Source organism: Callorhinus ursinus, unplaced genomic scaffold, assembly GCF_003265705.2.
Source record: "Callorhinus ursinus isolate GAN/ISIS: 27379988/994484 unplaced genomic scaffold, GSC_fseal_2.0 scaffold4, whole genome shotgun sequence".
NCBI lineage: Eukaryota > Metazoa > Chordata > Mammalia > Carnivora > Otariidae > Callorhinus > Callorhinus ursinus.
In genome coordinates, this window is record NW_027397066.1 from 58,399,320 (window position 1) to 58,471,408 (window position 72,089).

The window sequence follows — 72,089 nt, forward strand, 5'->3', positions numbered from 1 at the left end:
GTCCTAACTGCCAGTAACCAGCAACATTACTTTGCATAAGTGTCTGGGTCTTCTTTTCTAGACTGCTACATCAGAGACACTCTTGAGTTTTCCTCTTACTCCATAGCCACTAATGAGTGTTCCTCCTCCACCCTCAGACCCCTATATCTTATAGTACTGAGGGTTCTGTCCTCAGCACCCATCTCTTCTCTGTCCACATTCTCCTCCTGGGTGATCAGATAATCTCACTTAAATCCATGCCTTGGGACACATGTCTGTATTATTCTTTCAAATTTGTATCTATAGCCAGGACTTCTCCCTTGATTCCAGATTCACATATTGAACAATACGATATGTCTACCAGGATGTCTAACAGGTATTTTAAACTTAACAGGGCCAAATGGCGCTATCAATTACCTTCCTTAAACCTGGTGTATCTTCTCCTACCTTTCCGTCTCCATCCCTCCCCTAAACCTTTTCCCTTCCCATAAATGGCTCCAGCATGCTTTCATTTGTTTAGGTCAAAATCTAAGATTCATTATCGAATGTTTCTTTTTCCTCACACCTCACATCCAATTTGTCAGTAGGAGCTGACAGCTCTATTCCTAACATATATTCAGAATCTGCCCACTGATCACCGTTTCCTCTGCTAGAATCTTTGTCTAAACCACCACCATCTCTCTTCTGGGTTAGTGCTATGGCATGCTGGTTTCCTCACAACCACTCTTGCCCACTGTGTTCTAGGACATCTGGACAGAGGTCTCTAAAGCTTAAATTAGATCTCGCCATGCTGTTGCTTAGAGATTGACCTATGGCTTTGCCCAACTGCTAGAATTAAGTTCAGCCTCTTTACTGAGGTCTAGAGAACCTAACTTGTGCCTTCCTCTGGACCTCATCTCTTTCTCTCCTCTTGTTCACTGCACTACAGCCATGCTGACCTCCTTTCCAGTCCCTCTAGAATCTTCTCTCTTACTATATTTTTTCCTTTGAACATCCCTTGCCTCCTGCCCCAATCTCACCATGACTGTCTCTTTTTCATCATTTAGACTCAAGTGAAATGTCATCTCCGCAGGCAGGCCTTGTCTGATACCACTTTGTAAAGCGGTATCACTTTGTATAGCCCTTCACTGGTCAGATTCTCTCTCAGTACCTGATTTTATGATCTTCAACTTATCAGTACTTGAAATTAACTCTTTATTCATTTATTTACTTGTTTATTTGTTGTCTTTCTCACTAGAATATAATCTCTTTGAGGTCAAGGAATATGTATGTTTTACTCAATGCTCAATCTCTAGCACCTAGAGTAAAAGCTGGTGGTGGTAGGCCATCAAAAAATAGTTGTTGATGGGCTGGCTAACTGGTCTTTATAGCCTTACCTTATTTATTTATTTATTTTTTACTTATTTATTTTTCTCAGCACTATATTCTTACCTTTAAAACAGAGGGCCTGGAACCAATTATCTCTAAGGACATTTCCAGTCCCAAGATTTTGCTCTAGTCTGAATGAAAATGAGAGAGAGAAAAATATGCAGTAGCAGTTCTATGAAGTTCTATGACGTGCCTGTATATCTCACTCAGAACACTCTTAGATAATTATTATGAAAAAGATGCTCATTACCAAGAGTACCTTGTTTTTTTTTTCTGGTGTCTGCCTTTACTGTGGCTTACATTTGTATTTATCATTCCAGTCCATTCTGCTTCTGCTTAATCCAGCATTTTTGTATCTGAGCACCCATCTGTCTTCAAACAAATTCCACAGATGTCTCATCTAGCCTATTCAGCTTAAAAGGCAATCATCAGTACAGCTAAACTGAAAATAAACTCAAACCTAATCTCCTAGAGGACCAGGTCTTTGTGTGGGTTAGAAGACTTTGCTTTTAGAGTTATGAAAGAGTGTTCTTTCTACATCTACTTCTTCTAGAAGTGGGAAAGCAATAACTGAAGAGAATATTGGTTAAGATATTTTTAAAGTAAAGTTTTGCATGACTGTTTTGAAAATAATAGAATAAAACAATTTGAAATAGTGGATTTCAGCTTTAACTTGATGTCAGATTACCTGAAATTTGAAATACTCGTGGATATTTTAGTGCTGAATGCCCAACATGGTAGCTGGTGCCTGTCTTCCTCTCTGGCTTACACTGTCACCTCTACCAGCTATCTATCTTGCTGCTGTAGCCACTGGGATTATAAAAAGCAAAGCCTGTGTGACATTTGGAGAACTTATTTTAGGGGAATGAAGAATAAAGCATAAAACAAATATATCCTCATGCCAGATTTCTGTTGCTCAGACCCAAGGAAGACATATTTCAGCTGCCAGTGCCAAGGGATGTAGCTTTGTGAAAAGAATGAAAGTTTTTAGGGGCAATCAGTAGAGAATAACTGCCCTAGTTTTTGAAAGACATCATAGATTAAATCTATACCTAGATTAAATCTATACATAGATTAGATCTATACCCTCCTGTCCCAAGACTGCGTGAGTCCATAATCCTTGTTTCGTTGCTCACTAACTTTTGACCTTGGGCAAGTTATTTAATCTCAGTTTCTCTACTTTAGCCTCAGTTTCCTCATTTGCAAAATAGAGATAATAACAGTGCTGCCTTCATAAGTTTGTTCTGAAGAGTAAATGAGCTAATGCTGAGCACTGCTGAGAATAGGGACTGGCACACAATAGGCCCTTTACAAATGTGGAATAAATGGCTGTCATTTTCCTTCTGACATATTTAGCACTGCTTTAGCAGAGTTGATATAGTTTGTTTAAGTAGGCTCCATGCCCAGCATGGAGCCCAACATGGGGCTTGAATTCACAATGCTGAGATCAACACCTGAGCTGAGATCACGAGTCAGGCGCTTATAACCAACTGAGCCACCCAGGCACCCCAGAGTTGATATAGTTTTAACCTAATGTAAAGTAACTTGAGATTTTTGCATTTGCACCCTTACCATGCATAAACATAAAATTTCTCTTACTATTATTTGCAATATTGACAATAAGCTCATGAACTTTTATTATGCTTTCATTGATATCAAGGAGTTGATGGACCCTAGACTGGAAACTATTCATTCATTCATGCAACAAATAATTGTGGATCACCTACTACATGCCAGGAGTATATGGGAGTATTTACATGAATCTTAAGTTTGCTAGAGATGGATACTCAATAACCTTCCTTAGTGTTTTCCACAATATAATAACTCGGCAAATTTTTACTCATTTGATTTAATTCATGAGTTTAACAACTATCTACTAAGTATCTAATCCTAAACTGAGATTTTGCCAAGAATATAATGAATTGAAAAAATCCTTATTCTCATAAAATAATTAACGTTTAATAAAATCATAAAAATACAAAATATATGACTAAGAACTAAAAAAGTAATAGAGATGATCAGAAGAGAGTGAAAAGAATGAGAGACTAGGGAAAGAAGGTTCTGAGATATGTTCTGAAGAGGAGGAGGATTTCTATGAATAGAAAGCAGGGGGCAGCCATCATGGTGGAAGACAACCTAACACGCAGACACTTTGGTCTGGAAATGAACTTGGCATTCTAGGAAGCCACGGAGATGACTTCTCAGCACCTTACACAGGCTTCTCACTTATACATGTTGTATACTTTGTGTAGGCTTGCAAAAATGTTACAGTGAATATCACTGACTTAATGAGGGAACTGACATGTGACAGAGAAAGAAAAGATACGCTACAGAGACTGTTTCTTCACTTATTTGTTCATTCATTTCCTCATCCATTCAACAAATATTATTGAACACATAATATCACTGGGAATTGCAGTGATGGGGCAAGATAGAGCCTCTGCTTTTATGGATATTATAAACTAATCAGATTCCTGAATATTTTGAACACTAGGGAAAGGAGCCTGGAATTTATTTAAAATAAACATTTCGGGTCACCTGGGTGGCTCAGTCGTTAAGCATCTGCCTTCAGCTCAGGTCATGATCCCAGGGTCCTGGGATCGAGCCCTGCATCGGGCTCCCTGCTCAGTGGGAACCCTGCTTCTCCCTCTCCCACTCCCCCTGCTTGTGTTCCCTTTCTCGCTGGGTCTTTCTCTGTCAAATAAATAAATAAAATCTTTAAAAATAAAATAAAATAAAATAAACATTACAAGATTTTAGGGAGAGGAAAATTTTAGGATTAATCAGAGTCTATAGGGACTCGAGGTATGAACATTAACTAATGTTTATTATAGTAACTCAGGCATGATTTGGTGAGAGCCTGAACCAAAGGTGTGTCAGTGTACTGGGATAAGGATAAATGTGAGATTTTGGAGGATGGATCAGAACTATTTAGGGACAGATTGGATACTTGAGGTTATGGAGAAAGAGGTGTTGAAATTACTATCAGGGTATAAAATGAGTGACATGGAGAATTATGGTATAATAAGCCACATGGATAAATTTGGAAAAGAATTAGATTGAGGGTCATGGGGGGAAAATGCCAAATTGATTTTGAACATACTGACATACTGAGCTTATTTGAAATAGATTTTAAGGGTAGGAAAGGATCTTTAAGTGTTTTGATGGTAACCATAGTAAGAAATACATTTTACATGGTGACCTAATATGGATGTATATAGCAAAAATTTCACAGAACAATATTTACCCTACTATATGTAATGCACTCTGATCCATTCTATTCATTTTATTTTACTAAAAAATATTGGCCATGACATGACTTTGCTTGAAAAACTGTTCTAAAGATAGTTGAAAACCAGTATCTTATTGTAGTTGATGGATTGCAGAGATTTTTGGCAATAAGGAACCAGCTAATATAGATTTAGGATTGTGATATAGGGCATCAGGAAATAAGTAAAAGTTCACAGGGTATAGAAATTCTTCCTAGATGATCATGGCTACAGATAGACTCCAACACATGCGTAAGTTAGTTACACACACCACAGAGTGTGGATAACAAATAATATTAGAAATAGTATGCAATATGATACTTTCTCCCTATAAAAACATATTTGAGCTTAAAAAGAAGGTTGTCTGTGTTAATGTCTGATTGCACCAGATTTTTCCTACTGAGTAAAGGAATGATCCTTATATCCTCCCCTCCCCATCCTGGTAGAAACATTTCATATTTTATATTTCCCAGGAGAGTGCTTAGAATTTTAAGGTATAGTTACAACGAACCAAAGAATAACTTGTATATGGATTGATTTAGGTTAACTTAGCTGTCAGTTTCATTTGGCTAATGAAGAAGCAGTAGCACTCATGTGGTCAGTGGCCCAGACTGTTTCTCTACAGATGGCCTTGCTTCACAGGGTGGTTGAGTCACTGGAAAGATTTTCATATTTGAACTCCATATTTGAACTTTGCTTACTGACCTACGCTGAATACAGAAGAATATAAATGTGAATTAGTATTGGCTTTGGACATGGTTGGATATGGATGGAGAGAGCAAAGAAATGTCAGCTGTACGGCATATGCTGAGAATTGAGCGACATTCTGGGCAATGAATGTGGCTCCGGGGCCAACAGGTTATATCACTGAGCTATTTCAGTAGATGTGGTATGCCTAGTGGACAGAATGTTTCTAGTTTCTTAAATTGTTGAAGATCAAAGTAAGTCAACTTCTGCTAGCTTGTTTATCTTGGTTTTCTCTCTCTAACTAAATGAATTCCCAGGTTGAAGTTCAATGAGAATGAAGAGTATGGGAGGACATACAGTAGGAATATCAGATTCCTCAAGGCCTCTTATTGTATGGGTGCAGCTGCCTCTTGATTAGTCAAATTAAACTGACATTCAGTGAAAGTTTTGAATGGCTCCTATAACCAAGCAATGCTTGCATCCGGTGTTAGATATGGTGAGCAGAAGACATGGTTTATGCCTTCAAGGACCTTCTTATGTTGGGGATGTAGGACATAAATTGCAGCATTTTGTCTGAAGGGAACATTGATCTAACAACCTTAATGGTCAAATGAGAGAGAGAGAGAAAGAGAGAGAGAAGTTTCTGAACAACCAAATAGAGATTCCAAAGTACAAGCACCATGTTCAGGCCCCTGTGGTATTTGTAAGTTCAGTGAATATTCTGTCCCTAGTAGGTTAGGACCTACCTGGTGAGATTTGAAGAACCATGGGACCACTGCCTCAGGTTCTTTCCTTCACTTTGTTAGCTCTCTGAGATTCCATCCACTAAGGATTCACTGACAGGACAGCAATCCCTTCTAAAATGGCTCTATTTCTAGGAAAGTTAGGTGTGGTTTTGTGGAGGAAACACAGTACTGAGAAGATTGAGAGCATGGGCCTGAGATATGGAGAGGCTCTTAGATTTTGTGGATTTAGTTTCATACTATTGTCGATCTTTAACACCTACCTGACTTTGCCTGTAAATTCAGACATGACAGGTTCGGCATAGTGTGTCCATTAGAGCGGGGGCACATGGAACTTGGAGGCAGGGTACCAGTGGGGACTGGAGGTACCTAGAAGAAGAGTAGTGCTGGGGTGAGTCTAAGCCATATGTTTGAGGTTGGCAGAGGGCAGTGGAATGGGAGAAAGGGATTATTATGAGCCCCAGTGAGGGGTCAGGAAGGAAGATGAGTGCCATGATGAACTTTTCAATTTAGCCCAAGGCAATAAGTCTCTGCTCAGTGCACACCTTCATTTCTTCTGACTACAGATTTCTCCATTTCCCCCAAATATTCAACTCCAAGCCCTTTATTAATTTTTTTTGTTTTTGCTTTTTGAGCATAGTTGACACCCAAACACTTCATTCTTAACAATCACTCTTTCACAGAGAAAATAAAGTCACAATCAGTGGAACCCTTCTCACTGGCTTCTAAATGATCACATGTAATCATTGTCATTGACTCTCAACCCTGTTTCCTTGACCCCCCCTTCACATCCAAATTTCTTGGAAGAGTTATCTATACTGCAGATTTTATCCTCACCTCCCATTTACTTCTCTAGCAATTCCAATCTGGTTTTCTGTCTCATCATTCTACCAAACACAGCTCTATTTAGGACATTAGTAACCCCCATGCAACAGATGCTTTTTTTTCAATTCTTGTCTACTGTGCCTGTCAGTAATATTTGTAACTCTTTACTTATTCCACTTTAAATATCCTCCTCCCTCACATTCCCTGGTATCATATTGCTTTGAAAATTTCCCCTCTTCTTTAGCTACCTGTTCTTTGTTTTGATCTTTGGTCTTTCTTAAGACTCCATAATGTGCCTCTCCTTGTTTCATGCTACACTCTCCCCAGGCTATCTCAATCCTGTACTGCTTAATGACTCACAAATAATATTCCAAGCTTAGGCCTCACCACTGACCTCTAGACTATAGCCATCTACTTGACATCTCTTCTTAGATGTCTCAAAGATGCCTGAAATCAAACATGTCTAAATCATACTAATGATCTTTCTACATAGCTCTGGTCTTTGTCCAATGTGCCATAGACCAGTGAGTCATATCATAATCAATGAACTATACAAGGCAGAAAGCTAGCAATCATTATGACACCTCAATTTTTCTCATAGCTCGTTTTCAATCCGTCAAATCCTGCTAATTTTATCTTCTTGGAGTTTTGTGCTGGGAAGAACAAGCCCCAACCTCTGGCCTATCTCTCCTTGCTGCCTACCTCTGGCTTCATTCTGTACTATGAAGAGGTCTCAGGTATGTACATGTGGAAATGCCTCCTCATACGTCCCAGCTCTGTCCACACCTCCTCCAAACAGTTGTCTCTTGGCCCCTTCTCAGGCCTCAGAGTAAATCCATCAGTGACATGGTCTGCCTTTGGGAAGATATAATCAAGTTAGAGGCCCTCTCAGGCTCTCAAAAAATTTCAGGGTTGTTTAGACAGGGAGTTTTCGAGTCTGGGTGCCTGTATCATGGTTCAGGAAAAGAGCAAGACAGGTTTTGGTGGGCACATACCCTTGGTTTTACTGACTCTATGCCCTCTGAGGCAGAACATAGCCAGAGGAGGCCTTCTAAATCACGGATTTTAGAGAAAAGGATTTCTTGCTTGGGTCCAAGGCCAGTGTCACCCCGAAACATCTCTTCAATCTGTCTACCCATCTTTGTTTCTACATCATTGATGTAACTCAAGATGTCACCCAGCAACACCATATGTTGCTAGGACCACTGCATTAGTCCCCTGACTAGTCTTCCTAAATATATGCTTGCCATCTCTAGTCTCTTCCCTACGCTGCAGCCAAGTTAATCTTCCTGAAACATAAATAAGATTATTATCATTGAGCTAATAAAATCATTCAACTTCTTCTCATTGCTTTCAGAATAAAACAAAAATATTGTAGCCAGGATGACATACAAAGGCATCTAGTCTTATATCTCATCTAACACAGTGCTTCCCTCCAACTCTGCCTAGTTTCTCAGTTTCTTTCATCTTCTCTCTTGCCTCGAGCATTTGCACATGATGTCCCCTGTGCCTAGAGGGCTATTTTCTTCCCTCATTCTTCATGTCCATTTAAAAAAATTCTCAGTTTAAAGTTAGATCCCTAGAAAAGCCCTCTCTGGCTTCTAGGCACATAGTATTGTTAAATAAATAGGTCTTGAATCAGGAATAATTTTTCATCACTAAATATTTGGGCGTTCTACAACTTTGTCAAGATAAACTATTTTCTTTTAGAGATCTTAGATAAACTATTTTCCCATGGACATTTTGTAACTCTCCACAAAAACAATTTTTTTGTGTGTGTGCTTGTAATATTAAAATGGCCAGTCTCATCCTTAGCTTTACCTGGAAATCCAAATAATTGCAAATTCTGCTTTTCTTTTCCGCCTGCTACTCTGCCTTTCTTTTCTTTCTTACCTCCTGCAAGAATTTCCATCATCTAAATTGGGGCCTAACTCTTTGTTTTCTGCATTTTGGCCTTTTATCAAACATTTAGAAATTACATATGTTCACACACTCTTTATTTCCCTTAGTCCTATACCTACTCATTCCATTTCTTTAGGAAGAGTTACTTCACAAGCAAAAATGAACTCAGAGAATGCAAATTTGAAGCTTTATAGTCTGTTGAGTTATAGTTAGTTAAGAGGTTAAGAGCCCACACATCTTATTTATGCATGAGATTGCCTTTGTGTTTAGACCTTCTCTGCTACTACTTCACCACCCCAGGATAAAGTATTTTGTATCCTACATGCACAGTGATTTACAATGTTGCATTATAATTATCTTTCTATGTGTCTATCTGCTTTATTAGATTGTGGGCTCCTTGAAGTCAGCAACTGTCTTATTAATCTTTTGTATCTTCATAACCTAGCAAATACTTGACCTTCAGTGGTCAATCCATTTTTAGAATGAATGAAAGACTAGATTGTGCTACTTAAAATAAGTATAAAGCATTATTTTCTGGATTGTGCCCTGTCAGCAAGGACACTGGTGTTCTTAAATAAATACTGGGTTTGTTGATGCCAGGACAATGTTTGCTTTAGATACCACCTTTCTTGATGTGCCTTTTTTTGCCAACTTTTCATGTAACCACAAAGAGAGATTTGGACTCATCAATAACAGTCATTTGCCTTTAAGACATTAAATGCCGTGAGATTAATTCATGTAACTTTAATGAATGAATATTTAGTGTGAATATACAATTAAAATTAAATTAAAATGGTAATTGTCTGTATTTTGTCTAATAATTTAAGCTATTGATGTTAAATATACTGGATGTCTTATAACTAAATCAGAAGTGTTTTGGAAAGAGCGTTATCTACATCATATGTTACTGAAATTATTTCTTTATGCTACTTGAATGTACCTTTTTGTTGCAATAAATTATTATTAAATGAACTATATTTACATACAAAAAATTTAGTCCTGTAAATATTATTTTAATAAAAGAGTTTTGTTCTTTTCAATGTCTACATAATGAAAAACTATTTTGAAAAATTCAAAATATGCAATAATTATATTTATTTATTTATTTTTTAAGATTTTATTTATTCATTTGGCAGAGAGAGAGAGACACAGCAAGAGAGGGAACACAAGCAGGGGGAGTGGGAGAGGGAGAAACAGGCTTCCCGCAGAGCAGGGAGCCCGATGCGGGGCTCGATCCCAGCACCCTGGGGTCATGACCTGAGCTGAAGGCGGACGCTTAACAACTGAGCCACCCAGGCACCCCATTATTTTTAAAAATATAATTTTGAAAACATTTACATTATACAGTTTATTATAATTATGCTACAAATGAATTTCTCTTTAAAAGAGAACTAGGCCGATTATTTATTTAATATATTTCTTAAGAGTTACAAGTTTTTTTGGATCAAATAATTCACTTCTTAATGTTAGTCCATACACAGATGCTTGAAAAGTTGATGAGAATTTCAAGACTTAACTTCCAAGGCTCAGCTGGTTGGTGGGCCAGAGAAGTTTTAGTTAGAGTCTGGCACTGGGAGATTACAAAACATCTAACAAATTCTAAGCTTTAGAAGACACAAGAAAAAAAATCATACTTTAATGAAAACTTTCTAAATTTGACCCACTGAAGTTTTTTTTTTTTAAAGATTTTATTTATTTGGCACAGAGAGAGAGAGCACAAGCAGGGGGAGTGGCAGGCAGAGGGAGAGGGAGAAGAAGGCTCCCTGCTGAGCAGGGAGCCCGACGTGGGGCACGATCCCAGGGATCCTGGGATCATGACCTGAGCCGAAGGCAGACGCTTAACCATCTCAGCCACCCAGGTGCCCTGTTGTTGTTAGTTTTTGTTAGTTTTTTAAATTAAGTTTCTTATTTTAATTCCAGTATAGTTGACATACAGTGTTATATTAGTTTCAGGAGTACAATACAGTAATTCAACAATTCTATACAGTACCTAGTGCTTATCAAGATAAGTATATGCTTAATTCCCATCACCTATTTCACCCATCCCCCACCCATCTTCTCTCTGGTAACCATCAGTTTGTTCTCTAGAGCCTATTTTTCACTTTCCTTCTCTCTCTCTCTCTTTTTTTTTCCCTTTGCTTGTTTGTTTTGTTTCTTAAATGCTACATATGAGTGAGATCGGATGGTATTTGTGTTTCTCTGATTGGCTTATTTTGCTTGGCATTATGCTCTCTAGCTCCATCCATGTCATTGCAAATGGCAAAATTTCATTCTTTTTTATGGCTGAATAATATTCTATTATATATATACAACTATGTGTGCACACACACATATGTATCACAGATTATTTATCCATTCATTTATTGTGTTAGTTTTTTTAAATTTGAGTATAGTTGACATGCAATGTTACATTAGTTTCAGGTGTATGATCCACTGAAGTTTTAGCACAGGAATATTTTAGCTACCTAACCTTTGCTGTTTTGCAAGAGATTAAGAAGTCCCATTTTGTAACTTTAAATTAACCTCTTTTTATGTAGTAAGCCTCCTGAATTATGTTTGGGAAAAAATATAGAATATGAGTAGACTAAGCACATTTAAACTCTCAGTAGCATATTCACTTATTTGATTTTCATTTGTAGCTATTATTATGAGAGAAGAATCACTAGCATCAACTTCAATTTATATGTTTATAGATTCTATTGGTTGTTAACTTATATGAAGAATGAATAAGCATGGCTTTCAGACATTAGCTATATTTTTCTTGGAATGGAAAAGATGATAAAAAGATATGGGAAAGTGTCATTTTATTTGCACAAGGCAAGTTTAAAGGAACTTTTTATTTCTTAAAAATGACAACCTGAACTAGATAGAGAGTAATCCCTGAGGAGCCATTGGGCAGGTCAGCAATGAACAAATTCTCAACTTTGGATCCCAATTCCCTAACTTGATATGTTAATTCTACGTTCTACCAGTGAGTCCGTTTGTCATTCTATAAGACTGTTACATTGGAAATATGGAATCAGAAAATGTTCAAGGTGAAGAGTTCTTAAAGATAATTTCATCCAACTTGACTCATACGGCATGGAGGTCTATATGGATCTGTGTGTTCGAGTTCGGAGCTAGAAATTGACATAGAGCTGAATTAAACTGCATAGTAAAAAGTTGTGAAATTTGAAGTATATTCCACAGGCCCATTGTACCATGGAGAAAGGCAGAAAAAAGGATCCTTCTGTCATGGGAGCTTTGGAGAGAAGTATTTAAGAGATGGAACAAACCAAAGATTATTATCTAGTGTGGTTTTTATAATGTAAATGTTCTTCCTTCCTTCCATTGTCTTCTGTGATATCTCCAGCAAATTTGACATTTGTCATTAATGCAAGTGGGTATTTTGGGGAACACTGGCTTATGGAGGAAGGTAAGGGGACAACTGATAATGTGGATTACATTAAAATTTTTTAATTTGCATTAGAAACATCTATGAAAGTCTATACATCTTGGACAATTTATTTTCTTGTTTTTTTAATGGGAAATGTACCTTCACAAGTGAATAAGAAGTTAAACTGCTTAAGTGTTTCAACTGGTTAGTTTGATGCTTCATGATCTTTCACTGGTCTACTTTTCTGTATTCCTTACATAGCAGTTCAGGCCCTTCATGATAGTGAGGATCTGCATGTGTCTATAGGATAGTAGGAAGAAGGCTAAGGAAAGATTTTCCTGTCACTAATTTTCTTTCCAAATGGATCCAAATTTCTTGTATTTTGGAGTGACTTTGGGTTAAGCAGTTGTCTCTAGAAAGTCTCTGTTAAAATACTGAGACTGTTATTAGACATTTTTTTTCCACATTTTTATGCATGTTCCACTTTACTTCTAGGAGAAGGTAATTCAGAAGTAGTAATCTATTTCAGAGGGAGACAGCTTTAAGGACTGGACTAAGAAGATGGCCAGCTAGAGGGAAACCTGGTTTGAATGACTTGCTGAGAACCTTCTGGGATCCAGAAGGTAGTAGAAAGGCATAGGTTTAAGGTTATGATTAAGGTGATAAGGAAGTGAGGGACTAGTCCAAGGAGATGTTTCATATGCTTGAAAACTGTGCCTTTTCTATCCTGTTAAAAAAAAAAAAAGCAAAACACAGGACAAAAGGGATTAAGACTCAGATTTAATTTCCAGTTATATTTGAATTGAGCTATTTTTTCTCTTCTAAATGATCAGTATATTATTATTTTTTCCATATGAAGTAATTTTCTTAACCACTCACTCTTTTTAAACTTCTCCCACAAAAATGGAAAAATGTTGAAAAGTCATTGGAACTAGTTTCCTATTTACTTAGAAACTAGATTCTGTAGGCCATATTTATAACTCCTGGTTTAAACATTTACATTTACTCACATGCCAGAGTCCTTTGATGACTAACTAAACATAAGAGTTTAAAAGCTTGAAGAACAGAAGATTTAGAAATAATTAACAATTTTGTGGCTTTATTTCTTCAGTATAGAATGTACGTGCAGAACTAATAGCAGATAAATATAGGAACTCTTACTTTGGGAATCCACAAAATGTGTATGTTCAAGGTTTCTTATTAATTAAGATGGATTTTAAGCATGCAGATAATGTTACAAATTAAATGTTTTAATTTCTTAACCATCTATTAATCTCTAATAAGGATACATCCATGGAAACTCCTTATTGGCACTGTAAGGGAAAATTCTTTCAGGAGTTTTCAATTTTATATTTGAAATTATGAGATTGAAAACTATGGGATCTTCATTAAATATAGGAAGATCAATTCTGAGTTTCTAGAACAATGATGAATTTGATTTTTTTTTTGGTGTTCTATATTTACCATTGCATTACAGTATAGTATTGCTGTACAAAGTAGATGGAGAGACTAATATTATTTTCATTTGTTAAATGAAAGAACATGCACAACGTATATGTGTGCATGACAAAGGCCTGATTTTGTGAATAAGCAATACAATTACATTCAGAGATAAGGACAGCATGTTTGATCAGGCCTTCCCCAAGGATTTATATAAAGAAGAAGCTAGGGTTGGACACTGACTTCAAATAAAAGATGCCTACTCTTTCTCAGAAGCCAAAAAATTTAAATATAATCTACCAAAAAAAAAGAGACTTATTTTTTCTGTTTGCAAAGTTAGAAAGCTAGAATAGGATCCTTTTTTCTTTTCTAATATAGACTTTCAGACTTAAATAAAACAGTTTTCTCCAATGGGAATAATTATGCAGGCAGACATTCTTTTATTTCTGTTCATCTGTGGCATAAAAGATAAGTCGGACTCCATTATTAGGACTCCCTTGTGCTGCTTAGGAAAAGGCCATTTATCTTTATCCATCTATCATCTAGCTATCTATCAATCTATCTATCTATCTATCATCTATCTACCTATCAATCATCTATCTATCTATCTATCTATCATCTATCTATCAATCTATCATCTATCTATCATCTATCTATCTATCAGTCTATCTATCATCTATCTATCTATCAATCTATCTGTCTATCATCTATCAATCTATCATCTATCTATCTATCAATCTATCATCTATCTATCAATCTTTCTATCATCTATCTATCTATCAATCTATCAATCTATCTAGCTAGCTATCAATCTATCTATCTATCTATCTATCTATCTATCATCTATCTATCTATCAATCAATCATCTATCAATCTATCTATCAATCATCTATCTATCAATCTATCTATCTCTCATCTATCTATCAATCAATCAATCTATCTATCAATCTATCTATCTATCATCTATCAATCTATCTATCTATCAATCTATCTATCTATCTATCATCTATCTATCTATCAATCAATCTATCTATCAATCTATCATCTATCTATCAATTTATCTATCATCTATCTATCTATCTATCATCTACCATCTATCTACCATCTATTACCTATTATCTCCTATTGTCTATGTATCTACAGTCTCTTTTGTGTTTATTTAATTAGCACCCATACCTGAAAATGACATAAAAGAAAATATGATCATAGAAAGTATATTTCTTTCATCATGTGACTGAAAAAAGTAATGCTTCTCTTCAGTATTTGTTAGTCTCTGTGCCTCTGTGCCATAGGGCACTTGACTGACAGTTTTGACTGACTCAGTTATTTAATTAAGGGAAATGACTGGCTTGAAACTAATTATTGTTTTGTAGTATCAAAGAAAGTCAATTTTCCTACTGGTTGAAATTTGTGCTTCTTTATCTTTAAAGCAAAAGGGCAGAGATAGAGTAGCCCTTCACAGGTAGAGATCAGAATCTTGGGTGGGGAGAGTAAGGGAAGCAGTTTGAAAAAACATCTTTGATAATTATCTTTGCTTCACTTTGTTTTCAGACATAATGTTAAATTTATTTTGAAATAAAAAAGTAACATTAAAGAAGAACATGTGAATTTTTTATTAAAAAGGAGAAAGGAAAAATGTGTGAAGGAAGAATGGAAAGAATATGATAACTGGTGAAGGTTTAGGATTCTTACAACCTCTAGAGGTGTAATCAAGGCTCAACCTATATATATATATATGTATATATATATATGTATTTTTTTTTTTTTTTTTTTTTAGTAAGCTCCCTGCCCAGTGTGGAGCCCAACAATGGTGCTTGAACTCACAACCCTGAGATAAAAATCCAAACTGAGATCAAGGGTCAGACACTTAACCCATTGAGCCACAGGACGCTCCTATCCTATATATATTTTTATGGCAAAGATTGTCATTACTGTCATTGTGTCCATTTTCTTCCCCATGTCTCCTTAACTGAAAATTCCACAGATATGCCTACATTACATCTAAATATCCTACCAGAGGACCTGAGTCACATGTGGGCCAGAGCTGGGATGGGAGAGTAGAACTTCTGAACATCCATTTTCGTTGTTATTGTTCCTGTGGCTTTTTCTTAGTTTGCATTTGAGGCAACATTAGCTTTTTTTAAACAGAACAATTTTAGGAGAGTGAAAAAGACATGGGAGCCCTCGTGTGTGTGTGTGTGTGTGTGTGTGTGTGCGCGCGCGTATGTGAATTTTTCATTACTTATTGACAAAAGCATACCTGGAGTTAATAATAGATACAGTTCAAACCTTAGCTCTTTTAGTAAGTCTTATTTTCAAGCTAAGTCATTGGTTTGGTTAGAATTTTGCAAATATTAAAAATTAAAATGTCAAATGGTAAATCACAGATAAAGAACATGGTAATGAATAATAGGGACAAATTGTTTAAACTCTTATGTAAAATTCGATAAGGTGTTTTACATAACTAATGAATTGACAAGGTCTTGTGGAGAAAACAGGTCCAGATGGCAAACATACGCAACGGATTTAGTCAAACAATTTTTTTGGCAAGAATAATATGAATTTTGTAATCAGTCAGGGGCCAATGAAATACAAAGATGAGTCTGGTTAATAATCTACAATTATTGGTTAAAGAGGTATATTAGTGCGAATTTCCCTCTGTTGGTCCTACCTTTTCTCTTCTATCAACCCCACAAGCCTTTGGCACAATGAAGTGGGTAACTTTTATTTCCCTACTCTTTCTCTTTAGCTCTGCTTATTCCAGGGGCGTGATTCGTCGAGAAACACGTAAGAGTTCTATTTTCCTATTGTTCAACTTCTACTTTATTTTCCTAGCGAGAGAAAATTTTAGAAAACCCTGCATCTTTAAAGAAGTGTTTTCCTTTAGCATTTATTTCTAGATGGTGATGATATTTTGTATTTGTGATCCCTCAGGAAGTTATTTTTTTTAAAAAAGATTTTATTTATTTATTTGAGAGAGACAGAGACAGAGAGAGAGAGAGAGAGCAGAGAGAGAGCACCAGCGGGGGATAGGCAGAGGGAGAGGGAGAAACAGACTCCCCGCTGAGCAGCCGGAACCCTGAGATCATGACCCGAGTTGGTGGCAGAGGCTTGACCGACTGAGCCACCCAGGCGCCCAGGAAGTTATCTTATTAATACATTTCTAACATCCTAGGTGAAAAAAAATGGTGAGAATTGATTCAGTAGCTGTAACTTCCTTCTGCACCTGAAGGAAATTAAACAGAGTGACTTAAACTTCACAGAATATAGTTGATGTTAGAATTCATAGCTCCACATTCCCAAAGTCTATCGCACCTTGATTTATAAAAAACAAAAACCTGTGTTATTCATCTTATAAATAGAACTTGTATTTATATTTTTCATTTCAGACTGTCCTCCCAGAAGCTGTTAGTAGACACCACAAGAGCATTAGCTCTTAACCAAGTTTGAATATAAAACCAAAAGTATTTAATGATTTTAATGATTTTTCAAATAGTATCATCACTGATTGAATAACTCATCTGTTTAAATGCAGAAGAAATAGTTCATCATCATCTCAAGATTTTCTATAGGGATCTGATGCCAATATTTTGGAGCAAATGAATACCTAAGTCACATGGAGAGAAACACAAAAAGTAACACCATAACTAAGTTGTTTTCTTCAGAATGTAAACAAATCTGTTTTGTTTTTTCTTTTTTCCTCTCCAGAACAGAGTGAGATTGCTCATCGGTACAACGATTTGGGAGAAGAACATTTCAGAGGCCTGTAAGTTAAAATACTGAACAGTCAAATTTAATGTTTCTAATAGTGTTGGTTATTACTCTGAAGTTCTTATAGTCCCTTGTCATCAGAGTCCAGCTTCTAGGACCATCCTATCCGATAGAATTTTCTGCATTGATGAAAATATTCTATATCAGTGCTGTTTGGTATGGTAGCCACTGGCCACATGTGGCTATTGAATACTTTAAATGTGGCAAGTGCAACTGAGGGACTGAAATTAAAGTTGCATTTAATTTTGATTTATGTAAATCTATGCAGCCAGGCTACTGGCTACCATATTGGACAGTGTAGCTCCAGAACTCTTCCATAACCTGCATGGTAAGAAAGACTTTAACATATGGTTCCTTTTGCAGCTCACTTACTAAATTCCTTTACCTAGTAAATAGGTCTGTGGTTTCTTGAGAGCATTTTAATATTTTTTAATCTAGTACAAAATGAGAAAACAGTTTAGTTTTTAAAGGTCAGTCTCATGCTACGGCCTGATTAAATGAGAGGTGTGTGTGTGTGGTTTTGTTTTTTTGTTTTAAATAGTCAAAGGGCCTATGTAATGTCCCTAGTCTTAATAATAAGATATATTTAGAATACATTTCTCTTGCCTGCTCTATGTTTGTGCATCTACTGACATGTGCACACATGTGTTTAAACATGGTGTAAAAACATGTCCTCTTTGCTCAGAAAGCCACATATGCCTGGTTAGGCTTCAGATAACAGCTGATATGAATAGACTTTCTGGCTAATAGTGAGGTGTATAAAATATAGAACATATACAGACAGTTTGTTGTCCAGCGTAGCCAGCTACTTTATATTAACATTTCACCATGTTACATTTTTCTTTTTTAAAAAAGACTTTATTTATTTGTTTGAGAGAGTGAGAGAGAGTGCACAAGTGGAAGGGAGGGGTAGAGGGAGAGGGAGAAGCGGGCTTCCCGCTGAGGAAGGAGCCGGATGTGGGGCTGGATCCCAGGACGCTGAGATCATGACCTGAGCTGAAGGCAGAAGCTTAACCGACTGAGCCACCCAGACGTCCCATGTTACATTTTTCTGTGTCCCTTGTTTCAGGGTGCTGGTTGCCTTTTCTCAGTATCTCCAGCAGTCCCCATTTGAAGATCATGTGAAATTAGCGAAGGAGGTGACTGAGTTTGCAAAAGGTTGTGCTGCTGACCAGTCAGGGGCCGACTGTGGCAAATCCCTTGTAAGTACATTCTGATTTTGAGTGTTATTTCTTCTTTCTGTAAGTAGTCCTGATTATTTCAAAGGAAAAACAATCCCACTTTTGTTTCCTCAATTATGAATTCGTAAGCAACTCTTCAACAGTGAGGGTAGCCGTTATTTCTTCTATGACAGAGATGTTCTAGCTATGCCCACAGTTTTAAAGACATTTCTTTATGAAGACCACACACAACAGTAACAGTGCATTTAAATGGAAATTTGTGATTTTTAAGTCTCTTTTTAAAATTTGAGGTTTGATTTCTTTTAATTGAGGCTAGCAGTGAGAGCGTGGTTTTTATCTTCCGGAGACACTCATCTGATTTCTGTGTTGATTTTGTTTCTTAGGTAAAATAATAGTACAGTTATATAGTCCTCATTTTAGGGATAGTTATATTTTTACATAGAATAAAAAATCAGGGCATTTATTCATTTTGAAGGACTTTGAAATTTTGGTATTTCCAGTAGGTGTTCAATTCAGGGAGAGGTTTATGTTTCTCTCACCACTCAAACCTGTATATACCTTTCCAGGGCAAGGCCAGGGTTTATGTATCACTGAAATCTTTCCCCCTCTTATTTCTTTCTCTCTATGTATCTCTCCCTTAAGATAGAATTGGTACTTTAACTCGATATTTTTAACAGTGTTACCGCTGTAAGTATGAATTTTAAAAAATATTTTTTTGGGGAAAATTAATAAATTCCATCTTCAGCAGTATATTTTCCCTGAAGATCCAATTACTCTCATAATAAAAGTTATTGGGGACAGGAAGAATACATTTAATGGAACGTGTTTTGAGGCAAATGTTTCTAGACTAAAAAAGATCTATATTTTAACATAATAAATAATATACAGTAAGTTGTGTTACTCCTCATTTTTGAATGGTACCTACTTAAAAGTTGGACCTTTTGGAAAGATGCAGATCAAATGAGAAACTCTCTGAATACTTTCTTCCCTAATGTGAATTCACCTGCAACTTAGAGGATTATTTTCCCTTGATTTTTTTTTAAAGATTTTTTTCTTTCTTTACATTTTTTATTGTTATGTTAATCACCGTACATCACATCATTAGTTTTTGATGTAGTGTTCCATGATTCATTGTTTGTGCATAACACGCAGTGCTCCATGCAGAACACGCCCTCCTCAATACCCATCACCAGGCCAACCCATCACCCCACCACCCCCCAGAACCCTCAGTTTGTTTCTCAGAGTCCATGGTTCGTCTCCCCCTCCGATTTAACACCCTTCATTCTTTCTTCCCCTCCTGCTATCTTCTTCTTTTTTATTTTTTTCTTAACATATATCGCATTATTTATTTCAGAGGTACAGATCTGTGATTCATCAGTCTTGCACAATTCACAGCGCTCACCATAGTACATACCCTCCCCAATGCCTATCACCCAGCCACCCGATCCCTCCCACCCCACCCCCACTCCAGCAACCCTCAGTTTGTTTCCTGAGATTAAGATTTTATTTATTTATTTGACAGAGAGAGACACACAGGGAGAGAGGGAACACAAGCAGGGGGAGTGGGTGAGGGAGAAGCAGGCTTCCCGCGGAGCAGGGAGCCGGATGCGGGGCTCGATCCCAGGACCCTGGGACCATGACCTGAGCCGAAGGCAGACGCATACCGACTGAGCCACCCAGGCGCTCGGATTATTTTATTTTATTTTATTTTTTTATCAGCTCTCCTAGATTATAGCGTGAGGTAGAAATAGGAGCCGTGTTCATTGCTGCCCTTGTGTTGCACCCACCCTAAGTAATCAGGTGATGGTCAGTTCTTACGAAAATCCCATGGATGGTCAAATCAAGGGAAACTCTAAACCTGAGAAAAAAGTGTACATGTACTTGAGTTCCCAACCAAGGCTTACCGATGCTTTCAATTTTTTATACTCTTCTTTGGGTACAAAGGAAATAAAATACCCCCCGGTGACCCGAAGCCTGCTCTCTCCCACCTAGCACACGCTCTTCGGAGACAGACTGTGTACCGTTGCCTCTCTTCGTGAAAAGTATGGCGACCTGGCTGACTGCTGTGAGAAACAGGAGCCTGAGAGAAATGAGTGCTTCCTGAGTCACAAAGACGATAACCCCGGCTTCCCTCCGCTGGTGACCCCGGAGCCGGACGCCATGTGCACCGCCTTTCAGGAAAATGAACAGAAGTTTCTGGGAAAGTAAGTCCTCAGATCTTTACGCTTCAGAATGAAAAACTAGGACAAAGGTCGAGACTTATTATAGCCAGTACTACAATAAAAAATATTCTCGACATTAAGGCCTAGAAGCGTTTGTTCTAATGACAGTTTTCAAAGCAGTAATATTTGATGCCGCAAAATTCTCCATGGTGAAAAGAATTGGACCCAAGATCTTTTGGAGTTCATTGAAACAGGATGTGATCTGTGTAAGAAAAACGGAGATGGGCCTGTGTTAAAATATGATGAAGATATGTATTTAGTTATTCTCAGAATTGATTTAATCTTAGTCAAAAACATTGCATCACCAAAGTTTATTTTATACCTATGTGTGTGTATATGTGTGTACATATATATAAAACATATATATGTATGTACACAATTTATATATAGAAGTTCAACCTTTCACTGACTTCTAGAATGACAAAGGCAAGGTCATCGTGTGCAAATTGAGATTAACTGGTAAATTAGATGAGAAGGTTGATTACAATGGTTCCCATACTACTGTTTGCCATAGAAAAGCGACTGCCTGTTTTTCTTTTTTGAAAATGTAGATACCTGTATGAAGTTGCCAGAAGACATCCTTACTTTTATGCCCCAGAACTCCTTTACTATGCTCAGCAATATAAACAAGTTTTTGCAGAATGCTGCCAAGCTGCTGATAAGGCTGCCTGCCTGACACCCAAGGTATTCCCCAGAAGAACAGGAGGAGCAATTCATCATCAAACCTCAGACTTTGAGCATCTTATGGCTAGATTTAGGGAATTCGTGCCTCTGATACAAAGTCCTTTACATGGTCAGAAAAAGCCTTCCTCCCTCTTCTAGGGAGTTTAGTGATGTTGGGGGAGTGGGTGGAGATAAATTATATGCAAAATTAAGAAGTCAGCAAAGTTATATTTTCTGGGATGTTAGTGGACTCTGTTCTTCCACATTTCCTGTCAGCTCCCTTTTCCTTGGCAATGTCTGCACTCCGGTTCTTAACTACCTAAGGGCTTCCACTAGGACCAGACTGATTTTGCTCCCCCTGCTTAGCAAAATAATTATTTGCCAATAGTGGGCACTTGGGAATTTAGGTGTAAATTAGCTCTTTAAATTTTAATTTGGCACAGTTTCATCTGAACTTATGAAGGGGTGTTTTGTATAGAATTTTCCTTTTCTAATTTTTCCAAAATCATTTCTTTTTGCAGATTGATGCTTTGAGGGAAAAAGTACTGGTTTCATCTGCCAAAGAAAGATTCAAGTGTGCCAGCCTCCAGAAATTCGGAGATAGAGCCTTCAAAGCATGGTATTTTAAACTTAGTTTGAATCTTTATAATGATGTAAATGGTTATGGTTCAGTTGACAAAAATGTACATTTATATGGCATTTTATGTGGTGCTTTTGCATACATCTTTCCGGTTGTTTTGAAGGTAGAAATTTAACAGTGGTGAAAATCAGAGCATCAGTGACAATTCCTCATTAATTTTTATCGTATTTTTTCTAGGTAGTCATAGAATTTAGAGGGTATCTTTTTTTGTCCTTCTAGGATGGGGATTTAAACTCCCACTTATTTAGAAAGACTAGACCTTATTCTAATGATCCACTCTTTTTATAGAGCAGTTGTCAGGGTCTTCTACTTAATTTTATTCCCCCAAACAACACCAATTATCTGGAAATGTTTGTTTTTTTATGTTCTGATAATTAAATTTAGCCATCAGGGTTAGTTCTCCTTTTCTCATAGCTCTAGCTTTGTGGTTAATCCCTTGGTTTTGTCTAGGTCTCTGTTTTTATATTACTTAGCTGGTTCTAGGAGCATCCTTGAATTTCTAAGCCAAGAAAAATCCCCTCCCCTCCCCTCACTTGCTAGTCAACAATGAATCCACAGCAACAGGAGGTAAAATGAAAATAGTAGACATCCTGTAAACTCTCTAGAAACCATAGTTGGAGTTATCTTTGCCTGCCATCCCTACCCCCTACACCACCACCAAGATCAACTACCTAAATCAGTAAACAAAACAACCCCAACATGAAATGATATGCGGTTAAACAGGCTGTGATTGGTTTGCGGGAAGAAGAAGCTTTGATCTGATTAGGAGACGCTGACATGATTTGGGAAAGCATGTGGATTTTAGCCTTTTCCATGTTGTCAGAAAGCTTAGATGCTGTGCTGGATCAATGTCTTGGTTTCAGTTTATAAAAGGCTTTCATATGGATTAACTAATTTAATCCTCACATCAGTCCTGCAGTTTAGCATGCTGTTGTGACCAAGTAGAAGCTGAGGGTCAGAAAGGCTAAGTAACTTGCCTAGTGTCCCAGTGCTAATGAGTGATAAAGCCAGATCTAGAAGCCAGGTCTGGGTTCTAAACCTGATGGCTCTCCACATGTTGCCTCTTTTTGAATCTGTCTTTGATTTCCACTTTTATGAATCGCTGGCCTTCTATCCACCACACACACTCTTACAATGGCTAATTCTGCCCTAAGGAAACATTTTACCCTCAGATAACCATACGGTTCAGAACTAGCAGTAAAGTGAGGACAAATAATTTCACAAATTATATCTATATGCTATTTTGTCCTGAATTTTCGTGTTATAAGTACTATTTTCCTAATGCTTTGACATAAAATATTGCGTGTTAATCACGTTTTCATGGAGGAATTTTCTTTTTAGGTCGGTAGCTCGCATGAGCCAGAAATTTCCCAAAGCTGACTTTGCAGAAGTTACCAAGTTGGTGACAGATCTTACCAAAATCCACAAGGAATGCTGCCATGGTGACCTGCTTGAATGTGCAGATGACAGGGTAAAGAATCTGCAGTATGCTCTGTAGTAACTTACATGCTTCAGTTGGTAGGATGAATTTGCTTAGTATTATCCCCGAAGCCCACAGTGGGTTGAGATTGTATGCTATGCCCAATCTGCTTACTTCTTTCCCTGCTTTGTGGTACTTTTTTTTAACCTGGCTATCCCATTCACTAAATGATCTGACAAACACATTCACTAATTTGTAACCCTTTCAGTCATATTGTGAGGACAAAGGCTTACACTGAAGTAGGATGGCTGCTACAGAAGGCGATTTCTAAGAAGACATTTTTGGGAGGTGGGTGGAGTTGGAGAAGGGCTTCTATCTGAAGAGATCTTGGGAAATTATGTAGTTCCCCGCCCCCTTTATATTCTCTCTCAGTTAACCATCTGTGTTAACTAGACACATATTTAGCATGATATCACTTTTCTCCAAACTTAAAAATATGACCAAATACCAGCATCTTAATCTCTCAGGATACTTTCTGGAAAATTTAAGGCAAAGATTTTACATGTGTAAGTAGGGCCGGTGACTATGGTCTTGACTAATTTTTCAAAGATCTCTCACATTTTATTTAGTTATTTGGTTTCAAAATGCCTGAAAGGACTATTTGGAAAAATAGTACTGAGTTTTAATTTAGAAACTTAAGTGCCTTGACAGTCGAAACACAAAATTAATAATAACCGAGATGGGTCCCTGTTACTGACCATTTTTTGTAATTAAGTGGAAATATTTTAGAGACTAGAGACTCATCTCTAGTCTTAGGAACATGGACTGAAAGTAGTTATAGAAGTCATGTTTTATGTGTGTGGTCTTAGAATACAATAAACATGTTTTGCCAACATAATAAAGGTCTGGGAAGAAAGTGCGGTGATGTCAATTTACGTTGAAAAATTTTTATCAACTCGCTTATAGGCGGATCTGGCCAAGTATATGTGTGAAAATCAGGATTCAATCTCCACTAAAATGAAGGAATGCTGTGATAAGCCTTTGTTGGAAAAATCCCACTGCCTCACTGAGGTGGAAAGAGATGAGTTGCCCGGTGACCTGTCCCCGTTAGCTGCTGACTTTGTTGAAGATAAGGAGGTTTGCAAAAACTATCAGGAGGCAAAAGATGTGTTCCTGGGCACGTAAGTGGATAAGGAATAATCCTTCCATAGCTTTTATATGGCCTCAGGATTCAGGAAGATAAACTAGGCTTTCCTTTGACACTGCTACAATTTCCATGTGGTTTACATGCTTCTCTATCCTTCTCTCTCCTAGCTTTTAAATTTTGGGGGAAAAATTAATTAGTTAAAAAATTATTATAAACTAATACATGCTTATGGCAAAAACTCAATCAGTAGAGAAGAGACTAGAGAAGGGAAGAGAAGAGATAAAAGTTTTATCTTTATTCCTACCACATTCATTTTCTCCTTAGGGATATTTCTGGAAATACCTCTAGGAACATTTTGTGTATACATAAATTATAGACATATTATTCATTCACTTATTCATTCAAAGAATGAACTTACTACAATAGATATGTGTGAATATATGTAATACATCTTTATATCTCTGTATTTCTGAATCTATTTACCTGCCATTTATCTATCTATATAAGGAAGTATAAGAGGAAGTATGCAGTCTGCTACCAGGTGCTTCATAGTTGGTTGAGCAGACCAGGAGTACAGTAGCATGGCAGGGCAGCATGAAATTAAGTGACAAAATAAGTGATTATATATAGTCAGTAAGTGTGGTGATAAACTTTGCATTTTTATTGTTGGATTATAATAGTGTAATGTGCCCTAATATATTTTACATAATTGTGTACCCTTCAAGATTTCACTCCTACAAAGAGGAGAAAGAACAATTCAAGAATTCATCTCTATTTATCTATCAGAACCCTTTTGAGGTATAGTCCAAATTATAAAAAAATATACATAATAATAACAGGTGTCACTCATCAAACATTTAATACATGCCAGACAGCGTGTGCTTTGCATAGATTACGTCATGTATTTCCCACAAACCACCTTATGAGATAGGTACTGTTATTATTCACGTTCTACAGAGAAGGCAACTAAGGCTGTGATGGTTCTAGTAAGTTGCTTAAGGTGATATAGTAAACTGAGTGGCAAAGGCAGGATTTGAATGCAGGTAGCTTTAATTCTGAACTGCATCCCTTTAGCCACTAATCTTCCCTGCATGGGGTCTAGTCAAATTCAGACCTGTGGGAGATGAGTTAGTCTTGAGGTGAGTTATGTGATCTTTCTTGCTCATTTACCCAACGAAATCTATTTTATTTTCATCTGAATTAGGTTTTTGTATGAATACTCAAGAAGGCATCCTGAGTACGCGATCTCTTTGCTGTTGAGACTTGCCAAGGAATATGAAGCCACTCTGGAGAAGTGTTGTGCCACCGATGATCCTCCTAGTTGCTATGGCAAAGTGGTAGGTTTCTTAAAGGGAAACAGTGTAGCACTCCGGCAGATGATCCTTTTTTTTTTAAAATTTTATTTTATTATGTTATGTTAGTCACCATACATTACATCATTAGTTTTTATGTAGTGATCCACGATTCATTGTTTTCGTATAACACCCAGTGCTCCATGCAGTACGTGCCCTCTTTAATACCCATCACAGGGCTATCCCATCCCCCAATGCCCTCCCCTCTAAAACCCTCAGTTTTAATAATGAGAAAGAAAAGTAACCCAAGAATGTGAATTGCTACATAGTGCAATTTAGATCTTTTCTTGACATGGTTTCAATCCTGTACTCTTAAACCTTACAGGAAAAAATAGCTTTAGATGGAATGGTTAGTAAGACCTAAAAGAGTCTAGAAAGGAAAGATCTGAAGGGAGCAATCTCTAATTTCACAAAATCTTGACCATGCCTTTTCTCTTTTTTACACTCCTGAGGACAAAATAAGACAAATTGAAATGTTAGTTAAGAGACTTAACTTAGATATAAAGTTAACCAGATTCCAAGATTTATCAAATATCAAGAATTAGCATCTTAAGGAAGATTGTGAAATCTATTCATTTAGAATATTTTCAAATTTCTGGGAAAAAGTGTAGGAATTGCTTTATAAGTCATTAAGGAGAGGAAACCTTGAGGATTTTTGCCATATTTAGCTATGCTTGAAGAGGATTTTAACATGTTTAAGATATTTAGCACTCCTGGCATATATAGTGGTTTCCAAACTTCAGAATCACAGGAAAGTCATTCTTTCCTCTCTCAAGAACCTACTATATGTCAGGCACCAGACTAGAGCCGATGACCAAGGTAAAATCTCTTATCTCAGGGAGCTCAGAATCCAACTGGAGAGAGGGCTTAATAATAATGATATAATCATAGTCATCATTTATTAAGCTTTCATGAACTGCCAGGCACTGTTTTAATTTCATTAGCTCAGGTGGTTTGTAGAACAATTTTTGAGGTGAGTACCATCTTTATCCCCATTTTCTTTCTTTCTTTTTCTTTTCTCCCTTCTTTTTTGTTAATCCCCATTTTAGCAGTGATGGTTCTGCAGCTTGGAGATAGGAGGTATAATTGCACAATTAGAAAATGAGTCGGATGGCCCGGCTCGAACACCAGCAGTCGCACTCCAGAGTCTGAGTAGTCTTAATCTCTTATACTATACACCCTTGCCAAATAAAATAAACAGTTTGGACATATTATGATAGATATGGCATCAAAGACCTAATTACAAGACTTTGGGCAGAAAGGAGGGAGGAGATCTCATTCTAGCTAGAGTGGTGAAAAAGAACCTGCTTGTGGTCCTTGGGTGGAATTCTGTCAACACAATTCTTTTATCTTTCAGCTTGATGAATTTAAACCTCTTGTGGAAGAGCCTCAGAATTTAGTCAAAACAAACTGTGAACTTTTTGAAAAACTTGGAGAGTATGGCTTCCAAAATGCGTAAGTATTTTGTTTATCAGCTGATTTTTTTCTTGATCAATTTGTAATTATTTAAGACAATATATATACCACCTATCATAGAAATTTTAATCATGAAAATACAGTATATACTTCTAATCTCTCTCCATCAAGAAAGACTAGAGAGGGAGAAATAAAATGGTTAATGGGTTGGAGAGGCCTATATTTGAGTGCAGGTTAAAAAATTGGCCTCTTGAGATCAGAAAGGACAATAGCAAATCGTGGAATGTAGGAACTGAGGATGCCCCTTGAAGGTTAAGGAATAATTTGTGGGCAAACAAAATGCAGCAATGCTTTAAAAAGGAGGAAATGGTAGGCTTTGAATAATAGTAGCTCAAGAAGGAATATATAAGCTGACAGACAAATCCTGATCCACATAGAGTCTTATCTATGGAAGGAAAGATAAGAGACACATCACTCAGTAGATATTTATTGTTTGGTTTAAATATGTTATCACTCTTCTAACTATGTGTGCTAGGGATGACAATAGTGAACCAGATATTGTCTCTTCCCTTGAGTAAATTGTAGTCACACATGACTTTCGGTGGTGATTGGAATTCTTAGTTTGTGATTATTACGTGCTAGATACCATGCCAGGTTGATTGCATACTTTATTTTAATTTAATACTTGCACCATCCCTATGAGTCAGATATACTTATTCCTGTTTTATAGATGAAAAAACTTATACATACCTTTCAAATTTAGCATGGTGTTGATATATATTAAGACCTCAGTAGGTTTTGTGGAAAGAAAGAAGCAATAAATAAATATATTAATGTCACTGAATTATAATAAGTCACTTTCCTAAGATGATACAGCACAGGTGGAAACAAAGATAAGCTTAACTAGTTACTCAGGACAAGGTCTTCCCCCATACCATTCAACCAACCTGGAGACAAAGGTAATTTTATGGATGGAAAGTCATTTTAGTTAATTTTGCCTAAGTGTTCTCTGCTTGACCTACTATGTTAGAGAAAGACAGTTTCTTGCCTGGCTGAAAACACATGAACTATTTTGTTACAGGCTCTTAGTTCGTTACACCAAAAAAGTACCCCAGGTGTCAACTCCAACTATCGTGGAGGTCTCAAGAAAACTAGGAAAAGTGGGCACCAGGTGTTGTAAGAAACCTGAATCGGAAAGAATGCCCTGTGCTGAAGACTATGTGAGTCATTTAAGTATAATAAGTGAATAATGATGAATTTTTGCCTTTAGATAAGGACAAAGCTAACTTTCAGAAACAGGGGTGAACTAACATGTGTGTGCATGCACATGTGTGTGTGTATTTGGTAGTGGCAGCCAGGACTTGGTCACCTATATTATCTTGAATGAGGATTTGTATAAGATCCCCAAAATAATAAATTGACAAAAATTCCATGAGTTTTCAATGTTTCATCCTGGCATTTAAAAAACTTTCATATTCTTTGAGGTCTTTTAAAAATATGTGTCCATATAAGACTGTTTCATTCCCACTCCAATACATATCTCAGGACTCACGTCAAATTATTTCAATCAATTATTTTCTCAAGGGAACTATTATTAAAATGTAGACATAAAGAGAAAATACTTTAAAAAGTCCCTCATTATCTGTAGTTCTAAAGTGAAGCAAATAACTTCCTCAAATCAACCTTGGATTCAATCTTGCTAGTTAAAATATAACACGTCTTTTGGTCCATTGGAAAGTAGGAGTTCATGGAAAACTTTTATTATGCTTCTTTTGAGTGTCTGCTCTCCCACCTGTCCTTTAGCTGTCCGTGGTCCTGAACCGGTTGTGCGTGTTGCACGAGAAGACCCCAGTGAGCGAGAGAGTCACCAAATGCTGCACAGAATCCTTGGTGAACAGACGACCATGCTTTTCTGCCCTGGATGTTGATGAGGCATACGTTCCCAAAGAGTTTAATGCTGAAACATTCACCTTCCATGCAGACTTATGCACACTTCCTGAGGCTGAGAAACAAATCAAGAAACAATCGTGAGTACTATTTCATTACTGTAAGCTTTAGAGTCTTGAGAGTGAGAATTGTAAGTTGAAATGAGTAACTTTTTCTGAAGTAGTGATTATATTCTTTAGAAAATAGTATTTAAGTATTAAGTATTGGTGTTAGTAAGCTGATAAAAATGTCAAGAACAAAATGGATAACTTTTTGTTTTCTTAGTAAAAAACCTCTATATTATAATATTGCCTACAAATCATTCAGAATAATCTTGAGGACAAAAGCTATAGTAGAATAATGTCTTAAGATAAGTCCAGTAGAAAAAGATGAAGAATTAACTGATGCATTTGTGCAAATAGCAACTTAGTTAGTAGAAATCATAGGAGAATTTATTTCTAGGCATGAATGGTTATTTTAAGTTTGTTCTGTGGCAACCCACAGGCAAGGCAAATCCTCAACATATAACTTTTAAGAATGGAACTTGGATGAAAAACACCTAGAAAAATGAGTTCTGAGGCTTGACACCCTATTGCTGTCACAGGGGTTAGGAATGCATGAAATTTAGCACCATAAAGTTGTTATCATCTCAGGGATTTTAATCATAGCCATAGACTTGTGAGTAATATTGCAAAACCCCCTCTCCCTCTAGCACTATTATCTCTGTGAATGTCAATGAAAGAAAACCACCAGCTCCCATAAATTTGGATAGTTTTATTACCTATGGCCTCCCCAGTATTAACTATTGGGGAAATTTCACAGACCAAATATAAAGACTCTCAGGTTAGAAATTTTTTAATGGAGTCCAACAAGATAATCAAGCTTTTAAGGATCAGTTTTAGCTCTTAAATGACTAAAAATTCAATTCAATGTGGTATAACTCTTTTTTTCTTTTTAATATGGCATAATTTCTAAAATCTGAATAATGTACAAATACAATGACATCCTTTCCAGAGACTTACCGAAAAGAGATCTATTGATTTATTGAGACTTATTGGTACTAGAGATGTTGAGCAATTTACATTGATTATCTCCTTTGATCCTTCCACCAACCCTATGAAGGTGACTTTTATTCTCCTCATTATGAAGATGAGAATATTAAAGCTTTTAGTGGTAAGCCTGGGCCTCAAGCTCTGAGTCGCCTGGCCAAGACTCATAATCTTCAACAATACTACTACTGTCTTTACCATCTCCACTTCTCTTTTTCATTTTTTTAAAAAGATTGAAGTGTAGTTGACATGCAATGTTAAATTAGTTTCAGGTGTACAACATAGTGGTGTGACAAGTCTATACCTTATGCTGTGCTCACCACAAGTGTAGCTGCCATCCATCAGCATACAATGGGATTACAGTACCACTGTATGGTACTATGCTGTGTCTTTTAATCCAGAGGTTTACTCATTCCATTACTTTCTTTACGTAAATAAACTTTTTTTCTGACTTTTGTTGTCATTGTTTTGTTTTCATTCAAATGCAGTGCACTTGTTGAGCTGGTGAAACACAAGCCCAAAGCAACTGAGGAACAACTGAAAACTGTTATGGGGGATTTCGGAGCCTTTGTAGAGAAGTGCTGTGCAGCTGAAGACAAAGAGGCCTGCTTTGCTGAGGAGGTACTGGAGCCTCTTCATTGCAATATGGCTCATTTCCTTTCTTGTCGCCTTTGATCGGACCAGGGCTTAGGGGTTTATATATCTGAAGAACACTCTGTACATTCCAGACCAGAATCTTTTTCCACATACAAAATTATCTGACGAAATTACTTAAATAGCTCTCTCTCTCTCTCTTTTTTTATCTCCTGCTGCACTAGAGTATATTAGTAAATCTTCATAGTATTTGCTCTGTTTCCAAAGTTGTGATGTTTATGAATATAGATGGAAATATTTGTAAGGCTCAAGTCTTTGAGCCAAACATTAATTTATTGAAACCTGTTCTTGAAAAATGCTGGTTTGTGATTTGGTTGAATCTGAGTTTGATTTTATAGGTTAATGAGGGAAGTTTATATTTAAATGTCTGAATCATTTATTATTCCCTCTATGACTTGAGGGTAATGTTTTTATTCCTTTGGGAACAATGGGTGTCAGTAAGCTTCCTTGTAGAGATTCTAGTACTAAACTGGAATTAAAGAATGTGATTCATGTAAAATTAGTTTGTAATTACAAATGGCTGTATAAGTATCAACTTTTTATCCTAATAGTAATGCTAATATTTTCCCCAAATCTGTCATTTCTCGGTATTCAGGGTCCAAAACTTGTTGCCACAGCTCAAGCTGCCTTAGCCTAAAAGAACACCATCAGAAGCATCTCAGGTAACTATACTTTGGATTTTTGTTTTAAAAAAGTAATTATAATAGTTACCATTAAAATAGCAAAGGTTGACCAATCATTTACCAAGAGCCATATAGACCAGTGCCAATCACTGTTCTAAGAACTTTATATGTATTAATTTATTTAATTCTCAAAAGAGTTGCCTAAGTTGAGTGTCATTATTTTTCCCATTTTTCAGATGAGAACATGAAGGCACAGATAGACGTGAGTTCCATAATTTACCCAAGGACCACCCAGCTCGTGAGGGGTGGAGCCACAATTTAAAATTCAAACCAAAGCTTGAGAGTTAACCAGTGTCCTGTTCTGACCTAACGTGACACAGTAGACAGAATCATTCAACTGAGCAATGGCTTAACAGTGAGGTTTCTAGGTATTAGGCTGGACCATATGAAAGTGCATTTTTTAAGGTAAAAAACGGTTGAATAGCAATGATTTCACACGGTTCAATCCAACAGCCCAGTAACAAATTAATTTCATTGGAGAGTATGACAGATCTGCCTTATGTGAACCTGCACTTTATAGTGAATAACTTGCTCCTGAGGCCCACTTTAAAATTTAAATGTTTGAACATAAACATGTTTCACCCATTTTGGTTGTAATATTTTGTGGGAAATTAAAAAAGATAGTATCAATTCTCTTTTTTAAAACAAATTGTCCGACTATTTTCTAGCATGAATTATTTTCATATTTTCCGAACTATGAGGTCTGTTCCCACTATGAAGTTTTCACTTACTCTTTGCCCACCTGATAATACCTACAAATTGTGCATTCAAGTGAGGAAGCAACTTCGTATCTCCTGTAAATTTGATCTTTTCAAAATGTGATTTGTTTTCATCCTAAATGGCAAGATTTTCTTCTGAAAGGTCTAAATTTGAGAGACACTTGTTTTATTGGTAATTAATTTAGGTAAGAAGTAGGTGTTAGGCAAGTGACTCTGAGGAGTGATGATGAAAAGCTTGGGACTTTGAAGTCTGAGGAGCTGATGACATCAGTGACAAAGAGAGGACTTGACAATATTATTGATGTGTCCTCTCCCCCAGCCCAACAGAAGAATTCAGAGTCCAGGACAGGCTGAATGATCTTCTTTGGTGGAAATTGCAGGAAGACAATCTAAGCAATTCAACATTCATTTGAATAGATTTCAAAAACTCATACCATTTTACAAACAGTACTTATATTTGTCTTTTTGTCTTTCAGCCTGCCCTGAGAATAAGAGAAAGAAAGAGAAATGAAGACCTAGAACTTATTCATCTGTTTTTCTTTTCTGTTGGTATAAAACCAACCCTCTGTCTAAAGAACACAAATTTCTTTAAACATTTTGCTCTTTTCTCTGTGCTGTAATTAATAAAAAATGAAAAGAATCTAATATTATTGTCCAGGACTGTTATTTTTCACAGATGTATTGCCATCCTGGAAATTTTGTAGGTTCTGTGAATGTCCCACTGTTCTCTCTTTTCCCACTTCTGTCTAGTTCTTTAGGGGCTAGTTGATTAAAAGAAACATTAATGATCTTCTGAGTTATGGATCATAAACATGCAAAGGAATATTTTAACATTATCATAATTCTGATAAAAGAATGAAAACAGGTATAGGCTTTTCCTTGCTAAGGACTAAGAAATATGAGGGACAAAGAGGGTAGAGATGATTGTAAGGATGGTTAATTGAACTGGAAAAAAAAAACTGAGCCTCAAAAAAATGTAAGGCAGTTTAGGATGGCAATACACGAACAGTGTAAGAAGCTTAACCAGGTTGGAGAAGCCTTGTTGGAGGAGGGAATCAGGAGATCTGGATGAAGGTACAATAGAGAGTGCGCAAGATATAGAGGACTGAGGGAGCTCAAGAGTTGGCACGTAAAGTGTTCTTGTAAGAACTGAGATGTTACACTCAAAACTGAGCCTCTTGTCCCTGTTCCCAGAGGTAACCACTGATATCAGACAATTATGTATGAATTTACATACCTAAAGTCATTTATAGCCTTATTAATTTGTGTACTTTAGAAATTTTTATAGAATTGGTTTCATATGTACCTGCCATTGACAACCTGCTTATTTTCCCCTAATAATGATGCTTTATAGTTTCATTTTAGGTATGATGCTTGCAAAAGATTTTGGTACTGAGTTAAAAAAGTCTCCTTCCATTTTTGGAATGTTGCATCCCCCAGGCCCCCAACCCCCTAACCCTACCCATTCCCACCCGCCACCCACTTTAACCTCTCATCGCTGACTATATCAAATACTTTTCCACATTGGATGCAATCATCACAAAGGTGGGAGGGATTCTGGAAGGGGAGAAGTGGAGATGGTAGGCACTGGCTCATCAAAGACCCTGGAGACAGATCTAGAAAATTTTGAGTAAGATGTTTTCACAGAACTGGACCCACACAGGACCAGGTCTGGGTTCCCTGTCTGGATGGCATTGTCACTCAGCCAGCAAAGGGGGACTTAAAACTTTTGGAGAAAGATGCTCCAAAACATAAAACTCTCAGAGTTCAGCTTCCCTGCTTCCTGAGGGGTCAGATTCCCCTGGGGAGCTCAGACATTTGAGTCTGAGTGGTCTAGGAGCCCAAGGCCTGCTCTACATCTGGCAGGGCAGCCTGGCAAGCACATTATTCTGGCTGGGTGGCTGTTGCAGTATGCCTTTGCTGCACAGTGCAGAAATTTGGGCCACCAGAATGGCGCAGACACACTAATGAGTGAGTGTGTGTGTGTGTGTGTGTGTGTGTGTGTGTGTGAGAGAGAGAGAGAGAGAGAGAGAGAGAGAGAGAGAAATGCTCTTCTCTTCCTTTCATATGAAGGAGCACATGATATTCATATGATTTATTGCCAGGGATGTTAGGATTGAGCACTGGTTAAGGTAGTGTTTGCCAGGTTTTTCCACTCTAAAGTTACCATTTTTCCCTTTCCATACTCTATTTTTGGAAGCCAGTCACTAAATCTAGCTTATATTCAAACTGAGGGAGGGAGAGGATGAAGTTCCACGAAGGGGGAGTGTTGACATATATTATTTAGAATCCTTCTGTAGGAAAGATTTGTCACATCACTCCATTTATTTATTTATTTATTTATTTATTTATTTATTTATTTATCTATTCATTCATTCATTCATTCATTCACTTTATATTAGTATGAATTCATGTATATTTACTTTGTACTTTGGGTTATAATTCAATGCTACATAATGTATTTTTTTGCTCAAATTATTTCAGCTTTGGCCTTTGTGAGTGCTTTTAGTTTGGCTTCTGTGTCCCTCTGACCTGCCCCCCATATTTTGTTTCTTGGGCACTTCTTCACTTTCTGGCACTTTGAGATGATCCAAGCTCATCTTGTTATTTTCCCTTCCCCAGACCTGGAAACAGCCATTTCTTCAAGGAGCTCTGGTTCTATTGAATAGATAATGGTATTTAAACAATAATCTGAGCACTGTTGTACTTGTTAATGAGGTCTCACTGCTTCTAGACTCTTTCAGGGAAGAGAGCTAAGAAATGTGGGTTTGTGTATTAACCCATGTACACACACATACCTGTAATTATTCTGTATCATCTATCTCTCTATCTATCTATCTATCTATCTATCTATCTATCTATCTATCTAGAATTCATACTGATGTCTCTGACTATTCCCAGAACACAAAGTTCATCCAACCTTTCCCTTTTTTTAAAGATTTTATTTATTTATTTGACAGAGAGAGACACAGCGAGAGAGGGAACACAAGCAGGGGGAGTGGGAGAGGGAGAAGCAGGCTTCCTGATGAGCAGGGAGCCCGATGTGGGACCCGATCCCAGGACTTGGGATCATGACCTGAGCCGAAGGCAGACGCTTAACGACCGAGACACCCAGGCATCCCTCAAGACTTCCTTTCTTGCATATTTATTACTTCCCTTTTTGATAGTGAGAAACTTGGCTCCCATTACCTACCATGCATGTACTTATTTATTCAACCCCAGAATACAAAATTATTGACCCATACCTCCATATAAAACAAATTTACCAACTAGAGTACGGTGTCTATATGTCTTATAATTTCCAGTCAAAACCCTATTTTTCAAAGTCACTTAGTTCCATTTTTCTCCTACCTTCTTCAGTGAGGTTGTGACTGGCGAGTTTTGGGTGACTCACTCACTCACACTGGACACAAGATGAATATAGGGTCTGGGAGGTTGACTGATTTTTGGCTTGAGCTGCATGCATGGGCTTATCCAGCAGATTTTTCCTGTATGTGTTCCAATAGGATAGCCTCTGTCTACTATATGCAAAGGTGGTAGGTGGTGACAGGAGTCCCTTATGTACTCCCTTCCCCTGGCACCCAGGATAGTCACTCCAGTCCCTCCACAAACTCCACATCAATTGTCATGTAGTCTTCAGGAGGGGACATGTCTATTTCTTCCAAGGGCTTTGGAGACAATTGCTCTGCAATGCCACTGGGCCTTTCCAGTTGATGTCTTCTCTTGCCTCTGTCAGTTTGGTTATATCATGCTCCCCTGCCAAATATCTTAAACTCTGCCAAATATCCTTTATAGGAATGGAATCACTCTTCTTGCTTCACCACAGGGCCCTCACCTATCATCCCTGTTGGTGGCTGTGTGTGGAAACCAGGAGTGCAGTTAACAGTGAAAGAGATTGCATTCTAGAAATACAGTGATTATGATCTAAGAGTTCAGTAGAAAATATGGGTGGAAGATGGGCTGATCTATGTTTATGCTAAGACAGTCATAATGATAAGTTTAAGGTGACCAGAGACTTGCATTTGTGATTATCATCAATGAAGCACAATGATAACATTCAAGAGAATCACTGGAAGCCAGAATTCATGGTGACATGATGAATAATACATCATTGTGAATAATGATGTAACCAATACTACATTAAATAGATGATAGTTGAGAACTACAGAGACAAGGAGGGAGATTTATTTGTTCCAATACAAATAGGCTCTAAGGGGCCATCACAATATGAATAATAACAGCACTGCCACCTTTTTCTTGAGATGGCAGATAGAAAATTAGCCAGGAAGGAGATGAATTTGAATAAAGAAGATATACCAACGAAAAGATGGTATCTGGACCTGAACAGGAAGATACGCTCTCTGGACATTAGGAAGAATCTTCTTGTGCACTGACTGGACAATAAACAAGCATGTAAGTATCACTTTTCTCTCTATTCACTATTTTACATCTTAAGTAATAAATTAATATAATCACATGGGCTCATGCTGGTGTTGCATAAGTCCAGAAGACATCATTAATATGGACTAAGATGTGAAGAGTGCCACCTGGAGTTGAACAGCATGGGTCCAGTTATTTTTATCACTATTTTTAACATTATAGGGATTTGGTTTCCAAAAGGGTGGTTGACAGCGTGATGAGCACTGTTTTATACCGGATGTGTGGGCTAGGTGGACATTACACATGGAATCACACAGTTTTCACCCTTGCTTCTCACCTGACAACTCTCTTTGCTCCTCTTCAGGCACCTTATAAAGTGATTATTGTTCCCATCTCTTTTTTCACCTTCCCTTCAAGATTCTAAGCAGTTTGAACTTCATGCTATTCCTTAACACGCCATGCTTTTTTATGGATGCTTTTTCCTTCTACCTGGGATGTCTTTCTCTCTCTTCTTTATCTGCTTAAACTCAAAGGTCACCTTCTTTGAGGAAATTTCCCTGCATTAAGTTGGTCACTTCCTTCCCTGATGTCCCTTCATTTTTTGAACTTGAATTATTATAGCATTCATCCTTTATTATAATTATGGTAGATTTTATATATTTTTAATAATATCTTTTATTTAAAACAGTATACTACTTTAAACATGTAAAATCTGAGACCTAGACTTGGAATTTGAACACACCTGGTGCTGACTCTTGAGAGCAAGCCCATTTAATGGTATCAGTTCACTTCTATATCTCTCTTCAACTAGATAGTGTTTCTCACCAGAAGGGACATGAATTGGAAGTTCATGTGTCTCTCTTGGCACTTAACATAACCTGGTACATAATGCATATTCAATAAAAATTAGAGGAATAAATTGATTTATGCTAAGGGCTATAAATATTCTAAACTACAAATTATGGAATTCTGGCTTACAATAATTTCTCGAACTTCCAAAACAGTAGATACAGTAAAATGAATTTTATGCGAATTTGAATCATGCAAGTTTGTGCTTTAAGATAATAATAATGATACATTTTACTTAAAAATGTGAAATAGGGGGCGCCTGGATGGTTCAGTTGGTTAAGCAGCTGCCTTCAGCTCAGGTCATGATCCCAGGGTCCTGGGATCGAGCCCCACATCAGGCTCCCTGCTCAGTGGGGAGCGTGTTTCTCCCTCTCCCTCTGCCTGCTGCTCTGCCTACTTGTGCTCTCTCTCTCTCTCTCTGTCTCTCTGTCAAATAAATAAAATCTTTAAAAAAATGTGAAATAATGAAGATTACCCCAAATTATGATACCTCAAGAACTGAAAGTTCTAGTAATGTCCCATATGATGGTGTCAGTTTTGCATCAGCTCAATTGATCTAAAATTATCCAAATTATCTCTCAGGTGAGTAACTGAAAAATAAGTACATGAATACTTGTATGACACCAAAGAAAGTGCTTTAGCATTTTGAGATATGTCTTTTGGGAAAAGTAGAATATCTTTTCTGACTAATAAATTTGTTTTTGTTTATAAAATGTTACATATGATGGTTGACCTATAGATAGATGCGTTTCGTCCACTTAATTCATGTGAACCTCGTGTAATTTCTTTAGCACTGGACTATTAGCAGTTACCAGGACAACATCTGAAAAATACCTCATGCAAATGAACAGATTCTTTTTCCATATTTACTTTTTGTCTACACTCAGGTCTTACTCGGTTCTGTCTGTTGCATATTTCTTCCTTTATTCACTTAGTCAATTGATACCTGCACCCTAAGGGCTGGTTCCTTAAAGACCTGGTCTTAAGAATCTCAAGGGAGGAATTGAATTAAATACAGTGTCACTGGAAACTAAGGAGCATTATCCCTGGGGGTGTAGTAAGTGGCAGAGAGGGGAAGTCCATCCTGTTTGGGTGGATGAAGGCTCTTACCCACTTCTGGTAAAGTAATTAGTTTGGTGATGTGAGGGGCCACACAGCTGTGTATCAGGAGTCACAAGCACTTCCAGTGATGGAAGGAGACATCAACAAGGCAGAAGAACACTCTGAAGTTTCAGGTATGACTAACCCATGCCTTTGGGCTTGGCCTTTGGGCGCAAGAGTAGAGGCTATGAGGGAGTAGCATGCAGAGTTAGCTCCAGCGGCTATCAAGCAGAATATGTGCCAAAATTAAGATGACTCTGCATTACTGGAAAGACGATCCCTTGGTTTCTGTTTTTTAAAATTGCAATAAGAAAAAAATGTAGATCACCACCAAAAATACCCAGATATTGGATCCACTGCTTCCTTTTAATGCTGAGGGATTAGCTCTTCTATATTCTGAACAGTCTTGGATAAGAGAGCTGACTTCTCTAACTTTGTGATGGGGTGGACTACAGTCATTGCCTGAGACAGAACTGACTCAATGCAAGGATGATTGTGAGATATTGAGGAGGGAAATGGGAGGTCTGCTCTGGTCTGTTTTACTACCTTTCTCATGACAGAAATTGCGGGGCCACAATGCAATCCGCTCACAAGCTCCTTATCTCCTCCACAATACTGGAAACACGTATGTTCTTATTCTTTTTTAGGAACATCAAAATCAAGCAACATTGCCTTAAATAAAGAGGACTTGTTTAGAAATACAAAGTCTATGTTCTGGGAAGCAGTGTGATTTGCTTAAGAACAATAGATAATAATTCTAGGTTTTTTATTCCATATATTTTCTATGAGAAGAATGTACATTTACAGATGTGTGTGTGTGTGTGTGTGTGTGTGTGTGTGTGTGTGTGTGTGTGAGTCTGCTCAGGCTGCCACACAAAATACCATAGCCTGGGTGGCTTAAACTGAAATTTATTTTCCTGTAGTTTTGGAAAGTCCAAGATTCAGTTTCCAGTGGGTGCTCACTTTCTGGCTTGCAGATGGCTGTCTTCTTGCAATGTCCTCACATGGCAGGAGAGAGAGAGAGAGCTCTCTTGTGTCTATTCTTATAAGTACACTCACCCCATGATGAATATCCTACCCTCATTACCTTGTCTAAACCTAATTACCTCCCCATCTCCAAATATCATCACATTGGGGTATAGGGCTTCAACATATGAATTTTGAGAGGGCACAAACATTCAGTCCATAACAGTTATATGAAATCTCCGGATCATGTAGATGATTTTTCTACATTTCCTATGACAATGAGCCATTTCTCAACCTTGCTATGGAAAGGAAGTATCTAACAATTACCCTGATGATGGCAGAAGGCCGAAGACTCCCTTTGCTATTACTCATAATGTGCCATGGCTATAGCAGCTGGGAAGAGAGGGGCCACAAGTCTTTCTTCATCAGAGAAAGTATATGCCATTGCCAGAAAGTACATAGAAAGTGCTTTTTCTGTACAAGTTATTGTGCTGGGACTTTTGGGAGATGGTCTCAAAGTACGATGGTTTCCCTCCAGTAGTTTATCATCTGTTTGAGTATGTGGGCCAGCTCAGCTGTTTCAAGGACCCATAACTAGCCTGGCAGGAGCAGCAGACCCATATAAGGAGAGATGCTTTTAATGGAACATAAGTTTTTGTGAAATGTATTTCCAATTGACCCTTAACTGACTTTGCTCTATCTCTGCTTGAGTCACACTGATGTCTTACTTCAACTTGCTGACCTTGTGACACTGTGATCCTTTCAAGTTGGGCAGGCAGATTGCCAGGTTTTTCTGACTCTGATCCTCTCACTTTGTTCTTGGTCTAGGAGGGAAGGAAAACATGTTTTCTCCCTGAAAACCAGAGGCAAAATCCCTTTGATGAAGGAATGAAGGAAAATACTTTGATAGCTTCTTGGGGCGTGCGTGGGCAGAGGGAAAGCAAATGTGAAAGGTGGCCTCCTCCTTCCAAAGCATGATTTAGACAGGCTCAAATTAAACACAGGGAGAGATGATATGCTCTGCCTGAAAACAGCAATAAGAAGGGGAGTAGGAGGCAGAGCTAGATGAGAAAAGATAAGAAAGGAGCAGGGGAGAGAGCACAAGAAAACAGGAGGTTGGTCAGGGCTCTACGAGGAGTCAGGTGGTGTTGATATAGCTGAAAAGTCCTTTTCATGTTTGATTTCAAGTTCTTTGATACAGACTTGTGTTGGGGGCTCTTTGAAAAAGCGATCAGGGGATATGCAATATGGGGTGCAAGACAGGGAAGAGACAGCATGTACAGGAGAGAAGATAAAGCACAGGGAAAGAGCATTTAGCAGCACCAGGGGATAAGAACCAGAGGTTTCAAGGATAAATGTAAGCAGTCTTCCCCTACTCTTGGATTCTTAGAAAACTGGGGAGGGTGATGGTGGCAATTCTGGTTGCTCGCTATAGGTAGGATAGCATGGGGCTAAATGTAATTACGTCTGAAGGGACAGGAGGACCCAATTGGACTGGAGGTCTTCGAAGACATTCTTTCTACTGGAATGTGGATTGTGTCTGCTCCGTGGAGTTTGTTTTAAGCTACAGGACTTGCAGCTAGACTCATCAGCTTCCTCCCGAGACCCTAGGTATTGTCCTCTCCTTAGATCTGTCCCAGGGCCTCTAGACTCTAAATATCAGAGAAAATATAAATGCCAACATAAGAAGGGTATTTGAGTCAAATGAATGAGTGAGGACAGTTAGTACATAAATCCTGGCTGCAACAATCTAATTCAGTGCCATGCATTTCCTACTTATAAAGGTCTGCTTTGTGCCAGACAGTGTCCTAAGCATTGTAGGAGTGACCAAGAGGGGTCCTTGAATCCAAGAAGGTCAACTATTTAGGAAGAATCGCATAAGCTTACAAACATGATAGAAGGTCAAAGGAGTCCCATGTGAAAACAATCTAAAGGTGAGAGGTTTTTTTTTTTTTTAAGATTTTATTTATTTATTTCAGACAGAGAGAGAGTGAGAGACAGCACGAGGAGGGGGTGGGAGGAGGGGCAGAAGGAGAAGCGGACTCCCCGCTGAGCAGGGGCTCGACCCAGGGTCCTAGGATAGTGACCTGAGCCGAAGGCAGACGCTTAACTGCTTAACCCACTGAGCCACCCAGGTGCCCTGAGAGGGTTCTTTTCTAGTTAGGGAGGAATCAGATATACATTCATGGAAAATTATTTGATACAAATCTTAAAGGATGGATAAAGTTTTTACAAGCATTGATGAGGAGGGGAAGTGACATAAAAGATAAAAGATGAAAACCAAACTTTCAAACAACTACCCACTCAAACCCACAAAGATCAAAATAGATCCCAGAAGAATAAGGCATCTGGCATTGTCTGAGGGGAAGGCATTTTTCTAGTAACCACATGTACAGCTTGACTGCTTGGCAGAAGAGTACATCTAATACTTAACACTGATAGCAGTGGTAATCACGATAATAATTATGGTTATTGAAAAAGTGTCTTTAGGTATCAGATATTTTTAATACATTATTTCATCTATATATAAAAATTCAGGGGAAATATTATCATTTCATTATAAAGAAAATTAAGAATCAGAAATTATTTGCCTAATGTTATATGACTAATAATTGGCACAGCCGAGATTAGAATCTGTCTGATACCAACATCCAGTTTATCATGCTATGTTTCTTTGGAGCATTTTCATAGATTTATGAAAAAGTAAACAGAATCAGCAATGGAAAAGTGTTTAACCTGAACTGTGTACTCAGGGCTACACTTTGAGCAATGACATATATAGATCAAGGGTTGTTTGCAGTTAGTAGGCAAACTGTGGTTCAAAGCTCTTTTTTTTGTTGTCTCTTAAAAGAGAGGGTACCTCTCTTCACGATGATCTCATTTTCTCCTCCAATCACATGGCTACAAAGACCCTCTACAAGTTGATGATTCCTGAATCTCCATCTCCAACCTTGATCTTGTCCCAAAGGACAAGGAGCACTGTTTAACCGCCCATCAACTTCTCCATCTGGAGGTCTTCAAGATACCTCCACACGCAAAACCAAGGTGTTCTGCTTAATAATTACACTAAGTCAACAGGCTAAAACCCTGACTTTTTGAGTAAACTGGCCACTCTGTCTTAAGCTCAGTAAGCTCATCCCAAACTGAACGTGTGTTCAGTAAGTAAGTCCCTGTGGTTTTCTCTCACTCATATCACTTGACTCTACCCACAACTGTCATTTTCCATTAGCACTACTCTCAGCCAGGCTGCTTCCTGGACCACTTTATTGCAAACACTTCCTAAGTGGTCTCCTTCATAGTCTTGTTCCCTTTTATAACAAGAGATGGTTTCAAAACACAAATGTGATTTTTATCAGTTCCCTCTTTAGTCTGCCGTTCTCTTAGGATGAGGTGTAAACTTGATATAAAATGTCTTTGAGATGGGACCCTGCAAACTGTGCCAGAAATTCCCTTTGCAGAGTAAATTTCCCCATCTTTAAACCTTTGTGTTTCATTGGAATTGCATTTTGGGATGCCTGGATGGCTCAGTTGGTTAAACGTCTGCCTTCGGCTCAGGTCATGATCCCAGGGTCCTGGGATCAAGTCCCACATCAGGCTCCCTGCTCAGCGGGGAACCTGCTTCTCCCCCTGCCTGTGGCTCCCCCTGCTTGTGCTCTCTCTCTCTCTCTCTCTCTCTGACAAATAAATAAATAAAATATTTAAAAAAAAGAAATTGCATTTCTTCTAGTTCCTTAAATACGCCACGCTCCTACCTCCCGGCCTTTGCACTGCTCTCTACATTTGTCCGGGACATTCTTCCCTCTCTTTGGCCCACCTCCATTTTTTCCTCCTGGTCTCCCCTGAGAGGTTACTCATTCTGTGAAGCCTTCCCTAACCCCCCTGAAAAATATCAGGTGTTCCTCTTTTCACTCCACTTCTCACTGTATCCATCACCATGTTGTGATTGCCGACATAACTGTCTGTCTCTCCTATTAGGTGTAGTTCAGTGAGAGCGGTGATGGTGCCTGTTACTTGTCAAGTAAACTTCCCATTCATTTGATGGTTTCCGTTCATTTTCTGTTCCCCATGGCCACCCTAGGTTTCATCTCCTAAGGAACAGGCTAACAGAAACAGTCCTTGCTCTTTACTCCTCACTGAGAAGTTTTGCTGATTATTCCCATCAAAGAACAGTGTCTGGTATGCAGATTTCACTTTTGAATGAATACATAAAACTTCCATTTATTAAGTTCTACTCGGCGCAAGACCCTATTCTGAGCCATTTACATTCATTAATTAATCTTCATTCAGTCACGAAGGAGGCATTATCACTACCTTCATTTTATGGATGATGAAAATAAAGCTCAGAAGGATTAAATAACTCACTCGAAGTCATGCTGGGCTAAGGGGTAGGGCAAAAATTCAAACCGGGTGCCTGAGCTCGCTTGTCTAACAGTGACACTGTACTCCCATTCTGATCACAGGGCAGGGAAAAGCAGAAACCTGCTCCGGAAGGCAGAACATGGAAGGAGATCAAAGGACGGCACCAAACCAGCTCATTATCACAAGAAAGATTCAAATAGGACCTGGACTGACAGTGAGTTGTTAGTCCTGGTTTAGTCTTGTCAGTCCTGATGAGTCAGTGGCTGACAGAATATGTCTCAGCTTGATGTGCACCTATTATTTGTAGCTATGTGTCTGTTTATTATATTGAAATAACCATGTTTAGTAAATGCCTACTACTTGCCAGGCATTTTGCATATGACCCTCTAATCTTTTGATGAAAGGATGAGATTAGATTGTCCAGCCTTGCAGATTATATATATATATAATATATAGTATCAGATAATAATATAATAATAATCAGATTATATATAATATATAGTACACATTAGCGTAAAACTTGAAATATGGTTTGTCAAGTCACAAAGATATCAGAGCTTATAGAATCTGAGATTTGCCAGATGCACTTGCATCCTCTACCTTCAATTCCTGTCTTTGAACAAATACATTCAGCATTCATTCAGTAAATGTTATTAAGGGTGAATTACGGACCAGGCACTGTGAAAGGCTTTGGGATATTTTGCCCCTGCCTAGCAACACTGTTTACAGTTTGTTCCATAAAATGCGTTCAGTTCTTCATAATCGATGCTGTTTCTTTCATATATTTGAGTAAAGAGCCCTCTTCAGGATAGTAGGGGAGTGGGGACCCACTCATACGCAAATGGGCAGACAAGGTCAGCCATGCCTTTCCCTACGGAGGAAGGAACAAGGTTTGTTCCCGTCAGCGTGTTCCTTAGGAGACAAAACCTAGGGTGGCCACATGTAGCAGAAAATAAACAAAAATTATCAATCAAACAGGAATTTTACTTGACCAGCAATGAAGAACTTATCTTGCTATGCTAAATCTTTGGATCTCCTACCTCCCACCCACCTCCCCTCTGGTGACCATCAGTTTGCTCTCTAGAGTTAAGAGTCTGCTTCTTGGTTTGCCTCTCTCTCTCTCTCCTTTTCCCTTTGCTTTTTGTTTTGTTTCTTAAATTCCATGTATGAGAGAAATCATATGGTATTCATCTTTTTCTGACTTATGCAATATATTTTTTAAAAAAATACATTCAATTTTTTACACTTTATTTTTAAATTATATGATCAACCTTTCATTGAACAAGTTTTGAAAGAGAAAAAGAGTGAGGAAGAGAAATTCACTTGTAATTCTACCATTTGGAGAAACCCCGTGTTAAAACTTTGTGATCTTCTATACTGTTTTTTTTTTTTTTTTTTTTTTGGAGCAGGGGGAAAGACAGGAGAATTACAAAAAATGGGATTATTTGATATCTTTTCCCTGTTTTTTACTTAGCGACATACTATGAGCCTATTTCCATCCATATCATTAAATATTCTTCCACAAAATTATTTTGATGGCTGTGTATTACTGCACTCAATGAAGGCACCATATTATTTATTTTTACCTGTAGTTCATTATTTTTTTAATCTTAACTTTGGAAGAGTGAATAATCTGTGAAGTTTTTAGAAAATACTGACATGTAGGTCTCACCTCCAAAGGTTCTGATTTAATTGGTGTGGGGTGCAGTCTAGGCAATGGGGATTTTAAAAGTTTCTCTAGTGATTTAAATGTGCAGCTAAAATAGAGAGCCCCTGACAGACAGGGCAGATAGGGGAACTGCTCCTGGAATGAGGCAGGTGTTCGTAAGTTCTCCGTAGTATTAACATAATCATTTTGAGTTGCTGAATGAACAGTGCAACTGATCTACTTCAGTTTGAATATACATGCAAAATTATTTTGTAACAAATAAAATTATTATAGGGCTTCGTTCACCAGAGTGTGTGCTCAAAGTTTTCTGTTAAGCCATACACAGTATACCATACTTAAAAATGGACCTTACTGATATAAAATCAGGTGGAAAGGATTTTTGAGCTAAACAACATAATAACCAAGCAATGTATTCTTCAATGAAATCTGCGTTGGTCAAATATGGTGTCCAGTGCTTGGCATATGATAGGCATTCAATTAATATTTTTTAAATGAATGATTACATTTAGTTGAATTTCATGAGAAGTCTGGAGATTTTATCTTTATGGCTCCATTAACTTTTTAATTTGAAAGGAATTAATTATTGTGCAATTTAGGAAAAAAAGATTTCTTTAAACATGCTGTAGATTGAGAAGAGTATTTGTTATATTTGCAAAATGGGATGAACTTGCAAGTATTTTCCCCCTTTTTTCCCCTCCCAAAAGAAGTCTATGTCCTTGAACATAAAATGCAAATAATCCCTGTGCTGTTAATTATCGACAAGTTGTCCCATTTGCAACCTAAGGAAATAAAGTAACAGATATCCCCATACACTAACAAAAGATTACTAATTAACAGGGCATTGCTTGAGAAAGGTATAAAAGAGTTACAGCATGATTTTCAATATTCTCCCCCCCCACCTTTGCCAACAACAAAATAGCAATGAAGTGGGTGGTATCAATTTCTTTAATTTTCCTACTAAATTGTTCTGAATCCAGAACAATGCATAGAAATGCATATGGAATAGGTAAGATATTTTGTGTTTTCTTTTTTGTCTTTTCTCTATATCAAAGTTCTTAAATTTGCATTTAATCATTTGTCCTGATTTATTTATACTTACTGTTCCACATGGAGGAAAAATATTTAATGGTGAATATCTTTAAATGAATGATAAACTTGTGACTTTACAAGAGGTTTACAAAATCATGGCAGTGCTTAACATTTTTTATGAATGGCTTATATAGTTAACATTGAATTAATGTTTTGTACATTATTTAATTGGTATACATATTAACTTTGAAATATGTGTATCTATATTATATCTCTATCTAGCTCTATATATGAGTCTATAATCCTGGTTCCTTTACCTACAAAACCCCCTCAGACTGGTAAAATAAGTAACATCTTTGTTCTTTACTTCCGAATAATGGACCATTATTTACTAAAGAAGAAACGGTGTGACTGGGATATAAATAGGCAAGTGAACTGTGGTGTAATCATGTTCAAAGGAGGACCGAAATGTTTTTTTTTTTTTAAAGATTTTATTTATTTGACAGAGAGAGACACAGCAAGAGTGGGAACACAAGCAGGGGGAGTGGGAGAGGGAGAAGCAGGCTTCCCGCGGAGCAGGGAGCCCGATGCGGGGCTCCATCCCAGCAGCCTGGGATCAGGACCTGAGCCAAAGGCAGACGCTTAACGACTGAGCCACCCAGGCGCCCCTGAAATGTATTTTTAATCCTCTGATTTCCAAGCCAATTAGAACATCGCAGTACAGGGGGAAACCAAACAATTGGATCTTAGTGCTAGCTCTACCATAAATTATTCTCATTAACTTAGCTATTCCTTAGTCTCCTAGTTTTCTCAAGTACAAAATTAAGGTGTTTGGATAGATGCTCCTTAATGTCTTCTCAGTTGTATGGTTCTAAAATTGTATAGTTCTAACTTAAATACAAAATTATATAGTTCTAAATTGTTCCAAAATTGTATAGTTCTAACTTAAACACAAACATTTCTGTGTAACAATGCTCATTCTCCTGGTGCAGTTGCCATTTCTCATGGAGTTTATTTTGCTTTTCAGCTTCCATTTTGGATTCTTCCCAATGTTCTGCAGAAATGAATTTAGTTGACCTGTAAGTTTTGCTCACATAAATGCACTTCAAATATGAAGCAATGATAATTTTAGTGGGGGTAATTAAATGAAGTTGGATAGCCCCATGAGTTCTGGAAAGTACAAAAGCAAATTGAAGACGTTTCTTATATTGAATATCAAATTGATATTGAAGAGGTTGAACTGTTGGCCCATGCCTTAGATATTAACCTCTAGATTCCTTGAAACTCCATGGGAAAAACCAAATCAGATTTTAGAAACTCAAGATCAGTATCAAATCAGTGGTGACCACCATCTATAAATGTAGGAATTTCCCACATCAATACCGATAGGTTGATATTACAGTATGCTCTATTCTGAATACTATGTAAATCCTAGTAGCAGATAATAGAAGTAAAACATTCTACTTTCTGTTATTTGTAGAGAGTGTTTTTCTTTTGAGTGCTGTCCATTCCATACTCCTGAAGTTTCTAATAAGGAATTTAAAGTAGTATGTTACTGCTACTACTTGCACCCAGAAACCTGTTAAAACAATTCTTTGGGTCAATCCATGAACACTGTCTTGGATCAGATCTTGATCACGCTGGGAGTCAATACAGGCAGAGGTTTAATGAGCAATTCTTTGCTTAAATTTAAAGCTATAGAATATAGATGTCCTCAGTTATAGCTACACTGCAGTGGGTAGGTGACCACAAAAGCAGGAACCACTCTTACGGGAAATCTACTTTGATTTTTTAATAGATATATGTGTATTTTAGGGGGACGGGGGCAAAAAACTGGCATTTCTTTCTGGATGACTAGAACCTAATTTCACATAAATTTTTAGCAAAAGTCACCCCCTAAACAGGTCACATAACAGAAAACCAAAACAAACAAAAACCACTCCTGAGCAAAAGCATTTGACATGTCTGTTCCTTAAGCATTCATATGTATTTTTGTTTCAGATCTACCATATTTTTTGCTCAGTTTGTTCAAGAAGCCACTTACAAAGAAGTAAGCAAAATGGTGAAAGATACACTGACTGTAATTGAAAAATCCACTGGCACTGTGCATCCTGTAGAGTGTTTAGAAAACCAGGTGAGAAAACAGGGATATGTTCATGAACAGGTAAAGATCCAATTTAAAGGTAAATTAAAACTCCCGAAGGAGAGCAGTATCAAGCAGAATCTAGTATTACTGCAATTTAGGGATATACTCTAAAATAATAATAATAATAATAACAACAATAATAACAATAATAATAATATCCCACTGTGATATTTGACCAAAGTTTAGCAGGCAGAAGAGCAGACACAGGGAAGACATGAGAAATACATTTAAATATTTGAAGAGCTGTTGCATGAAAGAGGAACTGGATTAACACTGAATTGCTGAGGAGGGCAGAAAAGAGTGGGTGCCTGCTGTAAAGAGACAATATAAGCATCGTGACTAAGAGCTCAGGTTCTGAAATTCGAGTATCTGGATGACCATGAACGTGTTACTTAACTTCTCTGAGATTTAGTTGCCTTATCTATAAAATAAGGAATAATAATAGCTTCCATTTCAGGGTTGTCATAAAGATAGATATAATAATAGTAATAGAAGGTACTTTTTATTAATCACACAACATGACAGGCATTATTCTAGAAAGTGTTACATACCCATTGATAATAAAAATATTTTATGACCTAGAACATAGCACTGATGAATCAGGTGGATGTCCAGTGAGCCAAGAAACCCTTGCTGGGCTCACTGGTAGAATACCCGCTTTGCCTACAAATATAAATTTATTAAATATTTACAATAATCCTAGCAGATAAATGCTATTCTTCCAGTTGAGGAAGCTGAAGCACAGAGAGGTAACTTTTTTAAGGGAGCCCAGAACCAGGATTTAAACTTAAAAGCCATCAGGCTCCAAAAGTACCACCTTTGGTGGCTTCGTTACCCTCTACGCTTATAGTGAATGTGAGGAACACAGCACGTACCGAGGGTTGCCAGGATTAGCAAACAAGCAATAACAAAATATGAAACTCACTTAAATTTGAATTTCAGTTAAACAATGAACTGTTTTTTAGTATATCTTAATGTAGAAGGTCAATAAATTATAGTTATTATTGTTTATTTTATCTCAGTGGAGAAAACTAGGAACTTTATAATGATCAGAGTGACCCAATTATGGGACAAAAGGCCCAAAGAATCTTCTGTCATGATGGAATTGATGAATGGCCAAAAGTCATTATATCTGGAATATTGTAGAGGAGATGCCCTTTTAAAGATATAAAATATTTTCCAACTCTGAAATTGATGATTTAATTAAACTCCCTGTTTTGCATCTTTATTTTTGGCTTATCTTGCTAATCTAAAAACATGTATAAATGAAGCAAAATACATTCTATATTGCAATTTTATGTCCAATGAGGGGTTCATGATAATGTTATAGGTTGATGATTTATCATTGTAAACTTAAAGGCATGATTTTTATGTGGATTGGGATTTGAAAGTCTTACTTAAAATTTCTAGGGTTTCCTAAATTTTAGCAGTTATAAAAGCTAAATAAAACTTTCCTGAGAAAAATGAAGCCTGTATTTCTCAGAGGCATTCTTTAGACTACTGGTGTCATCATCTGATTTTGGTAAAATTAAGGCAACAAAAGAAGTGGTTTATGTATTTTTTAAATAGCTTCTAGACATCATGGAGCCAAACTGCTGATAATATAAAAGGGAAAAATAAAATATTTCAAATATTTTTTGGGGGAAATAAAATACTGCATGGCCTTTTTAAGATAAAGTAATTTTGTCTAATAGTCATGTGTATTTCTCAAGGTTGGAAACCAAAATTCCATTTCCAAAAAGGCATGAAAGAAAGCTCTCATGGGCTGAAGTTAAATATATTGGGATTTGTATAGGGAATTGTTTTTTAATCTGTAGTTCTGATTTTGGATATTAGAAAACTTCTCATGTGTTTTACAGAATTTCAAAGTAAACTTAGTTGTCTTTCATTAAAAGCAAATCTTTCTTGGGATGCCTGGGTGGCTCAGTGGGTTAAGCGTCTGCCTTCAGCTCAGGTCATGATCCCGGGATCCTCTGATGGAGCCTGCTTGGGCTCCCGTCTCAGTGGGGAGCCTGCTTCTCCCTCTCCCTCGGCTCCTCCCCCAAGTTGTGCTCTCTCTCTCACTCGCTCACTCTCTCAAACAAATACATTTCAAAAACATACAAACAAACAAACACTAAAAAAATCCAAATCTTTCTTATAGCTATCTGTCTTTCTGGAAGAAATTTGCCATGAGAAGGAAATTTCTGAAAAGTACGGACTTTCAGATTGCTGCAGCCAAAGTGAAGAGGAAAGACATAACTGTTTACTAACACACAAAAAGGCTGCTCCAGCATCAATCCCACCCTTCCAAGTTCCAGAACCTGTCACCAGTTGTAAAGCATACGAAGAAAACAGGGATATGTTCATGAACAGGTAAAGATACAATTTAAAGGTAAATTAGAACTCCCGAAGGAGAGCAGTATCAAGCAGAATCTAGTATTACGGCAATTTAGGGATATACTCTAAAATATGGAGAAGTGGCAATAACGCTGCACCTGCTGAGGTCCTGCCCTGGGAAATTAGGTGAGCCATTTTAAGTGCAACTTTGTTTCCACAGCATGAGTGGTAGATGTGGTACAGACCACACACCAGACCCACCAGTTTTTCCCTTAGTCTCTTGAGATGTACATTTTTCCCCCTTTTAATCTTTCCATTTTAGCTTGCCTAAGAATATTTTAGTACCACACAAAGTGATTCCTTCTGGAGTCAAATATTTGGTGTTTCATGTTCACCGAAATGCCTGGAAATAAAAAAATTTTAGAGCTCCAGGAAGGTTTAAGGCTAGCAATTACCGAGCACTTAGGATGTTGTAGGACCATGTGTTCTTGGCACGTCTGATTGGGTTAATGATCATGACCTGCCTTTGAAGTCGTTTGTCCTTTTTCCTGTCATTCTTCCTCCCATTTTGCAGATGAGGAAACTGAGGTTTAGAAGGTTAAGATAATTCACACTGCGGGCTGAGGGCACAGTGCTAGTACATTCCCAAGCAGGGACTCGAACTCGGGTTCTCCGTTGGGGAATCCTATATCTAACTCTCCATCACGTCTGTCTTGCACGCTGCTCTTTTGCACGCCTGAGCCAGAGAAATAGAGGGCCTGCCCTTAGACCAGCTCTGCTATGGAGGTTGTCAAGGAGGATGATTCCATTCTGTACTGAAGAAGAAGAGAAAATAACAAACCTCCACCTTTCTGTCTTACTTAGTGGAGGTCTGGATTTACTGACCCCCCAAGCATGTCTGAGCGTGCTTATTGAAAAGGACACCTTGATAAGAATCATATTCAGCATTTCTGCCTATTTGGTTCTCATAATAAAATACGGTATTGGTGGTCAGATTGTTTCTCCCCCTGGGAATCTCTAGTAAGTAAAATTTTTCTCAGCGTGTGGAAAAAAATGTGGCTGTTTTCTGACTCTTTAAGCAAATTCTAGAGTCCAGTTTTAGCAGTAGTCCTATTTTTATATGTTTGCAAACCTTACAGCTCCTTTTCATTTCATAGGTACATCTATGAGATAGCAAGAAGGCACCCTTTTCTGTATGCACCCACAATTCTCTCTTTGGCTGCCCACTATGGCAAAATAATTCCACATTGCTGCAAAGCTGAAAATGCAGTCGAATGCTTCCAAACAAAGGTATTCTATTTGTATAGATATCTGAACTAATACTTTAATCTAGCTATGACTCATTAAAACCAAACAAAGTTAAAATTGGAAATATGCTTTGCATGCAGAATACCATGTTCAGAATTGAGCATATTTCAGCAGTCTGATATTCTTTGGGCTAAAACAGCCGGACTTGCTGCTTTGTATTCATTCCTTCGGCCAATAATTATTATAAGACTAAGGACGGGAGATTGGGGGTGGGGGGAGATGAAAGAAGACAGGGGTATGGGTGATAACATAAGCGAAAGAGAGGGGACTAAGAGGTGAAAGAAGATGTGGTAGGAGGAGCAGGAGGAGAAAAGGAGGTACGGAAGGAGGGAGAGGAGGAAAAGAAAACACATACTTTAAGCTCGTTATTTCTTTTGGTCCTTAGAACAAATTTGAGGTGTAAACATCATTATCTAACAAAAGGAAGCTTCGGTTTAGAGACGTGAGTAGCTTTCTTAGGTTTGGAGAGCTAGAATAACACCCACACGTAATCACTTGCCACCAGAAGTCCTACAAGAAAAACTTCCTAAGAACTGTGACTATTCCCAGAGTGTCAGGCTGTGACATTCTTTTTTTGTGATAAAGCAAACGTTTAAGAAATTATCAGGTTCCGATTTGTTTAAAAGTACAGTTGTTTACTCATTATCCCAAGTAAGAAAGTTATAATGTTCTTGTTTTGAGGTATTTGAAATAAATCTGTCTGGCTTCGATGTGTATAAACTAACCTAAAAGAAAGAAAGAATGAATAAAGTTCTGTACAAATAGAACACATCTATAATTTTAGTAAAATTTTTTATGGTTTGATGTTTTACCTGTATTGGTTGTTTTTCTAAATATTAGCACCTGCAAAGGAAAATACATCCTTTCCTGACAACTTGTTTCTTCTGTATCTAGACAGCATTGATTATAAAAGAATTAAGAGACAGCAGTTTGTTAAATCAACATATATGTGCAGTAATGAAAAATTTTGGACCCCGAACCTTCCGAGCCATGTAAGTTTAAGCGGTATCTAGGGAAGAAGGTGAGATCTGCAAAACGACCATTTTGCTGTTTGAGCTCATTTTTCTCATTGTCACTGTTGTAGAGAATGAAGGTTCCTTTGATGAGAGCTAATGCAATTACGATCATGAAATCCCAGGATTGGAAGGAAGCTAACTGAGAGTCTGCTGCTGAACACTTTTTAAAGCCTACTTAGTTTACCTCTGTCTCATATTCTATCTTTGTTGTTAGGATAAAGAGGAATACAAAAAAAACCCAGACAGTTAATCATCTAGCTCAACCTCTTCATTTTTACATGTAAATAAACTGAGACCCAGAGTGATGAAAGCCATTTACGCAGGACCACACTGCACGTCAGCAGAGCCCAGTTTTCTAGGTCCTGATCAGGATTTTTTTTCCTTACTGTCTGCTAGGTCAGTGATCTTGAACTGTCTGTCTCCTGACAGCTGAGACTGGGACACCAGATGTAAAAATCAGACTTACCAATGGTTGAAGGCGGTGCTACACGGCATGGCTGCCGCTAGCTACGTGCAGCTCCTGAGCATTTGAAATCTGGCTGATGTAAATGAGGAACCGTGCTCCAGGTGGAAAAGACATACCAGATTTTACAGACTTAGTATGAAAAAGAGAATGTGTAATATCTTCTTAATAGGTTTTTATGTTAATTGCATATTGAAATAACTTTTTTAAAGAATTTTTTAATTCACGTATAGTTGACACACAAAGTTACATTAGTTTCAGGTGCACAACGTAGTGATTCAACTTCTCTCTACCTTACGCTATGCTCACTGCAAATGTAGCTACCATCTGTCACCACCCAACACGATTATACCATCACTGACTCTACCCCCCATACCGTGCCTTTTATTCCCATGACTTCTTCATTCCCTAAGTGGAAGCCCGTATCTCCCACTCCCCTTCCCCCATGTTGCTCAGGCTCATGCTCATACCCCTTTTCTCTGGCAACCATCAGTTTGTTCTCTGTGCTTATAGGTCTGATTCTCTTTTCTGTTGGTCTACTCATTTGTTTTATTTTTTAGCTTCCACAGAAGAAGGAAATCATATGTTGAAAAGGTATTATTTTTGCTATATTGGGATCAAAACAAATATTATTAAGATGGATTTAACTGTTTCTTTTTTACCTTTGGATGTGGCTACTAGAAAATATGAAACTACGTCACTGGTTTAAAGTGCTCTTCAACTTTTATGATGAGACATTTCTAGTCGAGGAAAGTATCTGAGATGCTAATGGAAGAGTATTAAGTCCATGCATTCACAGTTTATTTATTTGTTTGCTTGGTAAATTGTACATTTAAACATACTATACACAGTGGAGATTTGGGATAAGGTTTGTAGTTGTGGAGTTAGTTCCACGACTGCCTGAAATTTTTTTCTTGGAATAGGTCAGATGTTGCTTTAACTACCTTCCAACGCTATTGGAAACGTAGATTGACTCATGAATTACTAACAAAATATAAATTAAAATATTATTATAATGACTATATTTATCATTTACTATCCATAAGTGATTACACTTAAATGTTACACATTCATAAAGAAAATCTACTCTTATCAGAAGCAGCAACACCACCAGTTGCTCTAGGGAGTAGGGCCTTCATCTAGACATCTCTTAAAATGTAAGGAAATATGTAGAAGTCACACGACTTTTCCCTTCTTACTTCCCTTTCGGGCCACACACTACGTGGCTTGGCGTGCTGACATGTCTGGATGTTTAGTCGGCTCTACTCTCTTGTCTCACTTCATTGATTTGCACACAGACACCCCTTCCTGTAGTCCCACAAATGTTTTTTTGTCCCAAGTAAAAAATGATTGTTATTCTCATGGAATTTTCTCTTTCTTACTTGTGTGTCCTTTTAATTTTTTCCTGCCCACTCACTAAGGTGATTCCAAACACCCAGCATCATAGATGAGCAGCGAAAAGATAGAGTTCATCCCAATTCACGGGAAAGTTGTTAAAGACGAATAAATCATGTCCAAACTATTTGTGGGGACAGGTCAATTTAGAAAGCCATTGCCATGAAAGATTGGGCTGGAACTGACAGGACTTAGAATGCTTTTCCTTTTCTTTTGGGACAGCAGGAACACTTCATTCAGTTCTTTCTCTTCGGAGCAGCAACTACTCTAATACTCTAAGTATTATTTAATGTTGGTAGATAACCAGGATTGACTTCTATTTCTTTCCCTCCTTTAGAACGGTTACAAAACTGAGTCAGAAGTTTTCCAAAGCTAATTTTACTGAAATTCAGAAACTGGTCCTGGATGTGGCCCACATACATGAGGAATGTTGCAGAGGAAACGTGCTGGAATGTCTGCAGGATGGGGTAAATAGGGGTAAAGAGTCTGCAGGATGGGGTAAATAGGGGTAAAGAGTCTGCAGGATGGGGTAAAGAAGTTCCACTAACTTCTCTTTCTTTTGCTCTCATTCTGAATGGGAGAAGGCCGTTTGAGTTGGTCGCAGGGTAGGGTAACTAGCTGGCTGAGGAAAGTCACAGACTTCTTGATAGTGAAACTGAAACCATCTTCTGTTGATCCTTTCACTTAAGAGATGTTCTCCTCTCGCGAGACAAGTGCCCCGTTCATTCATTCTTTCTTCTGAAGGAGATTGTAAATTCCACATAGGATCTTGGTGGGGGAGGGACAGACTCTTTTAACAAATTTGTTTTTCCATCCATTTATTATTTCATTTGACAAATATATATTGAATACTTTCTGTGTGCTAGACACTGTGAAGGACACTTGTTATGAAGGCACAAGCTAAGCTCAAGGAATTTATAGTCGGAGAGAGATGAGCCGCTTGGGGACTGTCTTCTGTTTACTGTTAATCTCCACAGGCTGACAGCAGGATGCCTGGCACACAGAAGGGGCTCTATTATATCTATCACATAGAGGTATCTATCATATGAATACAGCAAAATAGCACAAGAAACAACAAAAATAACACAAGAAACTGTTCTACAAGGTACAAAGCTAACACGCTAAAGAGAGGTGTGGATAGAGGGCTCTAGGAGAATTAAAAACCCAAACCCAAAAATCCCCAACACAGAATCCTCGAGCATGCCATAGTTAGTCACCATTTAAGCAGCATAGCATTCGTCTATTTTGGGCCAACCTTAGGCTTCTTTGATACTGTACCTGAGGCCGTCTATCCCCAAATTACTCCCTCTCCAGTCCCTGGTGAGACACCTTCTTCTCCAAGAAGGTTTAAAATTATTGCTCTTAGATATTCAAATGGCTCGAAAATCTAGTCTTGAACATGGTTTCCAAAAGATCGAACGTGAGGATAAAATGCTTATTTCAGCCGGTCCCTCTGCAGTTTGGCTGAAAGAGTCCTGGAAGGCAGCCGGAAGCTGGAGGCCTGAGGGGCACGGTCTCTGAGCACGGGCAGAAATCCTGGTGTAAGGAGCCTGGGGAGATTCCCAGAGACAGATTTCCGATTTCATTCATTTTTCCTTTTAAAAGTTTTTACCTGCATAGTAGGCACCATAATAAGAACTATTTTGTTTTTCTTTGAAGTTAGTTTTCTTGGTTTTAATCTACGATTTTACTAATTTCTATAGGCACTTAAAAAATTATTTTTCCATTTTTGGAGCTCATAACCACCCTTTTCCTTTAAAATGGCAAAATTAATTTCAGTATGGTATGTAAATTGATTTTAACGGCTGAATAATGCTTTCTAATTGTCCCTATTGAGAATGCATAGAATTTTTAGTCGCGTGACAGGGTTATGTAAGCTCGGCTTCATTCTGGCCACTTAGATGAGCTGCCATGTCATTATCTATAGCCTGCCCTCTGGAGGCCACAGTGGGTCACTGCAGATTGTTCTGTTAACGATGGAGCAGAAAGTTTGCTCTCCGTATTAGGACGTCAACAGTGAACGTCCAGTAGCAAATTTCAGTAGTCATAGAAAGATATATACCAATGTGCATGTCATTTGGTTTGGAGCGTATATTTCTCTCTTGTTTTAAAAATCTTCCCTATACAATAAAATAGGTTTTAGTTGAGTACTATGAAAGGAAGAATTGAACAAACAGGGGTAAGTGAAAAGGAGTGAGGAAAGGCAGACTAGGGAGAAAGCACTAAAATGGGAGACAAAGTAAAATGCCTTCTTTCTGTTCCTTCCTTAGTTCTTTGCTTCCCTCCCCCTTCCTTCTCTCCCTTCTCCCCTTCCTCCCACCGTTCAATCCTCTCTCCCTCCCTTCCTTCCTAGAATTGGCCCTGAAGTCCCACCTTAAAGAATAAACCTTTAAAACTTATACTTCATTTTTCCTATTACAGGAAAAAATTATGTCCTACATATGTTCTCAACAAGATATTCTGTCAAGCAAAATAGCAGAATGCTGCAAATTGCCCATACTTGAACTTGGTCAATGCATAATTCATGCAGAAAATGATGACAAACCTGAAGGCTTATCTCCAAATCTAAATAGGTTTTTAGGAGAAAGAGATTTCAACCAATTTTCTTCAAGGGAAAAAGATCTTTTCATGGCAAGGTAACACACTCGGTAAATGTATGTTCACATAAGTAAAGATTAGGATGTAGTTGACAGCTTTGTGTGGCTGACATGGGGAATGATAGCTATGGTTTTTGAGCTCAGTATGTGAGGGTGATACTAGAATGTAGAGTCAAAATATATTAAGCAGGTAAGTAGGGAATAAGGAAATGGGATCTATCTTATACTGAGGAGACTTCCACTATATTAACTGAAGTTATATTTTATTTTGTATCAATTTCTCTGGGATCAGAAGCATTGTCATCTTTGTATGGATTACTCATAGAAAGACCACCACTGAGCTTCCAAATAAGATCCGAGTATTTTGTGATAAGAAGGGCTCATGGTTAAGAATGTGCTTTTTCACTGTGCATGTTTTAAGAACTCTCCCAAAGTGTAACTCAATAGATAATGGTAGATAGAAGGGCTTTTATTAGAACTGTTTATTTGCTATTTATTTAATGTACGTTTTATTTTTGTAAGAAAATCAAAACATACGTTGAGACACTTGCAGTATAGTAGCTAATTGTATCGATATAATTGATAGCACATGTTCTCATTCTGTTTGCCTTTAAGGGAAGCAAGCAGTCAAGTTAATACATTGCCCTTTATTGTACAGTGTGTATCTATGGACACCATCAGAGGAGAGATTTTTGCAACTCTTAGGATATTATGCCTAATGATCTCCAAGGGTCTTTATAAATTTAAGAGTCTGGTTCTAATGTAAGAATGAATATAATGGCCCAATTTTCTTTTTAATATTCCCTAAGGATATCACTCTATCGTTGCTTTCAGATTGGACATTCACACATCGTTTGTTAAATAAAATTACGCAGACAGGAACAAAGTCCAGATTGAAGAAACCTGCACTGGCAATTTATTGGTGGCAGAACTAAATATGACTTACTTCTGTGACTTGGAAATACAATTAGGACATCCAAGAATTATCTTGGATAATTGACCCACCCACACGTCCAATGCTAATTGCTTAACAGAAACAGTTCTTCACTTAGAAAAGTTCTTTGCAGTAGAAATTTTCTCAGCTGAGAATGATCTTCCCCCAGATCTTTATGTAGCTTCCTTCACCCAGGTTCTGTTCCAAAGGAGTGGTCCAAAGAGACATTTCTTTTTTTTTTCCCCTTTAAATTTTTTTATTGTTATGTTAATGACCATACATTACATCATTAGTTTTTGATGTAGTGTTCCATGATTCATTGTTTGTGCATAACACCCAGTGCTCCACGCAGAACGTGCCCTCTTTAATACCCATCACCAGGCTAACCCATCCCCCATCCCCCTCCCCTCTAGAACCCTCAGTTTGTTTTTCAGAGTCCATCGTCTCTCATGGTTCGTCTCCCCCTCCGATTCCCCCCCCTTCATTCTTCTCCTCCTGCTACCTTCTTCTTCTTCTTCTTTTTTCTTAACATATATTGCATTATTTGTTTCAGAGGTACAGATCTGTGATTCAACAGTCTTGCACAATTCACAGTGCTCACCATAGCACATACCCTCCCCAATGTCTATCACCCAGCCACCCCATCCCTCCCACCCCCCACCACTCCAGCAACCCTCAGTTTGTTTCCTGAGATTAAGAATTCCTCATATCAGTGAGGTCATATGATACATGTCTTTCTCTGACTGACTTATTTCACTCAGCATAACACCCTCCAGTTCTATCCACATCGTTGCAAATGGCAAGATCTCATTCCTTTTGATGGCTGCATAATATTCCATTGTATATATATACCACATCTTCTTTATCCATTCATTTGTCGATGGACATCTTGGCTCTTTCCACAGTTTGGCTATTGTGGACATTGCTGTTATAAACATTGGGGTGCACGTACCCCTTCAGATCCCTACATTTGTACAAAGAGACATTTCTTAACGAATGCTGTCAATCAGGAGTCACTTTTCCCCTTCTGTTGTATCTTCTCTTCATTGATTTATCACCACCTGAATTTGATGATGTATTTCTTGCTTATTCAATTCTGTATGCTTTATTTATTCAATAATGTATGCTTTTAAGAGGTCAGGCATTTTATCTTATACATTATTGAATCCTTCCTGCTTAGAGAAATGCTTGCATAGAGTCGGCACTGGAAAAACATTTGTTGAATGAATGACTGTGAAGCTCATAATTGAAAAACCCAGGTGAAGAGTGCAGAAGAAAACAAAATACCATTTTAAAACAGTTGGAGGAATTGTTATTTGTATTAATGGTTTTACCATGCATATAGTTCAAGTCATAATTTGATTTCCAGGTTTATGTATTTGAATTTTAACTTTTGCATGCCATATAACACAGGAATAAATTGTCTCTTAATTCCAATAACATGGTATATTTTCCACACATATTCCAGATTTACTTATGAATATTCGAGAAGACATACGAAACTTGCTGTCCCAGTTGTTTTAAGAGTCGCTAAAGGATACCAGGAGTTATTGGAGAAGTGCTCCCAGTCTGAAAACCGTCTTGAATGCCAGGATAAAGGGGTAAATTGCTCTAGCTTTAGGGAGAGTCTGAAAAACTGCTGTAATGGATATTATCCATTAAAAATACTGTTTTTTTTTGAGAGCATCTAGTTATTAACTAGTAGCTAACGAGTTATATCTATTGAGTAGTCATCTAGATATTAAGTAGTTATTAACTAGTAGTCAACAACTAGTGGCCTACTTTAGAAGTAAAAATGTTAACCAAAAGTTCCTTGACAGAAAAAAAAATAATATTCATTGTTGAACAGTTCCAGAAAAGCAGGAATTTATACAGAAAGAACTATAGTCCTTTATCCAAAGATTGAATTCTGTGTGATTCACAAAATTTTAATCTCCCCAAAGTCCATTTGCTTTAATTCTCACAATTCACACTTTATTATCCTTAGTATTAAAAAACCTCTAAAATTGTTTTTTCTAAGATTAGTATCATAATAGAATAATGTATTATTGATCAATTTTTACAAAGTTTTGTGTTCAGGAAGAGAAAAAAGTATGTAATAATGCTTGTATTTTCAGGAAGAAGAATTAGAGAAATACATCCAAGAAAGCCAAGCATTGGCAAAGCGAAGCTGTGGCCTCTTCCAGAAGCTAGGAGAATATTACTTACAAAATGCGTATGTTTTTTGTTTTTTGTTTTTTTAAACAATATTCTTAGTGATTTAAAATGACGAAATGGTGAGGGAAATAGCAACCTAAATTAGTCACCCAACACTACTCTAGTTTCAGCCCCTGTTTCAGATTGGAAATCAGTGTAATCTGTTCACCCAGTTTCCCTTGGGAGAAGGTGAGGATCCCCATTTCCGTCTTTTAGGGAGGAAGAAGAATGATTTGTGAAGGTCTGATCTTTGGTACTGGCCTTGGCTTCCCCAAATCATGCAGATTCTTGCAGAAAAGCTATTTATTCTGTTGCAGTCTGTCATCGTCAAAACATGGAATAGATCAAAATTACAATCAGTGAAGCTTTGAGGTTGGGAATAGAATTCAGCCTATCATCCAGCGTTTGTTTGTGATACGTTGATAGAATAGAAGTACAGGGGGTGGTTGTTAGAGTAAATGCATCTCGAAAGGTGGTCCCAGTACCATGTGGATAAAGCAAATGAGCTGACTTCATGGCTTCTGATACCAAAAGAGGGTCTTTGAGGAGTGAGGAGTCTCAAAACTCATGAATGACTCAGGACTTGGTGAAAAATGCTTCTTCCAGGTTTCTTGTTGCATACACAAAGAAGGCCCCTCAGCTGACCCCACCTGAGCTGATGGCCTTCACCAGGAAAATGGCAACCGCAGCAGCTACTTGTTGCCAACTCAGTGAGGACAAACAGTTGGCCTGTGGTGAGGGAGCGGTGAGTGTTTTGTTTAGTCCCATTGTTTCTGTCCCATGTGGCTTGAAATCGTCTCATGATTCCCACCTAGGGCAAATGGTAAAAACCACTGTGGAGATGGTTTTACCAGGCTTGTTCAACTCATTACAGTTGGAGAGGGCATGAACTCAGCTCTGAACAGTTGGCATGTGGCTAGGCCACCTGTCCTAGAATGGCTGGTGGGAGTGCGGCTGGTGTATCCAGCACTGTCTGAGCAAGATTTATGGATGGGAAAGGTACAACAACCAACAAGTCGTTCAATTCATGATGTCTTCTTTTTGTTCACTATATACTTTGTTGTTAAAAAGAAGAAGAAAAAGAAAACCAAGGAGTGAGCCTACTGGACTTCAAACTCCCCTACACCTCGAGGCCCTGCATCTCACCAGCCACCTTTCCTAAACCAACATGGAGACCATCACTTCACCCTAATAACAACATAGCAATTCTTCAGGATTATGATAAAGACCCACACTGCACTTCTTTTAAAAAATGTATTCTCTCATTTAACGATTATACTACTCCCTTTTGAAGTGCCCCATTATCATCTTCATTTTATAGATAGAGAAAATGAAGCTCAAAGAAGTTATGTTAGGACCAATGTCTCCCAGGTAGGAAATGGTGGGGCTGATATTTGAATGCATATGCACCTCTTTCCAGAGCCCAAGCTCCAGCACCCAAGGCCATACCTTCTTCAGAATTTCCTTGCTTGTCTCACACACCTCCACTGCTGCTATTATCCCCCTGCATCTAGTTCACCCACGTATCTGAGTTACGCCATTGTGCACCCATGAGCACTGGCTTTGGTCTAATGGACGCAGTGAAAAGAATGTGAATTGAGTTAAAAAAATAGAAAGCTTCACTTCTGAGAGATGAAAATTAGTCATTTTATTTTCAGCCGTACTTACATATTTGCCTTTTGTAGTATAATCTTACTATATTAGGGACATTTTCCCCCTTTAACAAGGTAGAGAATATAGAGCAGGGTAAGTCCTTCTGAATAATAACATGACTTTCTAGTTAGTAATGCCAGTCATCTTTCTAATGTCACTAGCATCACATGTAAGACTACAGGCTGAATTTTCTTTCATTATTTTTTCCCTTAAAATCACAATTGTGAACAAAGTTGTACATTTGTTGTTTCCCTTTTCCTCTTTTTCCTTTTTCTGATGCTGAGGACTTATTTGCCAGCTAGTAATCGTGTCTTGGAATTTTCCACCAAAAGTTAGGAGTGAAAGGATTCCTGTGATTCAGCATCGTCTTCATCATTTATTGAATTCCACACATTGAGAGGCTGCAGGGACATAGGATGTTGTGACAGATCAGAAGTGTAGGTTCTGGAAGGCTCCTGCCCACATCCTCATCCCACTTTCACCACTTGTTAGTCGCGTCACTCTGGAAAGCGAGTTATTTCTCTAGGCTTCAGCTTTTTCATCTGACATTTGGGAATAAGAATTGTTACCACCCACACTGTCTTAAATGAGGTAATCCTTGTAACTCATTCAGCACTGGCCTGATATATACACACAAAACCTGTTGACCCTTATTACAAGTTATTGCTAGGTGTTTAAGAAATATCTCTGTCATGTGGGAGGTAGGAGGATTTTACATGAGGAAAGCCTTAAGACACACACACACACACACACACACACACACACACGCACACACTTTGGCCTTCTTTCTTTTCTTTTTTATTTTTCAGATTTATTTATTTATTTTAGGGGGTGGGGAGGCGCAGAGGGAGAGAGAATCTCCAGCAGACTCCGAGCTGAGCACAGAGCCATAGATGGGCTGATCCCAGACCCTAAGATCATAACCTGAGCGGAAATCAAGAGTCAGACTCTTAACCGACTGAACCACCCAGTGCCCCGGCCTTACTTCTTTTCAGTTAGGATTATATATTAGCTGTATGCATGCATGTGTGTATGTATGTATGTATATGAATGGGTTAGGCTTGTGCTATTCTTACCTTCAGAAAGTGATTCTCTGGATCCGCAAAATAAAATAGAAAGCTCAGCTAGATATACATAAGAAATTTAAGCCATGTATTGATTTCCTAGGTCAGGGCAGATAATTTTGTCCCCTTTGGAAGTAGGTGTGTAAGTGGAAGTGTATTTCAAATAGCTGACAGAACTAGCTGAAAGGACCATCTTCAACATTATCGATGGAAAATCTGCCACTAAATGGTGAGGTTTATCCCAAACAAATGGGTAAAAAAGAATCTGCAATGTGGCAACACACGACCCTACACAGGTAGCAGATTTTTCTGTAATATTTATAAATTACTGGACATTAAAAATCGCAGTGATTCTCCGGAAACCTGAATCAACTTAGTGGCTAATGCCGAGTTGCTTTGCTGTCTTCTTTCTCATTCTCCTAACCAGGCTGACCTTATTATTGGACAATTATGCATCAGGCACGAGGAGACTCCTGTAAACCCTGGTGTTGGCCAGTGCTGCACTTCTTCATACGCCAACAGGAGGCCGTGTTTCAGCAGCTTAGTGGTGGACGAAACATACACCCCTTCACCCTTCTCTGCTGACAAGTTCATCTTCCATAAGGATCTGTGCCAAGCTCAGGGTGTAGCACTGCAAAGAATGAAGCAACAGTAAGAAATTGTCATTTGCTAGCATGGAGAAGACCAACAACACTAAATAGTAGTTGAGATTTCTGCCTTACACACCCAACAATCTTGGGCTCATTAGGAGAACATTGTTGCCCCAAAGCACTGAAAGTGGCTTTTAAAATAGTTTTGTCTCAGTGTCTTCACAGCCTGCTTGGAACACAGGTCTGGAAAAATTCACAAGGGCAGACGATTTTTTGTTTGTAACAATAGTCTCCATTGTAACTATTGTTGTGATACATGTTGGGACTGAGGGAAAGCGGGCAATCTATTTTGGAGAATTGGGATATGTCTTGGCAGTAAGTTTGGGTATTTCCATTCCAAAACACTAGAAAAACACCATTGAGCCTTTTTTCACACTGTTTACTTTTTGAAGAGAATAACCATAATATTTGATTCAACCATGAAATATGGGTGTTATGAGATGGAATGCACATTTCAGTTCATTGTGTGGGGCATCCTGTAATGGGGTGATGGTAATCCAAGTCAATGGAACTTATGTTCTCCAAATTCCCATGCATTTTAATACCCACTTGCTTTGGAAATGGTCTTCCTTCATTTCGGAAAACCTGTTCTTCCCTTTTCTGTTGTCACAATCTGTGTCATGTTCTGAGGTACAGTTAGAATGCTGCCTCCTCTGACAAGTCTTCCTCCCTATTCCCCGGTCAACATCAAATCCCATATGAAAGTGTTGCTAACTGAGTAGCTCAGATGATTGGTGGAGCCAGTGCTCAGGTAACGGTGTGATAATTATGGATGGCAGGGGTTTGGAAATCTGGGCCTTTGAGTATGGATAGGATGTACTCTAGAGTGGAGAACTGGAAAGGATATTCCAGGTAAGTAAGAAAAAGACTGTATCTTACTACACGTAAGCACGGTGGAACTATAAAATCATGTTTCATCTATAATCTGCACAAATCCAGACCAGTAGAACACCTGTCTATTTCTAGCCTCAGTCTTTCTGATGAAGGCACTGGACAGAGTAGGGGTTGTGAGTCTGGTGATGGGTTGATGGAGTAAGGTTTGGGGGCAGAGGGTTGAGAGGGCCCTAAAAATTCTCCACTAGGAAGGCTTTAGAAAAATACTTTTGCATAACAGATTTCTCTTTTATTTTGTTTAAATTATAGATTTCTCATTAACCTTGTGAAGCAAAAGCCACAAATAACAGAAGAACAACTTGAGGCTGTCATTGCAGATTTCTCTGGTCTACTGGAAAAGTGCTGCCAAGGCCAAGAGCAGGAAGCCTGCTTTGAGGAAGAGGTATGTGCAGCTCATTTTCACATTCGAAATCCTTGGGAGGGCCTTTTCTGTAATGCATAATGAAAAGAATATTCCACTAATCTATAACTTGAAAATAATGCCAGAGAGATTTAAATTTATTTAGAAATAGATTAAAAGATTTTATGATATTTAAGAAATAGTCCCAATTTTCACACTAAATGTTAGGAAGAAGCATAATTTTCAAATATGTTAAGAGAATTAGTAAGTTTGATTTATTTCCTGGTAGAGAGAACTATAAAGTGAATATGTAATTAACTGAAGATAATTTAGACAGTTTTTGGCCTAAAAACTGATCAATTCAGCTAAATGGATTAAGAGGACTTAATAGCAAATTAATTGTGCAAACAAGATATTGGGGGAATATTTATAAAAATATTTTTAAACTCATTTAGGAGCATACCTTGGTATTCCAACAGACTAGTAATTAGGAATTATCTTAATCTTATTATTTAGCAATTTTAACTGGATTTATAATTGGCTACATTTAGTAAGCCTTTATGTTACTCAATATATTTGAATATAGCATCATTATAATTTTATTTATTTTTTAAAATATTTTACTTATTTATTTGAGAGAGAGAGAGAGCACAAGCAAAGGGAGTGGCAGAGGGAGAAGCAGGCTCCCCACGAGCAGGGAGCCCGATGTGGGGCTCCATCCCAGGACCCCGAGATCATGACCTGAGCCGAAGGCAGACGCTTAACCGACTGAGCCACCCAGGCGCCCCGCATCATTATAATTTTAAAAGATATCCTATAATTCTGCCTTTTTGTCAAGTGTACATTTACCAGTATATGTCTGTGTTTTTAGTAGAAGAGGGTGGGACACCGATAACCAAATCAGATAAAACAAAACTGATAAAATAGGTTTGATGCAAACCATTTCTGATATATATGCTACAAAAAGAAAAATGTCCTTTGATGAGAGAAGACATTCATTTAGATATAGAGATCATTAGCACATAGTGGCTATACTTTCTCTGCAAACCTTCCAGTTGCTATGACTAACATGTGGAGGAAGGTGAGGGGTGTGGTGATGATTGGTCACAATCTGGAGATTGGCATAGGAAGAACACACTATCTATATTGTAGGGGTGAGTGGATTCTTTTTTCTCTGACTTCCATTGTCCCAGCTTGTTGGCATCAGAGATGTACTTGAATTCACCCCTAGATAGTGGAGAGTTAACTGTATAACTGACACAGTCATCCATCTCTTCGTCTGCTGATTCTTATTTGTTTATATTTTTCAGGGTCCAAAACTGATTGCAAAGACTCGTGCTGCTTTGGGAGTTTAAATTACTTCAGGTAACAAAAAATTCAGACAAGGATAAATATAATGATCATTCTCCCAAAGTACTGATCCATAGTGAAATATGTCCTGAGACCTACCATTAAATTCTTTTTTTTTTAAGATTTTATTTTTATTTACTTGACATAGAGAGAGGGAACACAAGCAGGGGGAGTGGGAGAGGGAGAAGCTGGCTTCCCGTGGGGCTCCATCCCAGGACGCTGGGATCATGACCTGAGCCGAAGGCAGACGCTTAACCAACTGAGCCACCCAGGTGCCCCCATTAAATTCTTTTCTTAAAAAATAAATGCAATGCAGCAGAAAGTTTATTTTAAAAACACTGGAACAAAGTTGTGTCCACCATGGTAAATCAGTGACTCAACAACCTCAAAATTCTCTTAGGTTATTTCTTTTTAGGTTATTTCTAAGGTTTCAGCGAATGCCATCAGAAGACCTTCCCTTCTACTTAGTATTTCCCTGATGTAAAATAATAGAACCAGTTACCTTCTGCACCCATTCATTGAATCGGTACTTAACATGTTTTTGTTCTTATTACAGGGGGAATAAAAGAAGACAAAATAAGTCTTTATGGTTTGGTGTGAATCTTTTCCTTTAATTGTAACTGAGATAGTGCTTTTTGTGAATTAATGAAATGATGAAGACTTTAATGTGAGATTTCTCTATCACATAAATAAAGTATCTCCAAATTTTTCCTTTTTTCCTAGCCTGCTTATTTATGAAAGTTTATAGATGACCTTTAAAAATAGTTATGTATACCATTCTCTGAAGCAGATTCTGATAAAACAACATTGGGTCTTGGTTGTTATAGGAGATTAAAGCCACTCAAGGATGGATTTACAACCCTAAAGGCTAGATGCCTTGGTGCACTAAAAAGATGTTCAAGTTAAGCACTGTGATGCCAGGGCACTTTGCTCATTAAGTGACCACTTATGTATTAGAACAGATACACTGGAGATGAAAAAAGAAATTATTATGCTTTTATGGGATCCATCAAGAATGATACTACTAAAAATTTAACATCTACTTTTTTTCTCCATCTTGTTCAGTTCTTTATTCACAGACATTTTAAATATAAGTAAGGGTTTATTGTAGTTGTTTTGATGAAATATTAATATATTTAGCCGTCGATTTTTCTTAGTTCACAAGTATTTATTGAGCACTCACTGGGTACAAGTTCCCATTCTGGGTGCAGTCACTGTCCTCCAGGTGCTCCAGTCGAGAAGAAAGCAACTAATAGCAACGCAACGAGATTATGGTCACCATAGAGGTGGCAACAAATTGTGGAGCAAATCAGTGGGTAGATGAGGCCAGTTCTGCCTGGGGAAAGGTTCACACTGAAAGAGAGACTTTAAGAAGAACCTTGAAAGACGAGTGGGCATTTGTCAGTTCACGTAAAGGAGAAGTCCAGTTCATTAGAGAGGAAAACATAGCCTATGACAAAACACAATAAATGGTTTTAGGGCAGTACTAGGTGGATAGGAAGGGTATAGATCCAGAAGATGAAGCAAGATACATAAACTGTAGGATTGAGAAGATTTTCATGAGTTTTATTCCAAAGGGTTTGGACAATATCTTATAAGTAACAGGGGATCAAAGTGATATCTAAGCAGAGAAGAGTCACCATGGTTAGTTTTTAGGAAGATAACTCATGAGATACGGAGGATGGGGAGTATGTGCGGGGGCAGGGGGGGAAGAAGAGGGGCAAGGTCAGCAAGTGGTGCACAAAGATTAGCCCATCAGTAGGGAGGCTGTTTATCATATTAGTTCTAAATAGAAATCTAACAATTACATTCATGCTTTGGCCTCTGCTCCAGGAGAAAACAAGTGCTCCAGACCAACAAAATGAGCTTTCAGTTCTAACTCAATTGCTTTGTACTTGACTTTCTTCTTTCAATTCTATTGTCACATCTGTGGACCTTGTCTGATTTTGGTGTAGTTCTAAAAGGTATTAAATCAGAGGTCACAATAAGGCAAGGTAGAATTCCATATAAAAGCTTTAAACAGGAAAAAAATTTTTTATTATTAAGAGGAAAGTTCAATGAAGGTAAAACTGTTAGAAAAATTTATGAGCCAAATGACATTTCACTGACATATATAAAGAAAGAAAATGATTGGAAACACGAGGACAAAGTATCACAAACACAACAGTAAACTGGAAATTTTAGAGCATTTCTACTTCTTTGGAAAAACAAGTTGGGTAAACCATAAAGTAGAAAAGTGCATAGTAAAAGTTACGATGACTTCCATGCTGCAAAATGCAGTGGTCAATTCTCAATCCTTACCTGATTTCTTGCAGCACAATTTGACACATTTGATCCCTCTTTTCTCCTTGAAACATTTACCTATTTGGCATCTGCATTTTCTTCCAATCTTATTGGCTGTGTCTCAACGGTCTTCACTGCATTTTCTGCAACTCTTTGACCTCTAAATGTTGGAGTGTCCCAGAGCAACTCTTCCTGAATCTAAACTCGCTCCCTAGGCGATCTCATCTAGACTTAGTGTATTAATGCCATCTAGATGTTGACAACACATATTTATATCTCCACCTTGGATTTCTTCCTTTCTTTCCAGGCTCCTGTGTCACTTTCTCCCTGACATCTTCATGTTGATAATGCAGAGACAACTCAAACATAACACATTCCAACCTGGACTCCATCCTGTCCCAAACTTGTGTCTCCCTTTGTCTTGTCCATCCTTCTTTTTGCTCAAGCCAGAGTCATCTATGATTTCTTTTTCCATATCACCCTTACATTCAGCCTATGAGCAAAGCCTGTTGGTTCTACCTTCAGAGTATATCTGGAATTTGACTCTTTCTCCATACCCTTAGTACCAGCCACAATAATACCACACATGGATTCTTGCAATATCTTCCTAATTGGTCTCCCCTCAAGTACCCTTGACCAACCCCCAGCTCTGGTCTCAACATAGTAATTGAAATGATCCTTTACACCTAAGTACATTATATCACTTTTCCGCTTAAAACTCCTAATGTTTCCCATTTCACTCAGAGTAAAATGAAAAGTCTGTCCACTGACCCTACATGTTGATACCTTTCTGTCCTCTTCTTTCCCCTTTTCCATTGGGTCTTTTTGCTCAGGCACATGGCCTGCTTCTTTGCTGTTCTTCAAGTTACCAATTCATTTCCTGCTCAGAGTTTTGCCCTTGTGATTCTTCTCGCTTGGAAAACTGCCCTCAGATATGTGGGGCTCACTCCATCACCTCCTCGGGCTTCAACTCATTATCATCTGCAGGATGATGCCTTCCTTGACTGACCTATTTTAAGTTGTACCCCTTTACCTACTTCCACACCACTTATCACCATCTGACATACATGTGATTTTACTTGTTTATTTATTTTCTGTCTATCCACACTAGTGTAAGGCCCTGAGGAGAGCAAATTTTGTCTCTTTTGTTCACTTCTATTATCCTCAGCATACAGAACAGCTCCTGGAACATAATAAGCATTCTATAAATATTTGTTGGATATGTGGGTGAATCGCACATGCCATAGGCTGTATTTTTTTTTATAACATGGTGAACTAGATGGGTTGTTAAGTCCATCTTCTTTTTTTTAATTTAATTTAATTTTATTATGTTATGTTAGTCACCACACAAAACATCATTAGTTTCTGATGTAGTGATCCATGATTCATTGTTTTCGTATAATACCCAGTGCTGCATGCAGTACGTGCCCTCCTTAATACCCATTACTGGGCTAACCCATCCCCCCACACCCCTCCCCTCTAAAACCCTCAGTTTGTTACTGGGAGTCCATAGTCTCTCATGGTTCGTCTCTCCCTCTGATTTCCCCCCCTTCATTTTTCCCTTCCTTCTCCTAATGTCCTCCATGCTATTCTTTATGTTCTGCAAATAAGTGAAACCATATGATAATTGACTTTCTCTGCTTGACTTATTTCACTTAGCATAATCTCCTCCAGTCCCATCCATGTTGATGTAAAAGTTGAGTATTCATCCTTTCGGATGGCTGAGTAATATTCCATTGTATATATGGACCACATCTTCTCTATCCATTCATCTGTTGAAGGGCACCTCAGCTCTTTCCACAGTTTGGCTATTGTGGACACTGCTGCTATGAACATTGGGGTGCATATGGCCCTTCTTTTCACTACATCTGTGTCTTTGGGGTAAATACCCAGTAGTGCAATTGCATCAGTTGGGTCATAGGGTAGCTCTATTTTTAATTTTTTGAAGAACCTCCACACTGTTTTCCAAAGTGGCTGTATCAACTTGCATTCCCACCAACAGTGTAAGACGGTTCCCCTTCCTCCATAACCTCTCCAACATTTGTTGTTTCTTGCCTTGTCGATTTTTGCCATTCTAACTGGTGTAAGGTGGTATCTCAATGTGGTTTTGATTTGAATTTCCCTGATGGCTAATGATGATGAAAATTTTTTCATGTGTCTGTTAGCCATTTGTATGTGTTCTTTGGAGGAGTGTCTATTCATGTTTTCTGCCCATTTTTTGACTTGATTATTTGTTTTTTGGGTGTTTGAGAAGTTCTTTACAGATCTTGGAAATCAGCGCTTTGTCTGTAGTGTTATTTGGAAGTATCTTCTCCTATTCTGGGGGTTGCCGCTTTGTTTTGTTGACTGTTTCCTTTGCTGTGCAGAAGCTTTTTATCTTGATGAAGTCCCAAAAGTTCATTTTTGCTTTTGTTTTCACTAGCTTTTGGAGATGTATCTTGAAAGAAGTTGCTGTGGCCTATGTTGAAGAGGTTACTGCCTATGTTCTCCTGTAGGATTTTGATGGATTCCTGTCTCATATTGAGGTCTTTCATCCCTTTTGAGTTTACCTTTGTGTATGGTGTTAGAGAATGGTCGAGTTTCATTCTTCTGCGCGTGGCTGTCTGATTTTCCCAGCACCATTTATTGAAGAGACTGTCTTTTTCCCATTGCATATTTTTTTCCTGCTTTGTCGAACATTATTTGACCATAGAGTT

The 72,089-nt window shown here is 37.9% G+C and overlaps 2 protein-coding genes across 2 annotated transcripts; both read left to right on the plus strand.

Annotated features, from left to right (window-relative positions):
- The first annotated feature begins 16,229 nt into the window (after nucleotides 1–16,229).
- Nucleotides 16,230–33,077, plus strand: ALB (albumin). The gene is made up of 15 exons (XM_025887280.2): nucleotides 16,230–16,376; nucleotides 17,298–17,355; nucleotides 18,430–18,562; nucleotides 20,534–20,745; nucleotides 21,315–21,447; nucleotides 21,948–22,045; nucleotides 23,408–23,537; nucleotides 24,453–24,667; nucleotides 25,838–25,970; nucleotides 27,343–27,440; nucleotides 28,483–28,621; nucleotides 29,205–29,428; nucleotides 30,865–30,997; nucleotides 31,626–31,692; nucleotides 32,909–33,077. The coding sequence occupies exons 1-14, from the start codon at nucleotides 16,298–16,300 to the stop codon at nucleotides 31,665–31,667; spliced, it is 1,827 nt and encodes a 608-aa protein (XP_025743065.1). The 5' UTR covers nucleotides 16,230–16,297; the 3' UTR covers nucleotides 31,668–31,692; nucleotides 32,909–33,077.
- A 13,600-nt stretch (nucleotides 33,078–46,677) lies between these two features.
- AFP (alpha fetoprotein) lies at nucleotides 46,678–67,782 on the plus strand. Its single transcript, XM_025887640.2, has 15 exons — nucleotides 46,678–46,762; nucleotides 47,813–47,864; nucleotides 48,787–48,919; nucleotides 51,075–51,286; nucleotides 52,408–52,540; nucleotides 53,453–53,550; nucleotides 55,770–55,899; nucleotides 57,854–58,068; nucleotides 60,432–60,564; nucleotides 61,081–61,178; nucleotides 61,766–61,904; nucleotides 64,304–64,527; nucleotides 65,670–65,802; nucleotides 67,071–67,125; nucleotides 67,667–67,782. The coding sequence occupies exons 1-14, from the start codon at nucleotides 46,678–46,680 to the stop codon at nucleotides 67,113–67,115; spliced, it is 1,830 nt and encodes a 609-aa protein (XP_025743425.1). The 3' UTR covers nucleotides 67,116–67,125; nucleotides 67,667–67,782.
- The last annotated feature ends 4,307 nt before the right edge of the window (nucleotides 67,783–72,089 follow it).

Excerpts from the sequence above, each read along its gene's own strand:
- AFP (XM_025887640.2), top strand. The coding sequence starts at position 46,678 with ATGAAGTGGGTGGTATCAATTTCTTTAATTTTCCTACTAAATTGTTCT. Across the intron at positions 52,541-53,452 it reads TCGAATGCTTCCAAACAAAG|ACAGCATTGATTATAAAAGA; the intron begins GTATTCTATTTG and ends TTCTGTATCTAG. Across the intron at positions 55,900-57,853 it reads TGGAATGTCTGCAGGATGGG|GAAAAAATTATGTCCTACAT; the intron begins GTAAATAGGGGT and ends TTCCTATTACAG.
- ALB (XM_025887280.2), top strand. The coding sequence starts at position 16,298 with ATGAAGTGGGTAACTTTTATTTCCCTACTCTTTCTCTTTAGCTCTGCT. Across the intron at positions 21,448-21,947 it reads CTGCCTGCCTGACACCCAAG|ATTGATGCTTTGAGGGAAAA; the intron begins GTATTCCCCAGA and ends TTCTTTTTGCAG. Across the intron at positions 30,998-31,625 it reads AGGCCTGCTTTGCTGAGGAG|GGTCCAAAACTTGTTGCCAC; the intron begins GTACTGGAGCCT and ends CTCGGTATTCAG.